Here is a 72,089-nt window from a genome sequence, read left to right as displayed (position 1 = left end):
ATAATCTTAAGCTTGCCTTTGCAATTTATATGAGGATGCTGGCAAGAGAGAGACAGGGTTTGATAGTAATTTTTATGGTTATGATTAGTCCTAGGCGACCAGAATACTGTTCCGCTATAAGCGTAGTCAAACTGTTATTATTGTAATGAGCGTATTTAAATTTCTTAATGAGTTTAGAGCTTCATATCATGTGTGATTCACCGCTATCGGCTGAGAATATGCAATATCTCTCTTTTCTTTGATTCAAACTCATATAAATAAATGTTGGCCGATTAGCATATTTTAAGTGGGTTTTTGGCATGTAAAAGGTCTGGCAATTCCGTGATTATAGTGAGTATAATCCTTTTAAGTTCTGGTGAAAGCTTCAAAGGGACAGTTTGCACTGTATAAGAAAAGGGAAGTCTACAATTTTATAATTAGTATAATATATATAGCTTATACAAAGAAATATACTCGCACGCAATTTTGTGTTTATTGGTTGCTGCTTAAGTTTGTACTGTACAATCTTAGCATCTATACTTATCTTAGCATTTTCTTGACTGTGTATTGGTTCAGATATAAAATTTGAAAAGAATTTACTGTAATAGTACTTTATAACCTGTATTCTGCTTTCGGGAATCGTTATACTTCACTTACTTGTCTCCCTGTTCATGAACATATAATTCTTTGCAAACCTGTTAATTTATTTATTTATCTATCACTAGTATATTTATAACTTTCTGAGAGCAGGTTATGTTACTCTGTCAGGTTATGTCATTGATCTGTCTAAGAGTTGAGAATTTATATATGATCTTCAGAAAGCTTGCTCTTAACTTATCTGTCTAAGATTTGAAATTTATATATGATTTTCAAAAAGCTTGTAGTTTACTTATCTGTCTAAGATTTGAAATTTATATATGATCTTCAAAAAGCTTGCTGTTTACTTATCTGTCTAAGATTTGAAATTTATGTATGATCTTCAAAAAGTTCTTTCTTTACGAGTCTCGCAATCACGTCGAGACTCTCCCCCGAGCACTTTCTGTCTATCACACATGGATTATCAATACAAGAAGCAGAAAAACCATAACTCATTTCACAATTAAATTCAAAATAATTTAAGTTTATAACATTTTTTAATTAAATGTTAAAAAAAAGGTTATGATTACTTTGATATATTTTTAAACCCTCTAACCTCACCACTATCAGAAATATTTTGTAGATATTCCAGAGAGAGAAGGGACAGAGGGAGGGAGGGAGAGAGAGAAGGAATTGAAGGGGGAGACAGAGGGAGATGGGATAGAAAGGGAGAGAGACGACATGTGAGAGAGAAGGAGAGAGGAGAATGAGAGGGAAGAAAAAGATGTTACTTCTAGATATAAAGTATATAGTTTATTTGAGCCTTTAGCAATCCAAGCCTCAAGTGAAGTGACATGGTTACTACTAGTAATAGTTGTACAAAGACTACATGGACACATCTTAGTGTTCATACACATGTCTAGATGATATAAAAATGGAAATTTAGGTTTATGATTCTAGGTCACCATGCAACTAATGCACACTTGTGTATATGATGATTGGTAAATAATATTTAACTTGGTTATCTTTTTTAATGTGTTTATGTATTTATTGTAAAATTAAAAACTAACATACTTATTATTTATATAAACCAACATAGATTCATCTTTAACTCTGGATCTCTTGAGGTGCAAACATTTTTTAAAGTGCAAAAAGATTTGATCCCTCTTAGCCCTTAGTAGATCCAGAATAATGATGGATATAGTAATCATGTATATGTAAAATTTAGATACTTTTATAAATAATTTTAATTATGCATTAAGAATTAATTAAAAAAATTAATCATTTTGATAGTGTAACTTTTATTTCAACTAATTAAAATTTATAATATATTTTCATTGAATATATATATATATATATATATATATATATATATATATATATATATATATATAGCATAATCATATAAATTAAATAGTTGGTAATCATTTTTAAATATCAATTCATGATAAGATAAAAAATACTTAACTAATAATACATTTCCTAGTATCAAATTTTCAAAAAATCACAAAAATTAACTCTATATATATATATATATATATATATATATATATATATATATATATATATATATATATATATACTAGCTTTTTTCAAGGCATTTTTTTTTATCTTAATTTTAACCAAATTTTGATCGCCCAATTGGTAAAAATTTGAGTGTTCTATGGATTTTTCAAAACACTAAAGCTATTTATACATTCAAAAAAATATTTTAAACAAACATTTTATCATAAAAATTCTCCCACCTTATTTTCACTACTGTTAAAAATATTATATTTTATAAAAATAAATTATTTCTACTCATCTATTAATTCTATAAATAAATTATAATTCCAAAAAAACATTTAATTACGACTCCTCATGGAGTATACCATTCTTGGCTGGAGCTAACCAGCCATATATTGGGTATTTAATGCCCTCAGAGCAGCACGCAACTTAGCTCGATAACACGGGAGCGGGCAAATATTATTTAATGCCGAATTTGTCTGCTCCCGTGTTATCGCGTTAAGGCGTTAAGTCGCGTGCTGCTCTGAGGGCCATAAATACCCAATATACCATTCTTGGCTGGAGCTAACCAGCCATATATTGGGTATTTAATGCCCTCAGAGCAGCACGCAACTTAGCTCGATAACACGGGAGCGGGCAAATATTATTTAATGCCGAATTTGTCCGCTCCCGTGTTATCGCGTTAAGTCGCGTGCTGCTCTGAGGGCCATAAATACCCAATATATGGCTGGTTAGCTCTTTCCTACCATTCTTAATTATGGATCAGGGAGAAACATAAATAGGGAGAAACATAAATAGACGAGAAATATGGAGTAAAATAAACCCTCTCTAGGGATATAAATATATTAGTTTAATGCATTATTATTATATAAATAATAATAATTTAATTTTTAGAATTGATTTTTTTTCATATTATATAAAATTAAATATAAATTACTTTAATTTTTTTATTTTATTATAAAAATAAATATTAAATATAAAAAATTTTGAAAAAAAATAAAAATATTATTTTAATTCTTTTACTTTATTATAAAAATAAATAATAAATATAAAGAAGCATAAGAGATTCTTCTTTAAACAATTTATTTCCCTTTTCTTTGACTCCACCCATAATGAGAGAATATTTTCTTAAAAATAGATCTCCATATACATGGTGATCTCTTGAAAGTGCTTTACAACTATTTTTGGTGTTTATAGGATTCTAGGCAACATTAATGAGGCATTTTTGTGCTTAGATCTCAAGGCACATGTTCTTAAGGCTGAGTATTATATTGTTTTTATGATTTCCCAAACCTCAAATTCTTTCTCCAAAATGAGTGTTAACTCATATATAATTATTAATCACATCTTTCATAATATATTATTAGTAGCATAGCTTTATAATTTAAATGTATGGTAAACTTCTATAGGCATCAAAACAATTATCTTGTAACAACTTTAACACATAAAAAAAAAAGTATTTCATTCCATCCCTATTAACTATGTCATTGGAAAATATCGAGGTCATTAAACAAGTTTATACGAAAGTTAGTACTTAATGATGACATGTCCTTCATATCCGTCATGATATTTCACCTTGGTTAGACCCCCCATTGGCATATTTAATTGTTTAATGCAACATTTTAATGATGGAGTTGTCATTCGAGGGTTGAGCTGACATCTGTTGCTCAGACATTAAATGACTGACTCAACTCATTGAATAATCCCGCCGAACAGTCTGGCGCTTGGTCACTTGGCTGATCTCCCACTGTAGGATCATGGTCTGAGGATCCAATAGTTCTCATGCTCCAGAGTCATTTGTATGTTATTTTTCTGGATTTCTGTTCTGTGCGACTTCCATTTTCTCCTTTGCAAAACCTTGGAGTTCTGCTCTACAACTTGCCTAAGGGTTTGAAGAGAAATCATGGTGTCGATTTGATCTCCTCATCCGACGGGGTCTGACAATGTGCATGTAACGTTTTCAAGAGTTCCTTCCAGTAATTTCCTCCAAACGCTTTCGTTTTTCAGTTTGAAGTGTTCATCCTATTCATCTAGTGCTTTGGCATGCAGGTAGCTCCATTGTCCATTGTTTTTGTTAAACACACATGGGGAGCGAGAGAAATATGAAAGATAAAACATGTAGTACAATTTTTATTGACAAATGATATACATTTATAGTACACTATTGTGACCGTTGGGTTTTCACATCCCAAGGTCTCTTGGACTACTTAGTCTATTCAGCTTCCACACTAACCCATTTAGGATTAGGTGTCCAACATTCCCCCCCTTAATCTGAAGGGTTATGTATGAGTCCAACAAGAGAGCTGTAATACAAAATGTGCAAAAAATGCATGGCAGCACCAGGCTGAATGTGCTCTATGAAATGTTGGTATAAAGGGCAGTGGTTTAAGGATGACCACCAACACTGAACGCTTAGTGCAGTTCCCGGAACTCTTCCAAAACTGGCAAGAAGCTGAAGTCTTCTACTAGAGGAAGTGATCCTATTGTTTTAAAGAGGGAAACCTTCAACCATGAAAGGGAGGTCTCATCCCGTATAAAAGGGAGAACTTCAACTTGAAAAGGGAAGTCTTAGCCTGTGATGGTTTAAGGATGACCAACAACTCTGGAATGATTAATGCAATTCCTGGAACTCTTCCAAAACTGGAAAGAAGCTGGAGTCTTCTGCTAGAGGAAGTGTTCTCAATTTTGTTCCTGGAATTCTTCCAAAACTGGCAAGAAGCTGAAGTCTTCTGCTAGAGGAAGTGTCCCAGATTGCCAACTGAAGGCATGTTCATGGGCATCTTTGTCTCTGGCTACAACTCTGAAACTGGTGTGGCAGGTTGTGGCTCAGGCTCGCTTGATGTGACTTTGAAGCTTGTAGATGACCATCATTTCCCCCCCTGTCAGATACAAGGTGAGATGATGGAGAAAACTCAACTGCAAGATTGTTCAATACTCTAGAACAAGTTCTGACATGTGTTTGGAATATCTTCTTGGCTGTTGATGCCCATTGCCAAGAACGGATCCATCCAAGATGAATCTTTGTTCTTGCAGGACGTTTGTTTCTGAAGCATCTGTGTGAAGAATGGCTAGTTTTATGACAGTGCTTACATGGATGAAGATCAAAACAATGATCTTTCAAATGGCCAACTCAGTCACAGTGTTGGCATTTCACAATGTGTTGTTTTTTGTTGTTGGTTTTGTTGCTGTGGAAGAGGGGTAGAATCTGGAACAGTTGGAGGTGAACTGTCATGAATAAATCCAACACTCTGAAACTGAATGGGCTTGGAGTAGTCTGGAATATGAAAGGACAAGTCCTTGTCATATCCAAGACCAGTTCTATATTTGTTGTGGACAAGCTATTCCCAAGGTCTGATGATGGTCTTGGGAAGTGCAGACTGAGTTTCTGCATCTGCATGTACAATTGCTGCTTTATTTGAATGAACGGTAACATTATTGACTTGCTGCTGATGGGTTGCTGTCTCAATGTTCTGAACAGAAACATGTCAAGAATGATGATTCCTCTGTTTTAATTCTTCTTGTTGTAGCTGAGATTCAAGCTGCAAAAAATCAATCTTTTCCTATGCGTTTTGTAGACATGCTTGAATTTCTGAGAGAGATCCTATGCTGATTTGTAATGTGTCATCAACAGTAGATTGTATAAGAGTTTTCATGAACTCTAATACTTCACTGATTTTGGCCATTTTTCTTCAATGTCAGATTTACACCTTAAAAACTGATCACAATTATTACTTAATGCAGAAAAGTAATATCCACTCACAGTACACAACAATATCTTGTATAAATGTGCAGCAAATGAATCAGGGAATCAATGCATATATATGTAGACAGAAACTATAATGGATTTTAAATACAATGCCACAATTGGGGCAGCAACAACTGCAAACTTGCTTGGATCCTTCAATTACTCCTTCACTTTCAAATAAGCATCAACAACAAGTTCCTAGAATCCAGGTTCTTTAAAACGGACTAGTAACATGCATCTCAGCTTTTAAATCAAAAACCTCAATAGCTAGCAATTTCACAACTGTACCATTTGCATGCGGAAGCTTATCTTTCATGTGGTTCAAAATCATTCACCATTGGTTTCATACTTTCATTAAAAGCCATCATATATGGAATTATCTCAATTCCAATATCTACTCATTAGCAGGAAAATTCATAACTTCTTAAACCCAATGACTCAAATCATTCAAATGCTCATTAACCCAATAAACATCATTCATATATGACCAAAATTCAATGAAACAATGTGCCCATGTTTTAATATTCAATTTAACATTATTTTAATCAATGAAAGGCTTGGACTTGTCCTTACTCAATGCGCCCTTGATCTTTTAGCAGTGGTACAAATAATCCCCAATGAATCTCAGCCTCCTAAAATGATGAAGAATTCGGTCTTCCAGACATCTGGAACTCCTACATAATATATGCCCTTAGATGTAAATAAAGAAATGCTTTCGGCCTGCAGGAATGAATGGCTCTTGCCCTATCAAGAATGAATGGTTCTCGACCTATCAAGATCTGCTGTCAAATAATATACCTGAGCCCCTGAATCATAGAGATAAATTTGGTACTGAGAATGAGCAATAAACTCAGTCTCGTTGAGTCCTCCTGAAGTTACCCTCTCGTTGATACTTTTTTTTTTTTTCTATTCAATGTGACAATTAATCCAGCGAGCACGGCTTCAACGTGCAGGGGTTTTCCAAAACAACGGTTTCAATTTTTTTTTTGCAGCAGCTTCTTGTTTGACTGGCGGCTTTAAACAAAACGATTTCCTTCTTTTTTTTTCCAGCGGCAGGCAGCTAGACCCTTTCACTTCAGGGTTCTCTGCAGCGGCAGCAGTCAAGACCATCAACGCATTTTCATTCTGACTGACAGCTTAATTTTGACTTCATGCATAAAACGACTGTGTCTTTTCTCATAACGAGCGGATCCTTCATAGCAACTTGGCGGCTGTTGTTTTCTCAACGTCGCCCTTCAACAATCCGTAACCTTGTAACCTGCAATCACGCATAGCGCATTTTCATTCCGGCTTTGTTCAAATGACTGTTGCGTCCTTCAATGTACAACGATTTCCTTTCTTACTGCAACAACCAAATTGAGCGATGAAACACCCAAAGAGCTCAACTTCCATGGAAACCGGGAGCCTGAGCCAAGGACTCGAACCGTCAGCTTCCAGGAAAACGTGCGCTTTTCAATCTAGTTACTTTTCAAATCAAGTGGGTACGTCCCAGAACAGCAAGCGGAGCACTGCTAGTTTCTCCCTCATTAGTTACGGTAATGCGGTAAATGAAAGAGTCGAGACAAAAACAGCAAAACCGGAAGGAAAAGAGAGAGATCTTGGAGCTGTCAAGGGTGCAGGAGAAGACCAGACAATGGACGAGAACATCCATCAAAGGTTGGATACTCTGATTGATACAAAAACAAGGAAATTGGTCTCCAAAAGGGCTGAACTTGTAGTGCAAGTGTTAAACCGATGCGGTGCCGCTGGGAACCCAACTTTCAGATTCTTTATATGGGCTGGTAAGAAGCAGTAAAGACATACGGCCCTCAATGGGGAAATACGATGCACAGAAAGGAGATATATGCGACTCACTGGGAAAAATGCGATGCCAACATCACCATAGATATATGCAATTGGAACAGCAGAAATATGTCATTGTAACCAGAGAGACACATCAGTATAATCGCAGAGATATACATGGAATAAACCACTGGCCGCTGTATAGATCAGAGTCAACCACCATCTCGATTACTCACTTCCCATGATGCGAATGGTCTGTACATTTCAATCACCTTATCAGCTCTTTTCTTTTTCTTACAAGCATAAAAAACCTATTCCTACAATCCCAAGAGTCAATACAGCTATTGTGATTGTTATGCTGGCGATGGTAACCCTGCTCAGACCCGATTTTGGATTCTGTGGAGCATAGGGCCTGAATACGTGAGGAGCCTGATAGACAAGATTACTGAGGTTGGAAATCGTATTCACAATCTGTGAGGTGAGACCTGAAAATAGATGGACCAAAGCTACAGTAGGAAGAAGATTGCAAGGCGATGGAGAAACAAAATCGCAGGCCTTTCAAAAACAATTTTAACGCACAACGCTCAGACAGGACATGTGGAGCAGGCTAGCGGCGTTTAGGCTACGTGGAGCAGGCCAGCCTTCAGAAATAAAATGCATATGACAGATAGGGCCAGCGAATAAAAATGACAGACAGGACAGCACTAAAATTACCATGAAATGCTTATGGACAGAGAGCGCAGGTAAAAAATATGGTAGACAGACATGTCAGAACAGCTTGGACAACGCTGGTAGTGTTAGGCAGAGGAAATTTTCATCGTTCAAGTGAATATGGTAGAAAAGGGTCAGAGATGTCAGTCAGCAGCGGATTTCAGGCAGAAAATTCTCAAGAGGTAGCGCATGCAGTGTCAGGAGCAGCTAAAATTTAGCTGAAGAAATATTCATGAAGTTTATGGCAGAAATAAATTGCACAAAAAGGCCATAAAACAAATGGATCAAATTAATTATGCAGGGCAGGAATACGCCTGCTCTGATACCATGTTAAACACACATGGGGAGCGAGAGAAATATGAAAGATAAAACATGCAGTACAATTTTTATTGACAAATGATATACATTTATAGTACACTGTTGTGACCGTTGGGTTTCACATCCCAAGGTCTCTTGGACTACTTAGTCTGTTCAGCTTCCACACTAACCCATTTAGGATTAGGTGTCCAATAGTTTTGCACACCCCAGAAAGGATGAGACAGGGAAATATGTGCTTTCATGGAGGTAAGATCCTATTCAAGCTACATAATGGTTTTTCAAATTGTTCTGAATATAAAGAGCCACTAATGACTGTAACAGGCCTTCCAGGTGTTCATTTCTTCTTATTACCTGGAGTTCCTCCTACACAGGTAACGACGAAACCCTTTAAAATTTTAACTTATATCAGTTGTTTATTCTTATTTTCCTACAAGATTTAACCCCGACGTTCATGTAATCACAGGTAAGGTCTCATCAACATTTGGAGGGTCCTCCTTACACTGGTTACTTTCTTCTGGTTACAGGTAGGTTTTATCACCCAGCCTTCTGGTGAATTTATGGGTAATAAGTGCCTCCAAGCTTCAACTAGCTGTGAAAGCATTCCGCCTTGTTGTGTTTAATGTTAGTTTCTCTTATTTATAAGTAAACCCCATATCGAGGCTCGTCCATCGTTAAATTCATAGTTATAATGAAAGGAAATGTATGAGGGTTTGTATTGTTGTTTGGATAGTCCAAGATGGGACAACTCTATGAACTGGTTTGACTCCGACTATAAGGGTTTAAACCCGGTTTTGATATTTTCCATTCAAATTTCAAGTTATAATTCAAGAACATTCCATACACGAATTTTATTACTTTGTTTGGTCAGTTCCAACACTATTCTAGTCATTATGAGTAACAAAATTCACATCTTGAATGATTTGGAAATTAGACATGAGCGTGGGCGGTTGGCTCTTGGTTTTTCCTACAGAAATCGACTGAGAGACACAAAGAACCCTCGCTATTCAGTTAATGTTTTTCTAAAGTTAAAGATAAGTCTAGTTTGATTTGGTTGTGCAATGGTTTTTGATAACTATCCCATGATGAAAATATCATCTTTCGTCTGCATCTGACAGTTAGCATTTTTGATATTGCATCTATAGAAAGATTTATAATTGCAGAATGAATGCCTTTTGGTTTAATCTCTGTATGCTCTATGTATTAATAAAGCATCTCATGGTTTGATTAAAAGTAGTATTCGATCTAAAAGCCCGAGATTGTTTTTTCTATTACCTTCTCTAATTCGTTGATATAACGTTATCCCGAAATGGTTGGGTTCTTTTCTTAGAATAGTTTAAAGCTACGGATATTATTTCATTATGATTCATCAATTTAAATAAAGTGACAGAATATAACTAGCAACATAATATGACATAATATATTTAGCAATATACCACGACAGAATATATATCTAGTAATCAATCTACTATTAGCTATCCATTATTGAATTATAATAACCCATTTTAGTTAATGATTACTAAGCACAACATGTATTACTTATCTGTTTCTAATTTGTTTATAATTGTGTAAGTAGTTCCCTTTCTTGGAAGGTCTCTTCGCCCAGCCATGGATCTGGCGATTATGTCCAGATTCCCCCTCTGAGCTCTTCCTACTCCTGAGAGTCGATAAGTCTGTTGTGGTCCGGTATCTTGGGCATCAGGACTACGGTCCATCCTCAAGTATCATACCATTTCGACTGTAATTCATAGTTTTCCCATTGGTTACTTTTGTCTATCTCAAGGAGAATATGGGAAACATAATTCCTGATTCTTTTTCCAACCCCCTTAGGGTTCTCCCTCCTTTTATTTTTGAGGGAACAGATGAGCATTTGTTTGTAATTGTCTTAGGAGTTCTTAACTGTTTCTTTCAGTTCTTTTACAAACTGTTTAAATTCTTAATTAATAAGTAACAAGATATCTTCTAGCTTCTCAGGCTCAGTTCTTTAACAGTCTATGTTAAACAAAGTAAAATATTGAAGTAATAAGTAAAACTTAGTAACAAAGTAAATGTTCATGTTGGATAGGGTGTTACAGCTTCCCCCCTTGTGAGGAACACCATCCCTGGTGTTTTTTTTAAGAAAATAGTGTCGGGTAAGCTTCTAGCATAGTTTCCTCTTCTTCCCAGGTAGCCTCTTCCGGGCCAAAGTGCTTCCACTGCACTTTAACCATGGTGATGGCTTGTTTCAGCAAGATGGTTTCTCTCCGATCTAGAATACGAAGAGGCTCTGTCAGAAACTCTCCCTCTGGTTCGACCTGCACAAATTACAATTTGCTGTCAAGATTTTCGAAACAACAATTCATATGTTACCTATTCTATTCCTTTATTACTTGTATATTTTTCTAGTTAATTATATGTTGAGGATTGTACACATATTTTTTTAACAAGGAGATATGGAAAACACTGTGGACCCAGATATGGCCTAGGAGTGCTAGCTTTTATGCTACTGGTCCAATCCATTCCAAGATTTGAAATGGTCCACAGTACCGGGCTACTAACTTAGCACAACCTTTCCACTGTAAGGTACTTTTCCGGGGTTTGACTTCTAGGTATACATGATCCCCCAACTAATATTCCTTATGTGATATTTTCTTATATGCATAAAACTTTTGCCTATCCTGGGAAACTTTTAAATTTGGATGTATCCTCCATTTCAGCTAACATATTAGGACCCAATGTTAATTTGTGAACAAGGCTATTCCAATCTGTGGGTACCATGCACTTTCTCCCATACAATACTTCAAAAGGGTTCATGCCCAGTGATTGGTGATATCCATTATTGTAGGCGAACTCTACCAGGTGGAGGTAGTCCTCCCATTTATGCGGTTGTTGCATCACAAACATCCTCAACATGTCCTCTAGAATTTGATTCACTTTCTCTGTTTGGCCATCCATCTGTGGATGGTAAGCGATACTAAGTTGAATCTCAATATCTAACCCAGAGAAGAGGGTTTTCCAAAATGTGGATGTAAATTTTGCATCTCTATCAAAAACTTACTACCCTAGATATTCTGTGCAACCGAAAGATTTCCCTCATAAATATGTCTGTGATTTCCACAGTTTTGTAGGTGGATTTTACGGATATTAAATGAGAAGTTTTTCTTAGCTTGTCCACCACCACCATAATTGAGTCATGCTACTTCTTAGTGCGAGGTAAACCAGTGATGAAATCTAGAGTGATCACCTCCCATTTCCACTCAGGAATAGGTAATGTTTGCATTAGACCAGCGGGATGCTAATGTTCTGCCTTCACCGGTTGGCACTCCAAACATTTGGATAGGTAATCAGCAACATCCTTCCTTAAACCAGGCCAGAAATAACTTTTTCTGATGGAAGAAAACAATTTTTGGTATCCTGGGTGAGCAACGTAAGGCTTCCTATGAAACTCATCCAATAACAATTGTTTGACATAATTCTGATTAGGAACATATATTCTATTTTAGAATGTTAAAATTTTGTCCGGATTTATACCGTAATCAGATTGTTCCCCCTTCCTGAGCATCCAATGCTTGCTACCAAATGAAGGCATGTTCTGGGCCTTTGAGAGATGCTTCCCTGATGATGTAAGGAAGGTTAGATCGTACTTGACTAAATTGTACTTCATAGATACAATGTAATTTCCTACTTAATGCGTCGGCCACTCGAGTTTCCTTCCCCTTAAGGTGCTTCATTTCAAAGTCGAATTCACTCAAGAACACGGTCCATCTAGCCTGCCGAGCATTTAAACTAGATTGGTTAAAGAAGTTTGTAAGGCTTCTATGATCAGTTAATAATAGAAATTTCTTTCCTAGTAGGTAGTGTTGCCACATTTTGAGAGCATGTACCACCACTGTCAACTCGAGATCATATGCAGAGTATCATTGTTCATACTCTTTCAATTTGCATGATTCATAGGCTATAACTTTCCCTTCCTGTGTTAATACCCCGCCGACACCCTCCTTACTTGCATCTGTGCAAACCACAAAATATTTTTCTGGATCTGCTACTTTTAGCATAGGTGCAGTAGTAAGCAACTTTTTTAACTGCTCAAAACTTTGCTGACATTCAGCTGTCCATCGGAAGGTACGCCCCTTTTTTACAATGAGGTCATAGGAAAAGCTATTTTCGAAAAACCTTTAATGAATCGACGGTAGTAGCCGGCTAAGCCCAAAAAGGATCTAATATCAACAACATTCTTTGGGGTTGTCCATTCCATAATGGTTTTAATCTTTTTTGGATCCACTGTTATTCCCTCTGCTGATATAACATGACCCAGATACTGTATTTGACTTTTGAAAAAATCACACTTGCTATACTTAGCATATAGCTAATTATCTCGTAGAATTTGCAATACTATTCTCAAGTGCTTTTCGTGCTCCTCCTGATTCTTAGAATAAATTAGTATGTCATTAATAAAAATCAATACAAACTTATCTAAAAATGGCTGAAAAATATTGTGCATCAGACTCATAAAAGTGGTTGGAGCATTTGTAAGGCAAAAAGGAAATACCACAAACTCGTAATGGTTGTAGCGAGTTTGAAATGCAGTTTTTCAAATATCTTCATCCTTTATTCTTATCTGGTGGTAGTCAAACCTTAGGTCAATTTTTTAAGAACACACTAGCTCCCTGCACTTAATCAAATAAATCATCAATACGTGGTAAAGGGTATTTGTTTTTTATAGTCAGTGTATTTAGCTGACGACAATCAATGCATATTCTCAAGGTTCCGTCCTTATTTCGCAAAAATAGCATGGAGCCTCCCCAAGGGGATACACTGGGATGAATGTACCCTTTATCTAGAAGTTCCTGAAGCTGCATTTTGAGTTCTGTGAGCTCAGGGATGCTCATGTGGTAAGGAGCTCTTGAAACAGGCGCTACTCTAGGTATCAATTTAATTGTGAAATCAATATCACGCTTAGGTGGCAATCCAAGAATGGATTCAGGAAATACATCAATGAAGTCCTGAATCATAGGAATATTTTCCAAAGAAGTCATTTTACTCTTAGAATTGATGTATCCTACTTGGACATCATAAATTTGACAACCCTTCCTAATACATCTTCTCATCTGGTTGGCAGTAATAGGACATAACTTAATATTTTTCTTGATTCCTTGTATTTCCTTTCTCTGTACTAACTCTATGAGATAACTTAGAAATTTCTTCTTACAATTGAATATGGACCAATGCCCTTCCAACTAGTCCATCCCTATTATTACATCATATGATCCTAAAGGAAGTACAATAAGATTGACATGGATTGATTGTCCTAAAACTGTTATAGGACAGTGTTCTGTTTTCACAGATACCCTTCTTTCTGTCCCTGTGGCTAGTTGAACTAACCAATTCTTCTTAAACTTACTGCATTGCAGCTGACATTTCTCTACCACTTTATGACTAATATAGCTTAGGATAGCACCTGGATCAAACAAAACAGAAACATGTTGATCAATAATCGTACCTTCACACTCGATCATGGTGGGTTGGTATTCTACTTGATGATCATCTAAAGCAGCATTAACTCTGGCCATAGTCCTTGCTACATCTCTAGCTATGGAGGCTTCTTGCATATTTGAAAGCTATTCTATTCTAGCCCCATCTGGGCAATTTTTGTAGTAATTGGATTTTCCACAACCCCAGTATTGCAGAGGTTGTTTTGGCTGCTGGTCATTAGCAGGTTTACTAACTCCCTCTGACCGTTTATTCTCGGTGTACCCTTTGACTAGTTCCTTGGAAATTTACTGAAAGTTCTTTGCTGTATAATCCTTCCATTAGTGATCTTTGTCTATCTACTTGGGGGTAAATTTCTCTCTCTCTTGCGTATTACTCCTTTGGACCCGTCATTGTTCTGTTCCATTTGTTGATAACAGATGCGGGCTTTTCGCACCGCATCATCCATTGTTCTAGGATAATCAAATTATATCTTTTCCTTCATAAACTTTGGTAAACTGCTAGTAAATCGTTGAATCTTGGCCTTTCCTTCCCGCATATATGGGACATATCATAGCAGGGAGGTAAATTGTTTCACATATTCATCCATGGTGAAGGTTCCCAACCTTAAATCATGGAACTCCTTTGCTTTTTCATCATAGTAACTTTTAGTTAAAGATTTGTCCTTGGAATGCTTCTTAAATTCTTGCCACATAACTTGTTCTTCATCAATTTTTCTCACAGTCTTGATTTCTTCCCACCAGAGGGCGGCCTTACCCCTTAGTTGATAAACTGTCAGTTGTGCCTTAAGTTTATCAATATAGTCATAAATCTGAAAGTACTTTCTCATGTCAATTAGCCATGCTTCAACTGCTTCTTTAGATTCTCCTTCAAAGAGTGATGATTTTATATTTTTGAACTCACCTTGTACTTCCACCTTCTGCCTTTTTGTCTTTCTTTGGTCAGAAACATTATCCAAACGTCCCTCTTCATCTTCCTCGTGTCCTTCTGCTGACTCTACATTATCTTCACCATGATGGGTCATTAGGGTTTTCTCCCTATCCTTAGCACTAGGGTCTAGTCCCCGTTGATTCTGTCAGTTAGATAGACTCTTAAGGATTCTTTCTTCTTCCTGCCTCATTCATTCGTTATCCGTTCTTAGGTTTGTCATATCTGCACGTAAATGTTGAACTGTTTCAGGCAGGGCAGTGTTGGCTTGACAAGATTCTTCTCCCAGTTGTATCCATATGTTCGGGTTGGCCTCTACATAATTTTCCTTTGGTTGGTTCAATAGTCTGGGACTCCTCTGCATTTTTGCTCTTTGGGTGTTGACCTCTATCTCTATGTTCACATTCACACATACTCAGTTGTTTATTACACACACACACACATATATATATTAAGATTTATTTCTTTATAGATATCTATATCTATCTATCCTATAAGTCTCAATGTGCAAACCTAGGCTCTGATACCATTTGTAACAACTTTAACCCAAACACACAGACACACACATATATATTTCATTCCACCCCTATTAACTATGTCATTAGCAAATATCTAGGTCATTAAAACAAGTTTATACGAAAGTTAGGACTTAATGATGACCCATCCTTCATATCTGATATTAGATTTCACCTTGGTTAGACCCATCGTTGGCATATTTCATCATTTAATGCAGCATTTTAATTATGGACGTGTGGTTCGAGGGTTGATTTGACACCTGTCGCTCGAACATTAATGACTAACTCATCTCATTGAATAATCCCGGCATAACAGTTTGGCGCTTGGTCACTTGGCTGATCTCGCACTGCAGGATCATGGTCTGAGGATCTAACGGTTCTCATGCTCCAGAGTAATTCGTATGTTATTTTTCTGGTTTTCCGCTATGTGCGACTTCCATTTTCTCCTTTGAAAAACCTTAGGGTTCAACTCTGCAAATTGATTAAGGGTTTGAAGAGAAATCATGGTGTCAGCTTGATCTTCTTGTTCGACGGGGTCTGACAATGTCCAGGTAACGTTTTCAAGAGTTCCTTCTAGTAATTTCCTTTAGATGCTTTGGTTTTTTAGTTTGAAGAATTCGTCCTGTTCATCTGATGCTTTGACATGCAGGTAGTTCCATTGTCCATTGTTTTGCACACCCGAGGAATGATGAGATAGGAAAATCTGCACTTTCATGGAGGTAAGATCCTATGCAAGCTACAAAAATGGTTTTTTGAATTTTTCTTACTATAAAGAGCCACTAACGAATGTATTAGGCCTTCCAGGTGTTCTTTGATTCTTATCGCCCAGAGTTCCTCCTATGTAGGTAATGATAAAATTCTGGAACATTTTAACTTATATCAGTCGTTTATTCTTATTTCCCTATAATATTTAACCTCGACGTTCATGTAATCGCAAGTAAGGTCTCGATAATGCATAACCCAGGGATTTAAGAGTTTGGAGGGTCCTCCTGACGCTAGTTACTATCTTCTGGTTACAGGTTGGTTTTATCACCCAGCCTTCTGGTGAATTTATGGCTAATAAGTGCCTCCAAGATTCAGCTAGCTGTGAAAGTGTTTCACCTTGTTGTGTTTAATGTTAGTTTCTCTGATTTATAAGTAAACCCCATATCGTGGCTCGACCATCGTTAAATTCATAGTTATAATGAAAAGAACTAATGAGGGTTTGTATTGTTCTTTAAATAGTCCGAGATGGGATGGCTTTATGAACTGGTTTGACTCCGACTATAAGGGTTTAAAACCGGTTTTGATATTTTCCATTCAAATTTCAGGTTATAATTCAAGAACATTCCATACACGAATTTTATTACTTTGTTTGGTCAGTTCCAACACTATTCTAGTCCTTATGAGTAACAGTGTTCATAGCTTGAATGATTTGGAAATTAGATAGGAGCATGGGCGGTTGGCTCTTGGTTTTTCCTATGGAAATCGACTGAGAGCCACAAAGAACCCTCGCGATTCAGTTATTTTTTTTGTACATTTAAAGATAAGACTCGTTTTATCTGGTTGTGCAATGGTTTGTGATAACTATCCCATGATGAAAATATCATCTTTCATTTGCGTCTGACATTTAAAATTTTTGATATTGCATCTATAGAAAGGTTTATAATTGCAGAATGAATGCATTTCGGTTTAATCTATGTATTCTCTATGTATCAGGAAATCATCTCATGGTTTCATTAAATGTAGTATTCGCTCTAAAAGCCCGAGATTGTTCATCTATTAACTTCTCTAATTCGTTGATATAATGTTATCCCGAAATGGTTGGGTTATTTTCTTAGAACAGTTTAAAGCTACCAGTATTATTTCATTATGATTCATCAATTTAAATAAAGTGACAGAATATATTTAGCAATATACCAAGATAGAATATATATCTAGTAATAAGTTTGCTATTAGCTATCCATTATTGAATAATAATAACCCATTTTAGTTAACGATTACTAAGCATATCTTGTATTACTTATCTGTTTGTGCTTTGTTTATAACTATGTAAGTAGTTCCCTTTCTTGGAAGGTCTCTCCACCCAGCCACGGATCCGACGATTACATCCAGATTCCCCCTCCGAGCTCTTCCTACTCCTGATAGTCAATAAGTCTGTCGCAATTCGGTATCTTGGGCATCACGACTGTGGTCCAGCCTCAAGTCTCATACCATTTCAATTGTAATTCACAGTTTTCCCACTGGTTACTTTTGTCCAGCTCAAGGAAAATCTAGGCAGCATAATTCTTGATTCTTTTTCCAACCCCCTCACTGTTCTCCCTCCTTTTCTTTTTGAGGGAACATATGATCAACTGTTTGTAACTCTCTCTGGAGTTATTAACTATTTCTTTCAGTTCTTTGACAAACTGTTTAAATTCTTAATTAATAAGTAACAAAATATGTTCTGGCTTCTCAGCCTCATTTCTTTAGCCGTCTATGTTAAATAAAGTAAAATATTGAAGTAATAAGTAAAACTTTGTAACAAAGTAAATGTTCATGCAACATAGGGTGTTACATATCTCATGATAAGTTTTACATTGCCAGGATAAAGAAAATCATAAAAATTAACTAAATTATAACTTTATTATTATTATTATTATTTAAAAAATGAATATGTGGGTTAAACACATATACATTCCAAAAGATATATGTCAAGGCTCTTCACCATGGAAATTTATTTCCACTTACCATGGAGATTCTTAACTTGCAAATATGTTTTGCTACAATACCATGACCTGGTATAATGACTTAGTAATACCACATGTCAAAACTACCATAACTCATTCATATAGCATTTTTTTGTTTAATCAATTTATTAAAAAGACAAAAAAAGACATAACTACTTCTGAAACAAATCTCAACATTTAATTTATGATTACCACCATAAATATTTAAAAAAGTTAATTCCCTACCATCTACAATTAAATTAAAATTAAAATCATATTCTAAAATATCCACACCTATCAATATACTTATTATAAAACTATAATTTAATTGAAATTAAATTAAAAAAATATTCAAAACTAATTAGAAAAATTATTTTAAAAAACTAAAAAATATACCATACCAATATTGATTTTTAAGTTGTTTTAATATTTTTCAAAATTGTAAATTAATCCCAAAAATAAAAATAGAAGTACACTCAATTATAAAACTATAATTTAATTAAAACTAAATAAAAAAAATATTCAAAACTATTTAGATAATTTATTTAAAAAAACAAAAAAAATACCGTACATTTTAAGTTGTTTTAATATTTTTTAAAATTGTAAATTAATCTAAAAAAATAAAAATAAAAAGTAAAAGTACACTCAATTATAAAACTATAATTTAATTAAAATTAAATTAAAAAAAAAATATTCTAAACTAAGTAGAAAAATTATTTAATAAACAAAAAAATATACCATACCAATATTGATTTTTAAATTGTTTTAATATTTTTCAAAATTGTAAATTAATCAAAAAAAAATTAAAAAAAATTGAAGTAAAAGCACACTCAACCTTCACTAGTGTGTCAACTTCACTTAAAAAAAAACGTTGTGAGTATATATTTGCATATGCCCCCAATTAATATTGACAATGTACCTAAATACAATTAAAGAAAAGGGTAAATTGTTGAAACTTTTTCGTCTTTAAAAAACTAATCATGAAACGTTTAGAGTTCCCTTTGTCAAGCAAAGACTCGGCACTTCAGAAAACGACGTCGAATGTTTAGATTTTTGCTTTGTAAAGGACAGACTCAGCGCTTATGTGAGGAGCATGGACTGAATAGATAATTTTGATATTTTTGTTTTGGAATGTTGGTTGTGTGGTGGGAAAGATCTGTTGTATTATTTAAAATCTGCTATATTTGACTATATAATACACATGTTTGACTATATAATATGTTTGACATATTTGACTATGTAAAATATATGTTTAAGTACTATAACTGTCTATTTAATTCAATATATAATTTCGATATTTTGTTTAGGAGTGTTGGTTGTGTGGTGGGAATAATCTGTTGTATTATTTAAAATCTGTCATATTTGACTATATAATACACATGTTTGACTATATAATATGTTTGACATATTTGACTATGTAAAATATATGTTTAAATATTGTAACTGTCCATTTAATTCAATATATAATTTCGATATTTTGTCAGGGAGTGTATACACATGTTTGACTATATAATATGTTTGACATATTTGACTATGTAAAATATATGTTTAAATACTGTAACTGTCCATTTAATTCAATATATAATTTCGATATTTTGTCAGGGAGTGTTGGTTGTGTGGTGGGAATGATCTATTGTATTATTTAAAATCTGCTATATTTGACTATATAATACACATGTTTGACTATATAATATGTTTGACATATTTGACTATGTAAAATATATGTTTAAATACTGTAACTACCCATTTAATTCAATATATAATTTTGATATTTTGTCAGGGAGTGTTGGTTGTGTGGTGGGAATGATCTGTTGTATTATTTAAAATCTGCTATATTTGACTATATAATACACATGTTTGACTATATAATATGTTTGACATATTTGACTATGTAAAATATATGTTTAAATACTGTAACTGTCCATTTAATTCAATTTAATTCAATATATAATTTCGATATTTTGTGAGGGAGTGTTGGTTGTGTGGTGGGAATGATCTGTTGTATTATTTAAAATCTGCTATATTTGACTATCTAATACACATGTTTGACTATATAATATGTTTGACATATTTGACTATGTAAAATATATGTTTAAACACTGTAACTGTCCATTTAATTCAATATATAATTTCGATATTTTGTCAGGGAGTGTTGGTTGTGTGGTGGGAATGATCTGTTGTATTATTTAAAATCTGCTATATTTGACTATATAATACACATGTTTGACTATACAATATGTTTGACATATTTGACTATGTAAAATATATGTTTAAATATTGTAACTGTCCATTTAATTCAATATATAATTTCGATATTTTGTCAGGGAGTATTGGTTGTGTGGTGGGAATGATCTGTTGTATTATTTAAAATCTGCTATATTTGACTATCTAATACACATGTTTGACTATATAATATGTTTGATATATTTGACTATGTAAAATATATGTTTAAATACTGTAACTGTCCATTTAATTCAATATATAATTTCGGTATTTTGTCAGGGAGTGTTGGTTGTGTGGTGGGAATGATCTGTTGTATTATTTAAAATCTGCTATATTTGACTATATAATACACATGTTTGACTATATAATATTTTTGACATATTTGACTATGTAAAATATATGTTTAAATACTGTAACTGTCCATTTAATTCAATATATAATTTTGATATTTTGTCAGGGAGTGTTGGTTGTGTGGTGGGAATGATCTGTTGTATTATTTAAAATCTGCTATATTTGACTATATAATACACATGTTTGACTATATAATATGTTTGACATATTTGACTATGTAAAATATATGTTTAAATACTGTAACTGTCCATTTAATTCAATTTAATTCAATATATAATTTCGATATTTTGTCAGGGAGTGTTGGTTGTGTGGTGGGAATGATCTGTTGTATTATTTAAAATCTGCTATATTTGACTATCTAATACACTTTTTTGACTATATAATATGTTTGACATATTTGACTATGTAAAATATATGTTTAAACATTGTAACTGTCCATTTAATTCAATATATAATTTCGATATTTATTTGACTATATAATACACATGTTTGACTATATAATATGTTTGACATATTTGACTATGTAAAATATATGTTTAAATACTGTAACTGTCCATTTAATTCAATATATAATTTCGATATTTTGTCGGGGAGTGTTGGCTGTGTGCCGGGAATGGGAATGATCTGTGGTATTATTTAAAATCTGCTATATTTGACTATATAAGACACATGTTTGACTATATAATATGTTTGACATATTTAACTATGTAAAATATATGTTTAAATACTGTAACTGTCCATTTAATTCAATTGAAACATATGTTTGATTATATAAAATAAAATAATTCTCTACCTTAATTCTTCTTCTTTTTCACGTAGAAAAAGTCGTAATTTATATTTATGTTGAAATAAATTACATTTTGTAGATGCTCAGAGCATATGCAGATAGCTGTCCATGAATAGGACAAGTACACTCATAAAAAATGTAAAATAAAAAAGTTTACAATTACATCAAAGCCTATACTTTTTTGCCCTTCTTCTTCTTCATAATAGCAATTAAATATTATTGGAGTGAACACTAACTCTCATCATAGCAATTAAATATTATTTGACGCAACAATAACCATTCAACTGGGAGGAAAAAAACGTTATTCACGAAAAAACCTTATTAACTGTAGCTGTCCACTTAATTCAATTAAAACAGGTGTTTCATAATAGCAAGTAAATGTTGTTTGACTCAGCAACCACCATTCGACTGGCCAGCGAAAGGTACCTTATTCACGCGAAGGGAACCTTATTCACGCAAAACCAAATTTAGAATTCGACAAGTTCCAGCCATCCATGTGTTTATTTATCCCTAAACTCCTTCAAATACCGCACCCCACTCACGTTTCCACTCATTCTCGCTCTCTCATATTTCATTCATGATGCTCTGGAGCTTCAATTCTCATTAATCATTCTGCTGTTCATACGCAGACTCTCTCTCTTAAAACAATAGGGATTATTCAGATTTTCCGGGCTGTAAGATTATTTCGTACTCACGAATTCCGAAGAATTCGGGCAATATCTTGATATCATATAATCGTTATATACACACGTCCATAGAGATACAGGAAGCAGCGGGAGGAGGAGAAGACAGAGCAGTGGCCACTGCACATCATATCGAAAAATCTCCGGGCACCTCTGAGAACATGACGAGAGACATGCTCACAATCATTACCTTCGACAACCGCCTTTCCGGACCGAGCAATCAAAATCCCGGCAATCCCCAGGGAAAATCGACAGATTTGGAGACCAATTTGGCTTTGGCCGACAAAATAATCTCATCCTGGGACTCCAACTCGTTGAACCCCTCACTGTTCCAGAACAACCCAAAAGAAACCAACAAGTATCTCGATGCTGTGGACGGCCTACGTGGCGTCATGGAAATTTTGAACGCCACTCAAAGCAGATCGGATAAGTTGGTGCATGCGCACCGCCTCATGGAAATGTCGATGGGGCGCCTTGAGAAGGAGTTTCACCGAATTCTGTCGACCAACGTCGAGCCGACCATGGCGTATGAGGACTGCAACTCGAGACAGGGTTCGTCGGACGACGGTTTGATAGACGAAGATGAAAGCAGCAGCAGCAGCAGCCGTCGGAGTTGAAATTCTAACGCCAACGAGATCTGCGAAATCGACTTGATGTCGGTCGAAACTGTGCTGCAACTCCGCAGCATAGCGAAGCTCATGGTTGCCAACGGGTACGGGAGTGAGTGCGTACGAATGTACGGGCTCACTAGAAGGCCTGTAATCGAAGGGTGTCTACACAGAATTGGAGTCGAGCGGCTCAGTACCAGGGATGTGCAGAAGATGCAGTGGGGAATTCTGGACATCAAGATCAGGAAGTGGATACGCGCCGTGAGAATTGCGGTGAGGATTCTGTTCGCCAGCGAGAAACGGCTCTGCCACGAGATATTTGCCGGGTTTAGCGACATCGGCAATTTCTGTTTTTACGGGGTCGTCAAGGGGCCCGCGACGAAGTTTCTAGAGTTTGGTGAATCCGTGGCCATGAGCAAAAGGTCGAGCGAAAGGCTCTTCAGGGTGCTCGACATGTACGAGACTCTGCGGGACCTAAAGCCCCACATCGACACCGTTTTTGACCACGACTCATGTGCCAGCATGCGGACGCAAGCGTCTACGACCCTTGTTCTGCTCGGTAATTCGGCACGGGGGATTTTGAGAGAGTTCGAGAATGCAATCGAGGAAGAGAATTCAAAGAGTCCGGTGCCGGGAGGTACGATTCATCCGCTTACGAGGTATGTTATGAATTATCTGATTTTTCTGTCCGATTACAAGGAGACTCTCACCAACATAACAGCCAATGATCCCACTGATATCTCCAAGGGCCTGCCCAATAGCATCATGGACTTGTTTGGCGAATTGGATGGGCATGGTGATGAACTGGGGAGCCCAGCCTCTGCTCTCTCAGTGAGACTGGGATGGATTATTACGAGTCTGCAATGTAAGTTAGATGCGAAATCTAACCTCTACCAGGATGTTTCCCTGTCATCTCTGTTTCTCACGAACAATCTTCATTACATTGTTAAGAAGGTCAAGGGTTCGAAGCTCATAGCACTGCTTGGTTATGGCTGATCAGTGGGGTGTCACAGCAGTCCTTGGAGAATAGATTCAAGGGTTTCAATTTCGCAATTGAGGAGGTGCTTAGGAAACATTCTGGTTGGATGGTCCCGGATTTGGAGCTTCAGGACGAGCTTAGGATTTCAATTGCAGAGAAGATGATACCGGCTTATCGGTCCTTCTTGGTCAGACTGAGAACGTATTTGACACGAGGGAGCCACTCTAACATGTATATTGACTACACCCCTGAATACCTGGAAACGCATCTCTTGGATCTGTTTCCCAACAATACATCATCCTAAGTTCAGGGAGATCCGAGATAAGTTCAAGGACATCCGACAAGGAAGGGGACTCTTACTGTGGAAAAAAATATCTCAAGTGAAAGATAGCTTGCAATTACAAGTATCACGTTAAGGATTAAGATCCTTCAGCCCCGACTATATGTACCTTTAAGTTTGAACATTCTTTGATGATTGTGACTAATTGTCATGTGAGACTATACATAACGGATCTTCCTAATGTCTATTTTCAGTGAACCTATATTACCAAGGAAACTAAGTACTGGTTCAGCCAACATGTATTTACTCGAATTACTTGTTTCTATGTGTTTTCACTTTCTGGTTTGATTGAAAGTTTTGTTACCTTATTGAAATCCAAATAGTTGAGCTAGAGTTGAGCGAGATTAATGTGTTTAGGATTGTTAGTGTATTTTTGTTAAATTTATTGAGAGCATTTTTACATGTAAAAAAATAAAAATAAAAACAAAAATTAGAAAAATCTTGTTCTCAATACATAAACTCAAGTCTCATTCCAATTCCATATTTTTATGGAAGTAATGAATACATTATTATATAGCCAATATATTTCTAACTGGATTATCAATTATCTGACTAACTTCTGATTTTAATCTACTGCCCCTAATAATTTATTGAATAATAGCTTTGAATACTCACTACATCTATTATTTTGTTGGCCTAATTATGATAACTGATGAACACAAAATATGTTGACGAATTTGTCATCAATTACCTAACATAATTAAGCATTATCCTCAAGAGTCCCCCTTAATGCTTAATGGGGTGATTCCAAGCATATCCCTCATGTATTGAAACTTCTTTGGTGAATATATCTGCACGTTGATCGTTTGTTGTACAAAACTTTATTTCAATTTCTCCTTCTAACATAATGAAGCATTATCCTCAGCAGTCCCCCTTAATGCTTAATGAGGTGATTCCGAGCATATCCCTCATGTATTGAAACTTCTTTGGTGAATATATCTGCACGTTGATCATTTGTTGTACAAAACTTTCTTTCAATTTCTCCTTTTGCCACATAGTCGATTATGAGATTGTAGTTGGTATCAATGTGTATGGTGCGATTATGAAACACAAGATTTTTAGTTATGGCAATGGTAGACAAGTTATCACAGTAAATAGTTTTGCCATGTTTTTGTTCTTGTTTCATATCTAATAAGTCTTTCTTCAGCCAAATTACTTAACATGTTATCATTGTTGCCGCAATATACTTTTCCTATATAGAAAACAATGAAATAGTTGGTTGTTTCTTTGAACACCATGATACTGCACCTGACCCAATGCTAAAGACATAACCTGAAGTGTTATTTCTATCATTAAGAAATCTAGCCCAATCACTATCTCTATAACCAACCAACCCAAAATTATTTGATGAAGTATAGAAAATGCCATAATTGTTTATTCCACAACGATACCTCAAAATTCTTTTTCGTGCTCCTAAATGAATCTCACTTGGACTTTGCATGAATCTGGAAATCAAACCTACTGCATGCATAATATCAGGCCTAGTGGTAGTATGATACAAAATTATTCCTACCAAACTCCTATGGGATCTAGCATCTACCTTTTCAACTCCATCTTATACAGAAAAAATTTCATTTGTATTCATGAGTGTGCTCATGGGTTTATAGTTTCCCATTTTCCATTTGTGAAGAAGATTTGAAACATACTTTTCTTATGAAATAAAAATTATATCATTCATTTACGTCACTTCTATGCCAAGAAAATAATGCAGCGAATCCAAATCAGTGATTTCAAATTCAATCATTATAGCTTGTCTGAACTCTTCCACTAACAAATCACTTGAAGATATGTATATCAAGTCATCTACATATAACAAAACAATTAGTATATCATGACCATTTTACTTTATATATAATGTGCGTTCATTTTCACTCCTTTTAAATTCCTTTTTCAAAAGATAAGTGTCAATTCTACTATACCATGCTCTTAGATATTGTTAAGCCCATAAAGAGACTTTTTTCAGTTTGTAGACTCTGTGTTCATTAGCTGCTTCTTCATATCCTTGGGGCTATTGGACATATACATCTTCTTTCAAATCAACATTTAGAAAAGTTGATTTCACATCAAATTGATATAATAACCATTTATATTGTGTTGTCAATCCCAAAACAATTTTGATTGTATCAAATCTTGCAACAAGAGCATATGTTTCATTGTAGTCAATACCTGGTTGTTGAGCATATCCCTTTTCCACTAACTTTGCTTTGTGCTTTTGTAATGAACCATCAGCTACATACTTTGTTTTATACAACCATTTCACCCCAATAACTTCTTTTTCAGTAGGAGGATCCACAACCTCCCATGTTTCATTCCTTTTAATCGTTCTCATCTCTTCATCCATTTCTTTGCACCAAACTGACTCTTTTACGACATCTTCAAAACATCTTGGTTCTGCTTCAATCTGAGACATCAAAGAAAAATTAGTATACCCATAAATTTCATTTAAGGATTTTGTCTTTCTTGGAGGAGGACTTGGAATTGAAACATGACTTGAAGTTGTAGAAGGTGATGAAGTGGATGTGGCCTATGAAGTATTTTGATTTCTGAATGAATTTGCAAAAGCAAAAAGATTCATCTTCTTGTACAATAATACTGGGAGTTTGTTGTTGCACATTTTGATTCAATTGCCATTCTTCTTTCTCATCAAAGAACACATCACGACTAATCATTAGTTTTTTAGTTTGTGGATTGTACAATATATAACCTTTGGTCTCCTCACAATAGCCAATAAAAATGCATTTCACACTTTTATCATCAAATTTTCTTCTCTTTTCAGTAGGAACATGAGCATAAGAAATGCAACCAAATATTCTTAAATGAGAAACATTGGGTTTTCTTCCACACCATACCTAATAAGGGGTAATATTTTGCACACTTCTTCTTGGGCATATATTAAGAAAAGAAAGAAATGTAGCTACAACTTCAACCCAAAAAATGTTTGAAAGTTTTTAACCTTTTAGCATGCTCCTAGCCATCTCAACAATTGTTTTATTCTTACGTTCAACAATGCCATTCTGCTGGGGAGTATAGCTGGTTGTCAATTTCCTTTGAATGCCATTCATTTTACAATAAGAATCAAACTTATTAAAAGTGACTTCTCCCCCTCTATCGGTGCGTAATAATTTTAGAGAATAACCACTTCTCTTTTCCACAACAACTTTAAATTGTTGAACTATGAAAAATGCATCATATTTTTCCTTAATTAGATATACCCATGTTCTTGTACTAAGATCATCCACAAAAATAATCAAATACTAATTTTTGTTGAGAGACAAAGTTTGCATAGGACGACATATATTTGCATGCACTAGCTCCAATGGTTTACTTTCTCTCCTGATTTCCCTACTAGAAATGAATCTCTATGTTGCTTGCCAAGAATACACACTTCACACACTTTATCAATAGAACTAATAAGGGGTAACCCTTGGCCATTTTCTTGTTATATAGAAATTTCATGCCTTTCATATTCAAATGTCCATACCTCATGTGCCATACCCAGGAACTATCATCATAAGCAACATTTAATGTTGTAGTTGTTTCACAAGGGAGAGTGAAAGCATAAATTCTATTTTGTAGGATATTAGTCTTGGCAATAATTTTACTATGATCATATTTATCATAGGTTATGCATTGTTTGTTCTTAAAATAATTAAATATCGCTTTTCAAGGAGCTTCCCCAAGCTCAACAAATTATGTGCTAGACCAGGAACATATAAAACATCATTAATGTGTTTTAAAATTTACAAGTTTCTTTGAAAAGATGGGTCGAATAGAAGATAATATGTACGCTAGAAGATATCTTAACAAAGCTAATATGTGCTCTGTACTAGAAATTTTTGAGTCAATTTTGTCTAAACATTTATGGGATCTGAAAAAATCAAATGTTTTAAAGATGATAAAAAATGCAGTTTAAATTGCTAAAATGAAAAATCTCATATAGCTAGTAGTTAGACTGCACGTGCATAAAATCCCATGTTTGTAGTTAGACTATTGTTAGACTGCCCTATTAAGAAACAATCTAAATGTTTTCTTGTCCCTTTGGCGAAAGGTATGTAAGATTCCATGTTTCACAGTCCACACTCCAACGAGATAAAAGTTAGAACTTGATTTCTAGTTGTGTGTGTCACCATTTTTTCCTAGCGAATTGGACTTGCCATGTTTCTAAGACGTTTCCATTTCCAAAAGTATTTCGTTAATGTGGTCGGTCGCCATGTGAGGGGAAAAGATTCTATGCACTAGAAACTCGATGTGTAACAGTTTTGGGGGTTGTCCCTTTCCATTCAAAGAGGACTGTATTTTTCAGACCAGTTTTTGAATATTGTAGGGATTTATTTCCATCAGTATGAAACAAAGCATTTTAATTTATAAAAAGAAGATTTTATCACGTCTAAGCTAGGGAGTCACTTTACCTTTCTTATCAGCGGCTTTACAAGCGGCATGGATTTAAAAGGAGAAAAGTTACAAATTAAAATTAATTAGAGTTGAATAAAAGTCACATCAGATTATGAATATTAATAATTTTTTAATAACATAAAGTTGTAAATCAAATTAAAATTAAAATATTAAAAATTGTTATAGGTATACTTATATTTTAGGGTTTGGAGTATGTCTTAAAGTTGTTACTGTTTGGTTAAAAACTTGATTTTATGAGACCAAAGGAATCACGTTAATGGCTTAAGTGACAAAGGCTTCAGACATATGTGAAAGTTTGCCCCCTTACGATCCCTTATCCCAAATGACATGATTTTTCTTGAATAAGGGTGATGAATCGTAGTGTATTAGCGAGTAGTAACCAATAATGATAATAATAACAAATACATTATATAAAAAATGGTGTTAAGAAAATAAAACTTAAAAAAAGGTATAATACACATATGAACTGTATCATATATATCTATAGATATAGATATTATATTATATTAACCAAGCATATTATGTAAAGATTAAAAAAATTGTATAGGTTTAAAAAAATTATGTTTTTTTAATGTTAATCTTTAGTTTTAAGGGTATAATTTTTTGACAAAGCATATTATGTAAGGATTATAAGGTTTTTGGTTTAGATATCAACTTACTTATGTGTACTTTATGGCAATAGTGTATATATAATGGTTATAGTAGTAGTGTACAAATATGACTCATATCTTGTGAGGATTATAAGGTTTTTGGTTTACATATCAACTTACTTATGTCCATTTTATGGTAATAGTGTATATATTATGGTTATACTAGTAGGGTACAAAGCTGATTCATATTTTGTGAGCCTTGAGATGATCATAGTTGATTTTAGTTGTTCAAAATAAATTGTTATTTCTTTTTTTTAAGTAAATGTGTATATCGAAATTAAAATGTTATTTTAAATTTTAAATAAAAAGATTTCTTTAAATAAATTTATCTAACTCTTTCTTTATTTTTAATTTGACCCAGATAGGATTTCAATATTAAATAATGGTTTTACATAATACTTCATAACAAGACAATTGGCAATTAAATTGTTGTAGTGGAATAATTTGCAAAACAATATTTAGTAATTAATTTCCATATCCAATATCATATATTTTTAATACTAATTTTATAATTTTTTTCTACTTGATAAAATTGTGAAATTGTGAAATCTCATATTTTAACTTCTATTTTTAATATTAATTTTATAATTCTTTTTCACTTGATAAAATTGCGAAATCACACCTTAAAATTGATATAAAAACTTTTAAATAATTAATTATATTTAAAAATATAATTATATTTAATAATAATAATATGTTGTAGAGCTTACAACCACCCTCCTAAATTTTCCCTTAGCTTCGTTTCGGAGCCTCCCTACTAACCATACTTAGCAGCGCACTGTCAAGTACATAGGCTTCAGTTGCGTTTCAGTGGCCTACCAGCCTGTGCATGTCAACTTGTTTGTCTCCCACCCGCAGGTTGTCATTCCGGACTTGGACAATTCTCCGGCTGAGATTCTCCCCCTGAAAATTCCGTAATTCTAGAGGGAAACCAACCTTCCCTCCAGGAATTGCGCAATACTACTGGGCTCCAGAATTGCGCAATCCAGCCAAGCAACCTTCCCTCCAGAAATTGTGTAATCTAGCCCAACAGTGGGCTTCAGCTCAGAAATTACACAATTATGGGAGGTAGTGACTTGCTGGACCTAGAAATTGTGTAATGCCTGAGGGACAACCAGCCTCGCTCAGCCCAGAAATTGCACAAATTTCATCCCCAGGCTCACAGGCTATTGCATGTGCTGTCAGGTTGACCGGTTCCCTCGAGGACTGCGAAATCCTGATTTGCATGCATGGAATTCTTTTCCCAAAAAAGAAAAAGGAAAATCATCCGTAGATTTTAGGGATCTATTTTAGCAGCCATATGTTACATGCAAGGACCGTTTTAAAAACCTCTCACCAAGTGTTTCTTTTTCCTAGATTTGTGGCATGCACGTCATAACCTCGATCTTATAAAAAATAATTTGCCGGACGATGCAGAGCTCATTCCTCACATCGCTCTTGCAGCTCTAACATCCAACATTGCATCTAGGAGCCTTCGGCATATTCAATTCAGTTCTTTCAAGGTAAATCTATTTTTCATGACTTGTGTTGCGTTTCTATCACTTTTTGTATTTCAGCTTGTGTGAGTGTTGTCTGCTTGGTTTCAATGAATGCTTGCTCTTGTTTTGATGTATGTTAGTTTGTAGAAGCACTAATTCAATTTTCCTTTGCATCTCACTCTTGTTGCATACATGACACTGTTTCTGCACTGATGATTGTCGTTGCGGCGACTCGCTTCACACACATGCTTGCTTACCCATTTTCTGAATCTTGCACTCACTGTTTGCATGCATGATCATTCACTCTTTCTTACACTCAGTCTCACCATGCATTCAAACCTTCTCATTTTTTCAATCATCCGTTGGCGGGCTTGGGCTGCCTTGGCCCGGACCTTGCCTTGCCCAACCAGCAATGCGCATCCCTGAGAAAGAAGGCTCTGCCTTCCTCCCAGAAAATGTGCAAAACTGGCCATCATTGGACCCCAGGCTCGCTCTGCACAATTCTGGGAGACAGTGCCCAGCTGGCCCCAAAAACCACTCAATGCAGTTTTTTGGGTTTGCATACCCTTGCTAACTCAAAATTGCGCATTGCACAGTTTCAGTCCTTAGTAATCTAGGCTAGACTATGAATTATGTAGTTCCAGCACTTAGTCAGCTTGTTAACAGCCCAGACTGTGCCTTGTGCACAACCAGCGGTCAGTGTCCCAGCCTCGCAGTGAAAATTGTGCAAACTTCACAGACAGTCACACATGTAAACTACATGTCAATCCTCTATTTTGTTTTGGTTTTCATCTGATAGATTTCTTCCCATGAGTGTTTCTATGTCTTAGAGTATCAAAGGTGTTCGTCTGCCTCTCAGTAGTACATGCACATGGCTTCCCAGGGAGCAGAGACAAAGGACACCATTGAGAGTGCAACTCGACATGGAGTTGAGCGAGTGTCTATGAGATTGCTGTTGATTTGGGGTAGCATCAGTTGTGCTATAGCCATTAGAATTAGTGGAGAGGCTAAAGCACATGACATATCCAAGACCCAGAAAACATTTGGGTAGATTCTACCTATTTTAGGAGATATTAAAATAATTAATATTTTTAATGGAGTTCCTAAGTCTAAACTTAGGAAAAATAAAATATTAATGGGTATTTAATATAAAATTGGGTTAGAGGGTTCTAAATGACATGGATCAATCCAAACCTAATCGTAGCCGTTGATTAGAGATGCAATCTCGGCCGTTGAAGCACCAACATGAAAAGCATAAGAGGAGGCCTGAGGTTTAGTTGGATAACACACCAAAGTGATCAGTCATTTGATTTTCTATAGCAGGGATTGCTAAGAAAGTCTAATCAGTGATTAGTTTGTAGTAAGGGACAGTGAGTACACGATAGAGAGGCAGAGATAGTGCCAAGAGACCAGCGCAGAAGTAGAGAGAGGCAGTCACTAAGCTAGAGGGAGCCACACAGAGCTAGAAGGGATTGCGCAGAGGCCAGAAGGGCCTGCGTCATCCACGCAGAGGGCAGCAGGATTGACGCAGAGGGCTGTAGAGGCTTTGCCATGCCTCAGAGGGTTCACGCGGAGGGTTCTGGGCTAACATTGAGGCTAGGTAGGCTGATGCGGAGCTTCAGAGGTTGCTGGAGAGGGTTTCATGGGGTAGATTTTCGGAATATCTGCTTCCGAATAGAGAGCTATTACTGCCAAATTATTTTCTCTGTCGGGTGAGCCGGTTTGGCACCCAATTGTACTCAAGGATAAATTGCATAATAAAATAACCCTCAGAGTTGCTGCACCAATTTTCCCAATGTGCGTTTTTCTGGGGACGAGTTGTCCAAAAATAATGATGTCACTTGTGTGTTTTCTATTTCTTTCAATTGTTGATCTGTAGATGGTTGAGACTATATTGTGTTTATTTCGATATGTTTAAATAAAATGTTCTTAATTAACAAGTAGGAAAAATAAACCAGATAATACAGATAAAATTTCTAATGGGTAATACTTAGAAATTTCGACATGGTATCAGAGGGTGGATGAAAATCACATGAGAGATGAAGGCATCGGTTGAAGCAGAGCATTTGCAGCGGAAACAACTATCTCGAGTGACTGAATTTGTTCCTAAGAGAAAGCGATAGAGAAGGGTTGAAGTAGAGGTGCTGTGTCATCAGTTCGGGTAAGAGAGAGGTTAGTGCAGAGGCTGAGGAGGGCAGAAAAACGCTCATTAAGAGCCACATAGAGACCAGGAGGGTTTGACGCAGTTGGCATGGGGAGAATTTCAGCCAGTGTCGGGATTGTGCATTTTTCTTTGAATAGTCCGAGATGGGACGACTCTATGAACTGGTTTGAATTCGACTATATGGGTTTAAACCCAATTTTGATATTTTCCATTCTAACTTAAAGTTATAATTCAAGAACATTCCATACACGAAATTTTTTACTTTGTTTGGTCAGTTCTAGCACTATTCTATTCATTATGAGTAATAGTGTTCACAGCTTGAATGATTTGGAAATTAGATAGCAGCATGGGTGGTTGGCTCTCAGTTTTTCCTATGGAAATCGACTGAGAACCACAAAGAACCCTCGCAATTTAGTTAATGTTTTTGTACAGTTAAAGATAAGTGTGGTTTGATCTGGTTGTGCAATGGTTTGTGATAACTGTCCCATGATGAAAATACCGCCTTTTGTTTGCGTCTGACATTTAACATTTTTTTATGTTGCATCTATAGAAAGGTTTATAATTGTAGAATGAATGCCTTTCGGTTTAATCTTTGTATGCTCTATGTATCAGGAAAGCATCTCATGGTTTGATTAAATGTAGTATTCACTCTAAAAGCTCGATATTGTTCATCTATTAACTTCTCTAATTCGCTAATATAATGTTATCCTGAAATGGTTGGGTTATTTTCTTAGAACAGTTTGGGTTATTTTCTTAGAACAGTTTAAGGCTACCAATATTATTTGACTATGATTCATCAATTTAAATAAAGTGACAGAATATAACCCATCAACATAATATTACAGAATATATTTAGCAATATACCAAGAAAAAAAAATATCTAGTAATAAGTCTGCTATTAGTTATCCATTATTGAATAATAATAACTCATTTTAGTTAGTGATTACTAAGCACATCTTGTATTACTTATTTGTTTCTACTTTGTTTATAACTCCGTAAGGTTACGTCCAGATTCCCCCTCTAAGCTCTTCATGTTCCTCACAGTCAATAAGTCTGTTGGGGTCCAGTATCTTGGGCATCAAGACTGCGGTCTAGCCTCAAGTCTCATACCATTTGGGGTCCACTATCTTCTATTGGGGTCCAGTATCTTGGGCATCAGGATTGTGGTCCGGCCTCAAGTCTCATACCATTTGGGGTCCAGTATCTTGGGCATCAGGACTGCGGTCCAGCCTCAAGTCTCATACCATTTGGGGTCCAGTATCATGGGCATCAGGACTGTGGTCCAGCCTCAAGTCTCATACCATTTCGACTGTAACTCACAGTTTTCCCACTGGTTACTTTTGTCCAACTCAAGGAAAATCTGGGCAACATAATTCCTGATTCTTTTTCCAACCCCCTTAGGGTTCTCCCTCCTTTTATTTTTGAAGGAACATATGAGCAACTGTTTGTAACTGCCTTAGGAGTTATTAACTGTTTCTTTCATTCTTTGGCAAACTGTTTAAATTCTTAATTAATAAGTAACAAGATATGTTCTAGCTTCTTAGACTCAGTTCTTTAACAGAATATGTTAAACAAAGTAAAAGATTGAAGTACCAAGTAAAACTTGGTAACAAAGTAAATGTTCGTGCAACATAGGGTGTTACATATCTCATGATAAATTTTACATTGCCAAGATTAAGAAAATCATAAAAACCTTATCATTTTTTCAGTCATCCGTTGACGGGCTTGGGCTGCCTTGGCCCAGACCTTGCCTTGCCCAACCAGAAATGCGCATCCCTAAGAAAGAAGGCTCTGCCTTCCTCCCAGAAAATGTGCAAAACTGGCCATCACTGGACCCCAGGCTTGTTCTGCACAATTCTGGGAGACAGTGCCCAGCTGGCCCCAAAAACCACACAATGCGGTTTGCTAGGTTTGCATACCCTTCCTAACTCAAAACTCCGCATTGCACAGTTTCAGTCCTTAGTAAGCTAGGCTGGACTATGAATTATGCAGTTCTGGTAGTTAGTCAGCCTCCTAACAGCCTAGACTGTGCCTTGCGCACAACCAGCAATCAGTCTCCTAGCCTCCCAGTGAAAATTGCGCAAACTTCACAGACGGTCACACATGTACGCTGCATGTCAGTCCTCTATTTTGTTTTGGTTTTCATCTGATAGATTTCTTCCCATGAGTTTTTCTATGTCTTAGAGTATCACAGGTGTTCGTCTGCCTCTCAGTAGTACATGTACATCGCTTCCCAGGGAGCAGAGTCAAAGGATACCATTGAGAGCGCAACTCGAGATGGAGGTGAGCGAGTGTCTATGAGATTTCTGTTAATTTTGGGTAGCATCATATGTGCTATAGCCATTAGAATTGGTGGAGAGGGTAAAGCACATGACATCTCCAAGACCCAGAAAAATTTTGGGCAGATTCTGCCTAGTTTAGGAGATATTAAAATAATTAATATTTTTAATGGAGTTACTAAGTCTAAACTTAGGAAAAATAAAATATTAATGGGTATTTAATATAAAACTGGGTTAGAGGGTTCTAAATGACATGGATCAATCCAAATCTAATCTTATCCGTTGATTAGAGATGCAATCTCAGCCGTTGAAGGACCAACATGAAAAGTACAAGAGGAGGCCTGAGGTTTAGTTGGAGAGCACACCAAAGTGATCAGTCATCTGATTTTCTATAGCGGGAATTGCTAAGAAAGTCTAATCAGTGATCAGTTTGTAGCGAGGGGTAGTGAGTACTCGACAGAGAGGCGGAGATAGTGCCGAGAGACTAGCGCAGAAGTAGAGAGAGGCAGTCACTGAGCTAGAGGGAGCCGCACAGAGATAGAAGGGATTGCGCAGAGGCCAGAAGGGCCTGCGTCATCCAAGCAGAGGGCAGCAGGATTGACACAGAGGGCTGTAGAGGCTTTTCCAAGCCTCAAAGGGTTGACGCAGAGGGTTCTGGGCTAACGTTGAGGCTAGGCAGGCTGACGCTGAGCTTCATAGGTTGCTGGAGAGGGTTTCGTGGGGTAGATTTTCAGAATATCTACTTCCGAATAGAGAGGTATTACTGCCAAATTATTTTCTCTGTCGGGTGAGCCGGTTTGGCACTCAGTTGTACTCAAGGATAAACTGCATAATAAAATAACCCTGAGAGTTGCTGCACCAATTTTCCCAATGTGGGTTTTCTTGGGACGAGTTGTCCAAAAATAACGATGTCACTTGTGTGTTTTCTATTTCTTTCAGTTGTTGATCTGTAGATGGTTAAGACTATATTGTGTTTATTTCGATATGTTTAAATAACATGTTCTTAATTAACAATTAGGAAAAATAAACCAGATAATACAGATAAAATTTCTAATGGGTAATACTTAGAAATTTCGACATGGTATCAGAGGGTGGATGAAAATCACATGAGAGATAAGGCATCGGTTGAAGCAGAGCATTTTCAGCAGAAACAGCTACCTCGAGTGACTAAATTTGTTCCTAACAGAAAGCGACAGAGAAGGGTTGACGTAGAGGTGCTATGTCATCAGTTCGGGTAAGAGAGAGGTTAGAGCAGAGGCTGAGGAGGGCAGAAAAAGTCTCATGAAGAGCCACACAGAGACCAGGAGGGTTGACGCAGTTGGCATGGGGAGAATTTCAGCCAGTGTCGGGATTGTGCATTTTTCTTTGAATAGTCTGAGATGGGACGACTCTATGAACTGGTTTGACTCCGACTATATGGGTTTAAACCCGATTTTGATATTTTCCATTCTAACTTAAAGTTATAATTCAAGAACATTCCATACACGAAATTTTTTACTTTGTTTGGTCAGTTCTAGCACTATTCTATTCATTATGAGTAACAGTGTTCACAGCTTGAATGATTTGGAAATTAGATTGGAGCATGGGTGGTTGGCTCTCGGTTTTTCCTATGGGAATCGACTGAGAACCACAAAGAACCCTCGCGATTTAGTTAATGTTTTTGTACAGTTAAAGATAGGTCTGGTTTGATCTGGTTGTGCAATGGTTTGTGATAACTGTCCCATGATGAAAATACCATCTTTCGTTTGCGTCTGACATTTAACATTTTTTTATGTTTCATCTATAGAAAGGTTTATAATTTTAGAATGAATGCCTTTCGATTTAATATTTGTATGCTCTATGTATCAGGAAAGCATCTCATGGTTTGATTAAATGTAGTATTCGCTCTAAAAGCCCGGTATTGTTCATCTATTAACTTCTCTAATTCGCTAATATAATGTTATCCCGAAATGGTTGGGTTATATTCTTAGAACAATTTAAAGCTACCAGTATTATTTGATTATGATTCATCAATTTAAATAAAGTGACAAAATATAACCATCAACATAATATTAGAGAATATATTTAGCAATATACCAAGACAAAAAATATATCTAGTAATAAGTCTGCTATTAGTTATCCATTATTGAATAATAATAACTCATTTTAGTTAGTGATTACTAAGCACATCTTGTATTACTTATTTGTTTCTACTTTGTTTATAACTTTGTAAGATTACGTCTAGATTCCCTCCTATTCCAGTATATTGGGCATCAGGACTGCGGTCCAGCCTCAAGTTTCATACCATTTCGACTGTAACTCACAGTTTTCCCACTGGTTACTTTTGTCCAACTCAAGGAAAATATGGGAAACATAATTCCTGATTCTTTTTCCAACCCCCTTAGGGTTCTCCCTCCTTTTATTTTTGAGGGAACATATGAGCAACTGTTTGTAACTGTCTTAGGAGTTATTAACTGTTTCTTTCATTCTTTGACAAACTGTCTAAATTCTTAATTGATAAGTAACAAGATATGTTCTAGCTTCTTAGCCTCAGTTCTTTAGGAGAATATGTTAAACAAAGTAAAAGATTGAAGTAACAAGTAAAACTTGGTAACTTACATAAGATTAAGAAAATCATAAAAATTGACTAAATTATAACTTTATTATTATTATTATTATTATTATTATTATTTAAAAAATGAATATGTGAGTTAAACATATATACATTTCAAAAGATATATGGCAACGCTCTTAACCATGGAAATTTATTTCCACTTACTATGGAGATTCTTAACTTGCAAATATGTTTTGCTACAATACTATGACCTAGTATAATGACTTAGTAATACCACATGTCAAAACTACCATAACTCATCACATGACATTTTTTTCTTTAATCAATTTATTAAAAAGACAAAAAAGACATAGCTACTTTTGAAACAAATCTCAACATTTAATTTATGATAACTGGCATAAATATTTTGAAATGTTTTTAAAAAGTTAATTCCCTACATCTACAATTAAATTAAAATTAAAATCATATTCTAAAATAACCACACCTATCAATATACTTATTATAAAACTATAATTTAATTAAAACTAATTTAAAAAAAAATATTCAAAACTAATTAGAAAAATTATTTTAAAAAACTAGAAAATATACCATACCAATATTGATTTTTAAGTTGTTTTAATATTTTTCAAAATTATAAATTAATCCCAAAAATAAAAATAAAAGTACACTCAATTATAAAACTATAATTTAATTAAAACTAAATTAAAAAATATATATATTCAAAACTAATTAGAAAAATTATTTTAAAAAACAAAAAAATATACCGTATCAATATTGATTTTTAAATTGTTTTAATATTTTTCAAAATTATAAATTAATCCCAAAAAATAAAAATAAAAAGTAAAACTATAATTTAATTAAAATTAAATTAAAAAAAATTCGAAACTAATTAGAAAAATTATTTAATAAACAAAAATATACCATACCAATATTGATTTTTAAATTGTTTTAATATTTTTCAAAATTGTAAATTAATCCCAAAAAAATAAAGTAAAAGTACACTCAACCATCACTAGTGTGTCACGTTGTAAGTATATATTTGCATATGCCCCCAAACAAATAATAATGACAATGTGAATACAATTAAAAAAAAGGGTAAATTGTTGAAACTTTTTCATCTTTAAAACACTAATCATGAAACGTTTAGAGTTCCCTTTGTCCAGCAAAGACTCGCACTTCAGAAAATGACGTGGAATGTTTAGATTTTTGCTTTGTAAAGGATAGGCTCAGCGCTTAGCGCTTACGTGAGCAGCATGGACTGTTAGTAAATCATAAACTTAAACAGCGATTCTGCATGCGGAAAGAACTGAAAAGAATCGTTGAAACTTAATGCCCAGGGATACGAATTACCTCCAGCCATTGGTGATGTTTTGATGCAGGCCACAGTCCACTTGCTTCTTCTTCAGCACTCCAGCTTCAATCCAAGCAAAAGAAAAACATACAAAATTCTGAAGGCACTTCCAAACTCTACTATCTCAGCTAGATGGTGTAAAACTGAAGGGGATTAAGATATGAGCTTGGGGACCAAACATATGAACATATAGCTAAGCTTCCATCAAGCTTCTAATAGCTATGTGTTAGATGTCCCACAAATCAAGGCAGAGAACTCGAATCAAAGTGATGGACCACTTTAGTAGCTCCCAATTATAAATTTAGTAATTGCAGTTGATTTTCTTAACTTAAGGAAACTACTGCAGTTGGTTTCCATAAGTCAAGGAAAGACTGCAATTTAAATTCCATAATTGTAGGTAGCAATTGTGAAAAAAATCAATGGAGCTTAACATTCTCCCACTTGGTCCATACTTCCAAACTTAATGTCTCAACTTAAAAACCATTGATAATCTGTATTAAGTAATAGATACATGAATCATGGCGATAAGTCCTCTAATGACGAGTATTATCTTCCATGTATTACTATGCATTTATTCTTATTATAATTTATGTGGCAACAATATCTTAATGAATAAACCTTATGTTTATTCTTGGTCATTCTTAAATGAATTTTCTCAAATCAACTTAAAGTGCACATAAATATGAGAAAAAACATCACAATAATTAAGAATTTCATTAAAATAACATTGTCCATACAATGAAAAACTACATAATGGAACCAAGTCCCATATTCAATACATGATCCTTGAATTTAAACGTGGCATGCCCTTAGTCAAAGGATCAGCGATCATCAACTCAGTGCTAACGTGCTCAATGACCACTTTCTTTTCTTTAACACGTTCCCTTATAGCTAAATACTTAATGTCGATGTGTTTATTTCGACTCCCACTTTTATTGTTTTTAGCCATAAAAACAGCAGCTGAATTATCACAATATATTCTCAATGGCTTAGATATAGAATCCATAATTCTTAGCCAAGAAATGAAATTCCTAAGCCATACACCATGTAAAGTAGCCTCAAAACAGGAGACGAACTCGGCTTCCATAGTGGAAGTGGCAATCAAGGTCTGCTTGGCACTCCTCCACGATACAGCTCCACCGGCCATCATAAAAATGTATCCTGATGTTGATTTGCTTGAATCAACACATCCAGCAAAGTCAGAATCTGAGTAGCCAATTACTTCCAAGTTGTCCGTCCGTCTATACACAAGCATGTAGTCTTTGGTTCCTTGAAGGTACCTCATTACTTTCTTTGCAGCTCTCCAGTGGTCTAAACCTGGATCACTCTTATATCGTCTCAACATTCCCACAACAAATGCAATGTCAGGTCTTGTGCAGACTTGAGCATACATTAGGCTTCCGACAGCAGAAGCATATGGAATGTTCTTCATTTGTTCCCTTTCAAGGTCGTTTTTCGGGCATTGGTTCAAATTGAACCTATCACCCTTCACAATGGGAGCTACACTTGGTGAACAATCCTTCATCCGAAATCTCTCTAAAATTTTATTAATATAGGTTTTCTGTGACAGACCCAAGATGCCTCGAAATCTGTCTCTATGGATCTTAATGCCAATGACATAAGATGCCTCACCCATATCCTTCATATCAAAATTTTTAGAGAGGAATTGTTTCACCTCATGTAGCAAACCCTTATCATTGGTTGCTAGCAAAAGGTCATCCACATATAAAACAAGAAAACAAATTTTACTCCCACTAACTTTCAGGTATATACATTGATCCATAATGTTTTCTACAAAACCAAAAGAAGAAATTACATTATGGAATTTCAAATACCATTGGTGGGATGCTTGTTTTAAACCATATAATGACTTTTTGAGCTTGCAAACCAATTGCTCACCATCACTAGAGGGGAATCCTTCAGGTTGTTTCATGTAAACCTCCTCCTCTAGATCTCCATTAAGAAAAGCTGTTTTCACATCCATTTGATGCAACTCCAAGTCAAAATGGGCTACTAATGCCATAATAACGCGCAAGGAATCTTTCTTAGATACAGGAGAAAAAGTCTCCGTGTAGTCGATTCCTTCTTTCTGAGTGAATCCCTTAGCAACAAGTCTTGCCTTGTATCTCTCAATGTTGCCCAATGAGTCTTTCTTTGTCTTAAAGACCCATTTACATCCAATGGCTTTTGCACCATTAGGAAACTCAACAAGATCCCAGACTTCGTTACTCTTTATGGAATTCATCTCTTCCTTCATGGCATTGTACCATAGTTCTGATTCTTTGCAACTCATGGCTTGTGAAAATGACTCAGGATCATATTCGGCTCCAATGTTGTAGTCAGATTCTTGTAGATACACAACATAATCATTAGGAATTGCTGATCTCTTAGGTCTAGTAGATCTTCTTAATGTTGTACCATCATCTTCCTGAGAAGTATGTGGTTCAACTTGTTGTTCAAAAGTTCTTGGAAACTCTTGAACTCCTTGATCTACTGGAATATCGTCAGCAGCTTGTGGAACTTCAACAATTGGTTGTTCAACACCAGTTTGTACTTGGGGGGTGCTATGAACAATAACCAATCTATCACTTGAAGTGGAAGGTTGAGATTCTGAATGATCCTTCTCAGAAACTATGTTTCTGGTTGGATCGCTCCCATTGATCAAGTCATTTTCAAGAAACTTTACATTTCTTGATTCCACAATCCTAGTGCTATGAGATGGAAAATAAAATCTGTAACCTTTAGACCTTTCAGCATATCCAATGAAATACCCACTAATGGTCCTTGGGTCCAGCTTCTTCTCTTGTGGATTATAAATTCTCACTTCAGACGGGCATCCCCAAACGCGCATATGTCGCAAACTCGGTTTCCAACCTTTCAGTAATTAAAATGGCGTTTTAGAAACCGCCTTGGTTGGAACTCGGTTTAATATATACACTGCCGTCTTAAGTGCTTCAGTCCACAAGGATTTAGGAAGATTTGAGCTGCTAAGCATACTCCGCACCATGTCCAATAATGTTCGATTTCTTCTTTCTGCTACACCATTCTGGTCGGGTGAACCAGGCATGGTGTATTGGGCAACAATCCCATGCTCTTGAAGAAACTTAGCAAATGGCCCAGGTGCTTGTCCATCTTCTGTGTATCTACCATAATATTCTCCACCTCTATCTGATCTCACGATCTTAATTTGCTTGCCGCATTGTTTCTCTACTTCAGCCTTAAAGATCTTAAAGGCATCTAATGCTTCGCTCTTCTTATGAAGCATGTAGAGATACATATATCGTGAGTAATCATCTATAAAGGAGATGAAGTATCTCTGACCATGTGAGTCCATGTCTGGACTACATATATCAGTATGTATGATCTCTAATATGTCCGAACTCCTTTTGGCACCTTTCTTTGACTTGTTGGTCTGCTTTCCCTTTATGCAGTCCACACAAGTCTCAAAATCAGTAAAATCTAGAGTATTAAGTATTCCTTCATTTACCAATCTCTTAATTCTATATATGGAGATATGACCTAGTCTCCGGTGCCATAATTTAGAGGAATCTTCATTAATAACACATCTTTTAGTGCCAGTGTGAACATGCATTGAATCATAAGTGACATTGTTTTGTAAATTAATGCAGTAAAGACCATTCGACAAAATACCATTCCCAACATAAACAGATTTATAGAATAGACTTAAAGATTTTTCTGAAAAGTTTAAGGAATATCCAAAAGGTACAAGCCTTGAAACTGAAATCAAGTTTCTAGAAAAACTTGGAACATAAAAGGTATTTTCTAATTCCAAAACAAAACAACTACTTAAAGTTAAATAACATGTTCCTATAGCTTCCACATGCGAGCCCATCTTGTTTCCTGATAAGGTGCTTTGCTCACTTCCCACTGGCTTCCTTAGGTTTTGCAAACCTTGCAAGGAATTCGAAATGTGAATTGTTGATCTAGAATCAATCCACCATGTGTTTATATTAACGTTAACCATATTAGATTCATAACAAACAAACGAGATTACTTCCTTAAGTTCGGGAATGTCACAATGAATTTCAGAGAAATTTGCAGGTTGTACTACTGCATTAAAAAATCACATGCTTATGTTAAAATTGAGGCTTAATAAATTTTCATGTTTTACCAATGTAAATCATGCTAAAAAGAATTGAATCAAATGACATAAAAATTGCCTGTGGGCTAAATTTTCAATTCAAACAGATTCAATAAAACTTTATGATAAAACTTATTAATTCATAACTCCTGTGTGTAGGTTATGAAATTTTATCCTAATTAATTAGATAAATATAATAAAGATTCCTGTGGGATAAAATTTATTATATTCGGTCTAATTAATTACAATTTAATGTCTAAATAATCTTTATGTGATCTAACCAATCAAAATATATAATTTTATTTAATTAAAGATGTTGTGGCTATTCTCTAATTAATTAAAATTATATGGATCACTACACATTATTTTTGTTGCATAAACAAAACTTAACCAGAGAGAAAAATAATGTTTACTGAAAGGAGTAAGTCAAAATGACATTTTAATAAACTCCATATAACTGTAATAATTCTCCAGCAAAATAAAAAATTAAGCTTAAAGCAGTCAACATTACCGAAAATGACTACTTTGATTGTTTAATTAAATTTAAATTAAATTTCAACAACGCTAATCTGAACTTCATGCAAAATAAACATAGAATCAAAAAACTAAATGCCCAAATGAGAAATAAACCATTTCTCATTTCTTCTTTGATTACAAATGTTCATTATTATAAATGTAAGTTCAGCGTAAATTTTACAATAAATATGTAATCAATTATAAAATTTACAGAGTGCCATTATTCGCTAAATCAGGAGACACAGCTAACAAATTCAAGAACCATCATATAAACATATATTGAATAGCATGGCACACGCTACCACACAAATTGTGCAAGTCTTTAAGGCTGCTAACTGCACCACTAGATGTGTCAGCCAGAAGCCTTGCTACATAAAGACATCCATTTGAAAATATGGGCCAAGCTTACTCTTCCATAAAAATAATTATCAAATAATAAAAATGCTCTGATGATTTTTCTGAGAAGTTAGATTTCCAATTTTCCAATATTTAACCAATATCCCCTCGACAAAATTCCCAACATAAAAATGGAACTCTAAATCGGTGCTCTTATCTGCTAGTAAAACCGTAATCACTCATAAAAGGCACTTATTGATATCGGTTAACATAAGAGTTTTGAGTTCCGACTGCAAACCCAAAGAATGCGAAAAACAGCTTGGGAATAAGCTAGGTCAGAATTTAATTCAAAGTTTCCGAATCTTACTCCAAATTTTACCTTTGATGGACTTTCAACGTTCATAATATTGGGGTACTTAACGGCATTGGAACTATGAATTACATTAATAGAATATTAAAAATATTAAGCTTCTACTAAAAGCGTACTCTCAAAAAATCACCTTATGAAATACGCTTATAATTTTTCAAACGTACAAGTTTTAATTACATTTTATTGTTTTGTAAAGTGCAGATTCATATCACAATCAAAACAAGTAGAGATCCCTTACACGAAAGCTTATACATAGGTTTTAGCTGTCGGTTTATCAGGGAATTGAGAAGCGTTTATTTTATATTGCATTTATATATGCGAAATATACACAATGCAGTATTTTTACCAACAATGAAGATCATATTTCCTTTATTTAAAATCTGTCATTACCATATGCCCATTAACATAGCCATATGATAGTTATCCATTATGTTATCAAATTTCATATAAAATTCGGTTTTTCTAATTTCTGAATTTCGAAACACGCCTTATGGGATATCAACAATAAGTTGTTGCGTTTACCTCTGTCACACCTACCAATGTCGTTGGAAAGGTTAAGTCAATCCATGAGATATCTGAACAATTTACTCCCCAAAAATAGATTAGAATTAAATGCTATGTTGCTCTATTTTATTATTAAAACCAGAAACGCAACTAACCAGTAACAAGACACCGTCTAATACGCCTAACTGAACGTTTCTAACGCAGGTCTGGTTTGGCCACCGGCACCGATTTTGTGGATCGCAATTGCTTTCATATACTGATATGAAGAAAGCTCCAGACCTCGGCTAGTGTTATTCAAAAGCAAAAACTCAAAAATAAAACACAAAGACAGGCATTGAAACAGTACAGATACGGCGTCACAATCGGCATTTACTTTTGAACCTGTAACTTTTAGATGTTGGAAAATTGTTTTGACGCAAATTTCATTTGCCGATTGGTAAAATCTCTTTACGCATTGGCCAAACACGCATATGCACATAATACACAATGCAGTATTATTACAGTAAGCTTTATTTTCCTTGAGTGATCAAATGCATGCATATAAACACAATCAAATGCGTATGTCAGAACTAAGGTGCTATGGCCAACTACACACAGGTCATGTATTCGACCCACGGTTTGCGCAAAAAGAAATAAATTATGGAACGAAACGGTGGATCGAAATTCGTTTCTTGGCCAACACACAGCAAGGCAGAGGTAAAAGGGCTCTGATACCAAATTTTAGTAAATCATAAACTAAAACAGCGATTCTGCATGCGGAAAGAACTGAAAAGAATCGTTGAAACTTAATGCCCAGGGATACAAATTACCTCCAGCCATTGGTGATGTTTTGATGCAGGCCACAGTCCACTTGCTTCTTCTTCAGCACTCCAGCTTCAATCCAAGCAAAAGAAAAACATACAAAATTTTGAAGGCACTTCCAAGCTCTGCTATCTCAGCTAGATGGTGTAAAACTGAAGGGGATTAAGATATGAGCTTGGGGACCAAACAGATGAACATATAGCTAAGCTTCCATCAAGCTTCTAATAGCTATGTGTTAGATGTCCCACAAATCAAGGCAGAGAACTCGAATCAAAGTGATGGACCACTTTAGTAGCTCCCAATTATAAATTTAGTAATTGCAGTTGATTTTCTTAACTTAAGGAAATTACTGCAGTTGGTTTCCATAAGTTAAGGAAAGACTGCAATTTAAATTCCATAATTGTAGGCAGCAATTGTGAAAAAAATCAATGGAGCTTAACATGGACTGCATAGATAATTTCGATATTTTGTCCGGGAGTGTTGGTTGTGTGGTGGGAATGATTTGTTGTATTATTTAAATTAACATGGACTGCATGGATCTGTTTCACAACAATACATCATCCTAAGTTCAAGGAGATCCGAGATAAGTTCTAGGACATCCGACAAGGAAGGGGACTCTTACTGTGGAAAAAAATATCTCAAGTGAAAGATAGCTTGCAATTACAAGCATCACATTAAGGATTAAGATCCTTCAGCCCCGACTATATGTAAATTTAAGTTTGAACATTCTTTGATGATTGTGACTAATTGTCATGTGAGACTATGCATAACGGATCTTCCTAATGTCTATTTTCGGTGAACCTATATTACCAAGGAAACTAAGTACTAGTTCAGCCAGCATGTATTTACTCGAATTACTTGTTTCTATGTGTTTTCACTTTCTGGTTTGATTGAAAGTTTTGTTACCATATTGAAATCCAAATAGTTGAGCTAGAGTTGAGCGAGATTAATGTGTTTAGGATTGTTAGTGTATTTTTGTTAAATTTATTGAGAGCATTTTAACATGTAAAAAAATAAAAATAAAAACAAAAACTAGAAAAATCTTGTTCTCAATACATAAATTCAAGTCTCATTCCAATTCCATATTTTCATGGAAGTAATGAATACATTATTATATAGCCAATATATTTCTAATTGGATTATCAATTACGTGACTAACTTCTGATTTTAATCTACTGCCCCTAATAATTTATTGAATAATGGCTTTGAATACTCACTACATCTATTATTTTGTTGCCCTAATTATGATAACTCACAAACACAAAATATGTTGACGAATTTGTCATCAATTACCTAACATAATTAAGCATTATCCTCAAGAGTCCCCCTTAATGATTAATGAGGTGATTCGGAGCATATCTCTCATGTATTGAAACTTCTTTGGTGAATATATCTGCACGTTGATCATTTGTTGTACAAAACTTTATTTCAATTTCTCCTTCTAACATAATGAAGCATTACCCTCAACAGTCCCCCTTAATGCTTAATGAGGTGATTTCGAGCATATCCCTCATGTATTGAAACTTCTTTGGTGAATATATTTGCTCGTTGATCATTTGTTGTAAAAAGCTTTATTTCAATTTCTCCTTTTTCCACATAGTCGCTTATGAAATGGTAGTTGGTATCAATGTGTTTGGTGTGATTATGAAACACGAGATTTTTAGTTATGGCAATGGTAGACAAGTTATCACAGTAAATAGTTTTGCCATGTTTCTGTTCTTGTTTCATATCTAATAAGCCAAATTACTTAACATGTTATCATTGTTGCCGCAATATACTTTTCCTATGTAGAAGACAATGAAATAGTTGGTTGCTTCTTTGAACACCATGATACTGCACTTGACCCAATGCTAAAGACATAACCTGAAGTGTTATTTCTATCATTAAGAGATCTAGCCCAATCATTATCTCTATAACCAACCAACCCAAAATTATTTGATGAAGTATAGAAAATGCCATCATTGTTTGTTCCACAAAGATACCTCAAAATTCTTTTTCCTGCTCCTAAATGAATCTCACTTGGACTTTGCATGAATCTGGAAATAAAACCTACTGCATGCATAATATCAGGCCTAGTGGTAGTATGATACAAAATTATTCCTACCAAACTCCTATCGGATATAGCATCTACCTTTTCAACTCCATCTTATACAGAAAAAAATTCATTTGTATTCATGAGTGTGCTCATGGGTTTATAGTTTCCCATTTTCCATTTGTGAAGAAGATTTGAAACATACTTTTCTTATGAAATAAAAATTATATCATTCATTTATGTCACTTCTATGCCAAGAAAATAATGCAGTGAATCCAAATCAATGATTTCAAATTCAATCGTTATAGCTTGTCTGAACTCTTCCACTAACAAATCACTTGAAGATATGTATATCAAGTCATCTATATATAAAAAAACAATTAGTATATCATGACCATTTTACTTTATATATAATGTGGGTTCATTTTCACTCCTTTCAAATCCCTTTTTCAAAAGATAAGTGTCAATTCTACTATACCATGCTCTTAGATATTGTTAAGCCCATAAAGAGATTTTTTCAGTTTGTAGACACTGTGTTCATTAACTGCTTCTTCATATCCTTGGGGTTGTTGGACATATACATCTTCTTTCAAATCAACATTTAGAAAGGTTGATTTCACATCAAATTGATAAAATAACCATTTATATTGTGTTGTCAATTCCAAAACAATTTTGATTATATCAAATACTGCAACAAGAGCATATGTTTCATTGTAGTCAATACCTGGTTGTTGAGCATATCCCTTTTCCACTAACTTTTCTTTGTGCTTTTGTACTGATCCATCAACTACATGCTTTGTTTTATACAACCATTTCACCCAAAATAACTTCTTTTTCAGTAGGAGGATCCACAACCTCCCATGTTTCATTCCTTTTAATCATTCTCATCTCTTCATCCATTTCTTTGCACCAAACTGACTCTTTTACGAAATCTTCAAAACATCTTGGCTCTGTTTCAATCTGAGACATCAAAGAAAAATTAGTATACCCATAAATTTCATTTAAGGATTTTGTCTTTCTTGGAGGAGGACTTGGAATTGAAACATGACTTGAAGTTGTAGAAGATGATGATGTGGATCTGGCCTATGAAGTATTTTGATTGCTGAATGAATTTGTAAAAACAAAAAGGTTCATCTTCTTGTACAATAATACTAGGAGTTTGTTGTTGCACATTTTGATTCCACTGCCATTCTTCTTTCTCATCAAAGAACACATCATGACTAATCATTAGTTTTTCGGTTTGTGGATTGTACAATATATAACCTTTGGTCTCCTCACAATAGCCAATAAAAATGCATTTCACACTTTTATCATCAAATTTTCTTCTCTTTTCAGTAGGAACATGAGCATAAGCAATGCAACCAAATATTCTTAAATGAGAAACATTGGGTTTTCTTCCACACCATACCTAATAAGGGGTAATATTTTGCACACTTCTTCTTGGGCATATATTAAGAAAAGAAAGAGATGTAGCTACAACTTCAACCCAAAAAATGTTTGGAGGGTTTTAACCTTTTAGCATGCTCCTAGCCATCTCAACAATTGTTTTATTCTTACGTTCATCAATGCCATTCTGCTGGGGAGTATAACTGGTTGTCAATTTCCTTTGAATTCCATTCATTTTAAAATAAGAATCAAACTTATTAAAAGTGAATTCTCCCCCTCTATCGGTGCGTAATAATTTTAGAGAATAACCACTTCTCTTTTCCACAACAACTTTAAATTGTTGAACTATGACAAATGCATCATATTTTTCCTTAATGAGATATACCCATGTTCTTCTACTAAGATCATCCACCAAAATAATCCAATACTAATTTTTGTTAAGAGACAAAGTTTGCATAGGACCACATATATTCGCATGCACTAGCTCCAATGGTTTACTTTCTCTCCATGATTTTCCTACTAGAAATGAATCTCTATGTTGCTTACCAAGAGTACACACTTCAAACACTTTATCAATAGAACTAATAAGGGGTAACCCTTTGGCCATTTTCTTGTTATATAACTATTTCGTGCCTTTCATATTCAAATGTCCATACCTTATGTGCCATAGCTAGGAACTATCATCATAAGCAACATTTAATGTTGTAGTTGTTTCACAAGGGAGATTGAAAGCATAAATTCTATTTTGCAGCATATTAGTCTTGGTAATAATTTTACTATGATCATATTTATCATAGGTTATGCATTGTTTGTTCTTAAAAATAATTAAATATCCATTTTCAAGGAGCTTCCCCACGGTCAACAAATTATGTGCTAGACCAGGAACATATAAAACATCATTAATGTGCTTTAAAATTTACAAGTTTCTTTGAAAAAATGGGTCGAATAGAAGATAATATGCACACTAGAAGATATCTTAACAAAGCTAATATGTGCTCTATACAAGAAATTTTTGAGTCAATTTTGTCCAAACATTTATGGGATCTGAAAAAATCAAATGTTTTAAAAATGATTAAAATTACAGTTTAAATTGCTAAAATGAAAAATCTCATATAGCTAGTAGTTAGACTGCACGTGCATAAAATCCCATGTTTGTAGTTAGACTACTGTTAGACTTCCCTATTAAGAAACAATCTAAATGTTTTTTTGTCCCTTTCGCGAAAGTTATGTAAGATTCCATGTTTCACAGTCCACAATCCAACGAGATAAAAGTTCGAACTTGATTTCTAGTTTTGTGTGTCACCATTTATTCCTAGCGAATGGGACTTGCCATGTTTCTGAGACGTTGCCATTTCCAAAAGGATTTCGTTAATGGGTGGAAAAATACACTCAGGAACATGTGGTCGGTCTCCATGTGAGGGGCAAATATTCTATGCACTAGAAACTCGATGTGTAACAGTTTTGGGGGTTGTCCCTTTCCATTCAAAGAGGACTGTATTTTTCAGACCAGTTTTTGAATATTGTAGGGATTTATTTCCATCAAAATGAAACAAAGCATTTTAATTTATAAAAAAAGATTTTATCACGTCTAAGCTAGGGAGTCACTTTACCTTTCTTATCAGCAACTTTACAAGTGGCATGGATTTAAAAGGAGAAAAATAACAAATTAAAATTAATTAGAGTTGAATTAAAGTCACATAAGATTATGAATATTAATAATTTTTTTATAACATAAAGCTGTAAATCAAACCAAAATTAAAATATTAAAAATTGTTATAAGTATATTTATATTTTAGGGTTTGGAGTATGTCTTAAAATTGTTGTTGTTTGGTTAAAAACTTGTTTTTATGAGACCAAAAGAATGACGCTAATGGCTTAAGTGACAAAGGCATCATACATGTGTGAAAGTTTGCCCGCTTACGATCCCTTATCCCAAATGGCATGATTTTCCTTGAATAAGGGTGATGAATCATAGTGTATTAGCCAATAGTAACCAATAATGATAATAATAATAAATACATTATCTAAAAAATGGTGTTAAAAAAATAAAACTTAAAAAACTATATAATATATGAAAAATTTATATATATATTTTTGACCAAGCATATTATGTAAAGATTGTAAGAAAATGTATAGGTTTAAAAAAATTATATTTTTTTAATGCTAATCTTTAGTTTTCAGAGTATAATTTTTTGACAAAGCATATTATGTAAGGATTATAAGGTTTTTGGTTTAGATATCAACTTACTTGTCTACTTTATGACAATAGTGTCTATATAATGGTTATATTAGTAGGGTACAAATATGGCTAAAAAAATATATATTTTTTTAATGCTAATATTTAGTTTTCAGAGTATAATTTTTTGACAAAGCATATTATGTAAGGATTATAAGGTTTTTGGTTTACATATCAACTTACTTATGTCCATTTTTTGGCAATAATGTATATATAATGGTTATAATAGTAGGGTACCAATCTGATTCATATTTTGTGAGCCTTGAGATCATCATAGTTGATTTTAGTTGTTCAAAATAAATTGTTATTTCTTTTTTTAAATATAATGTGTATATGGAAATTAAAATGTTATTTAAAATTTTAAATAAAAATATTTCTTTCAATAAATTTATCTAACTTTTTCTTTTTTTGTAGTGGAATAATTCGCAAAACTAATTTAGTAATTAATTTCCATATCCAATATTTTATATTTTTAATATTAATTTTATAATTCTTTTTCACTTGATAAAATTGTGAAATCACACCTTAAAATTGATATAAAAACTTTTAAATAATTAATTATATTTAATAATAATAATAATATGTTGTAGCGCCTACAATCACCCTCCAAAATTTTTCCTTAGCTTCGTTTTGGAGCCTCCCTACCAACCATCCTTAGCAGCATGTCTTGCACTATCAAGTACATAGGCTTCAGCTGAGTTTTAGTGGCCTTCCAGCCTGTGCATGTCAACTTGTTTGTCTCCCACCCGCAGGCTGTCATTCTAGACATAGACAATTTTCTGGCTGAGATGCTCCCCCTAAAAATTCCACAATTCTGGAGGGGAACCAACCTTCCCTCCAAAAATTGCACAATCCTGTTGGGCTTGAGAATTGTGCAATCCAGCTAGGCAACCTTCCCTCCATAAATTGCACAATCCAGCCCGACACTGGGCTTCAGCTCAGAAATTACACAATTTTGGGAGGCAGTGACTTGCTAGCCCTAGGAATTACGCAATGCTTGAGGGACAACCAGCCTTTCTCAACCCCGAAACTACGCAAATTTCATCCCCAAGCTCGCAGGCTGTTGCATGTGCTGTCAGGTTGACCGGTTCTCTCCAAGACTGAGTAATCGTGATTTGCATGCATGGGCTACTTTTCTCGAAAAAAGAAAAAGCAAAATCATCCCTAGATTTTAGGGATCTATTTTTAGCAGCCGGAGGTTACATGCAAGGATCATTTAAGAAACCTCCCGCCAAGTGTTTCTTTTTCCTAGATTTGTGGCATGCACGTCATAACCTCGATCTTATCAAATCTCATTTGTCAAATGTTGCAGGGCTCATTCCTCACATCGATCTTGTAGCTCTGACATCCCACATCGCATCTAGGAGCCTTCGGCACATTCAACTCAATTTCTTCAAGGTAAGTCTGTTTTTCATGACTTGTGTTGCGTTTCTGTTGCTTTTTGTATTTTGGCTTGTGTGAGTGTTGTCTACTTGGTTTCAATGAACGCTTTCTATCATTTTGATGTATATTAGCTTGTAGAAGCATTGTTTCAGTTTTCCTTTGCATCTCACTGTTGTTGCATGCATGACATTGTTTCTGCACTAACGATCGTCGTTGCGGCGACTCGCATCACACACATGCTCGCTTACCCATTTTCTGAATCTTGCACTCACTGTTTGCATGCATGATCATTCACTCTTGCTTACACTCATTCTTGCCATGCATTCAGACTTTCTCATGTTTTCAGTCGTCCGTCAGCGGGCTTGGGTTGCCTTGCCCCGGACCTTGTCTTACCCAGCCAACAATGCGCATCCCAGAGAATGAAGACTCTACCTTCCTCCCAGAAAATGTGCAAAACTAGCCATCACTGATCCCCATGCTTGTTCTGTGAAATTCTGGGAGACAGTGCCCAGTTGGCTCCAGAAACTACGCAATGTAGTTTGCTGGGTTTGCATGCCCTTACTCACTGAAACTGCAAATTGCACAGTTTCAGTCCTTAGTAAGCCAGGATGGATTATGCATTGTGCAGTTCTAGCAGTTAGTCAGCCTCCTAACGGCCCGGACTGTGCCTTCCACACTACCAGCAGTCAGTCTCCCAGGCTCCTGGTGAAAATTGTGAAACTTCACAGACACTCACACAAGTACGTTACATGTCAGTCCTCTATTTTATTTTGGTTTTCATCCGACAGATTTCTTCCCATGAGTGTTTCTATGTCTCCGGGTATCATAGGTGTTCGTCTTCCTCTCAGCAGTGCATGCACATGGCTTCCCAGGGAGCAGAGTCAAAGGACAACGTTGAGAGAGCAACTAGAGATGTAGTTGAGCTAGTGTCTATGAGCTTGTTGTTGATTTAGGGTAGCATCGGATGTGCTCTAGCCATGAAAATTGGTGGAGAGGCTAAAGCACATGAGATCTCCAAGACCCATAAATAGTTTGGGCAGATTCTACCCTGTTTAGGAGATATTAAAATAATTAATATTTTTAATGAAGTTCGTAAGTCTAAACTTAGGAAAAATAAAATATTAATGGATATTTAATATAAAACTAGGTTAGAAGGTTCTAAATGACATGGATCAATCCAAATCTAATATTAGCCATTGATTAGAGATGTAATCTCGGCCATTGAAGGACCAACAGGAAAAGTATAAGAGGAGGCTCGAGGGTCAGTTGGAGAACACACCAGAGTGATCAGTCATTCGATTTTCTATAGCGGGGTTTGCTAAGAAAAGTCGAATCAGTGATCAGTTTGCAGCAAGGGGCAGTGAGTATTGGACAGAGAGGTAGAGATAGTTCTGATAGACCAGCGCAGAAATTGAGAGAGGCAGACGCTAAGCCAGAGGGAGGCACACAGAGCTATAAGGGATTGCGCAGAGGCCAGAAGGGCCTGCTTCATCCACGCGGAGGGTAGTAGGAGCGACGTAGAGGGCTGTAGAGGCTTCACAGTCCCTTAGAGGGCTGATGCAGAGGGTTCTAGGTTGACGCTGAGCTCCAGAGGTTGCTCTAGAGGGTTTCGTGGGGTAGATTTTCTGAATATCTATTCCGAATACAGAGGTATTATTTCCAGATTATTTTCTCTATCAGGTGAACCAGTTTGACACCCAATTGTACTCAAGGATAAACTGCATAATAAAATAACCCTCAGAATTGATGCACCGAGTTTCCCAAGTTGGGTTTTTCCGGGGATGAGTTGTCCAAAAATAACGATGTCACTTGTGTTTTTGATATTTCTATCAGTGGTTGATCTGTAGATGGTTGAGACTGTATTGTGTTTATTTCGATATGTTTAAATAACATGTTTGTAATTAACAAGTAGGAGAAATAAACCAGATAATACAAATAAAATTTCTAATGGGTAATACTTAGAAATTTCAACATGGTATCAAAGGGTGGATGAAAATCACATGAGAGATGAAGGCATCAAATGAAGCAGAACATTTGCAATAGAAACGGTTGTCCCGAGTGACAAAATTTGTTCCTAGCAGAAAGCGGCAGAGAAGGGTTGACGTAGAGGGGATGTATCATCAGTTCGGGATAGAGAGACGTCAACATAGAGGCTGAGGAGGGCAGGAAAAGGCTCACAAACAACCACGAAGACACCAAGAGGGTTGACGTAGTTGGAAGGGGGAGCATTTCAGCCAGTGCGAGGATTGTGTAGAGCCTAGAGGTTCAATCATTCAGTTGCTGGGGCTTAGGAAGCTGTGGGCAGTTTGCGAGGAGTGGAGCTGGTGGGGTGTTTTTGATGTCGAGACAGAACAATAGCTAACAGGGAAAAACCAAGGTAGAGGGAGTCGCTACCGAGGAGGATTTCTAGCCAAGGAATCTCGATTAGTGTTGCAGGTGCATAGGAGATCGGAGAGGTGTGACTCGACGGTTGGAAGGTGGATTTCCAGGAGGGAAATCGAGACTCAGAGGGAGTCTAGCAGAGAACTTCCAGACGGGAAGTAGTGACTCAAAGGGAGTCGAAGAGATAACTTCCAGAGGGAATTAGACACTCAGAGGAGTCGAAAGGAAGAGTAGAGAGATGGCCATGAATGGAATGAGGGATCAATACAAGCTGGACGAGGCGTCCAACTTTGTGGTCTGGAAGGCCAAGATCCTGTCCATTCTAGATAGACATCACATCAAGGCCTTCACCTTGATAACAATGGTTATCCCAATTGACCTTGGTGAGAATGAAAAGTACGAGGAGGCAATGGTCAAGGTGAAATGCATCATCCTTGATGGGGTCAAGGATCATGTGGTCCAACATATTGCCGAGAAGGAGACGGAAAAGGAAATGTGGGAATCCTTGAAGACGTTGTACCAACATACTTCCGTGTAGAGGAAGATGTTACGTGAGAATCAACTACGGTCATACGAGATGCAGAAGGGAGAGTAGATAGATCACTTCCTCGGTAGATTGAAGGAGATCCGGGACCAACTGACTTCCATAGGGGCCACGCCAGATCAGGAGTTGATGGTAAGGACCACCCTAAATGCAGTCTTCGAGGAGTTGGAGACATTTTTCCATAACATTCTGGGCAGGGTGAATCTTCCAGATTGGGTAGAATTGTGGGCATCTCTTCGCCAATAAGAGATTAGGAAGATATCCAAGACGGGAAGTAGCAACCAAGGAGTTTGAATCAAGAAGGAAGAGGAAGAGGATGCAGATTTGGCATCTCCGGGGAAGCAGGGGAAGAGGAAGAAAAAGGACCTCTCCAAGATTAAGTGCTTCAACTGTAGGGAACTAGGGCATTATAGGAACCAGTGTCCGAGAAAGAAGACTAAGGGAGAGGCTTCTGACTCCAAGGTAGCGCCAGTGAAGGCAGAAAAGCAGGTAGAGGAGGATGAAGATTGTGCCATGAGTGCTCATGTACCTCTAGAGAAGAGGTGGGGAGATATCGAGTTGTAGTCAGGAGGACTATAGGCAATGAGGAGCAGGATCCTTGAGGTACCCAAACTCTTGGATCAAATCCTTACTACGGGAGCCCCAAAGAGAGGGTATAAGGACTAGCAGATGTCAGTGGAAAAGGATGAGGATGATGCGACAGAGAGTGCTATAGTGCAGTAGTCCTAGGCAACACAGAACTAGTAGGCAGCATCAGTGTGAGTGGCATGGAGGAGGTTGCAATAGTGCAGGGTGACACAGAGAGGTTTGCAGCAGTGCGAGAGGCAGGGAGTTCTTGCAGTAGCGCAGAGGCAGTAGAGGGAGCACTTGATAGCAACAGAGAGAGCTTCACTATCGGGAGTGTTTCTAGCCAAACATGGATGTCAGTATTTGGGTGGATCAGTTATGTACTTCTTAGTAACTAAGTTGCAGTGCAGTAGCAGTAAGCAGTAGCACGATGCAACATGATGAGAGGGGGTTGTAGTGCATATGCAGTGTTGGGAGAAAGGACCAGTAGCAGCACGGATGCAGAGGAAGCTGCCATACGGATGCAACAGTGGTAGTGGCAGGGTCATGGGCAGCAGTACAGGATGTAGCAATGCAGAGGATGTTGGGCTGGGAGGCCTAGCATCAACACAGGTACCGGTGCCGTATAATCAGAGTGATGCTCAATGTAGAGTATTACTAGAGCACAGTCTTCGCTAAGAGGGAGTGTTGATTTGGGGTAGCATCAAATGTTCTCTAGCCATGAAAATTGGTGGACAAGATAAAGCACATGAGATCTCCAAGACTGAGAAATGGTTTGGGGAGATTCTACCTAGTTTAGGAGATATTAAAATAATTAATATTTTTAATAGAGTTCCTAAGTCTAAACTTAGGAAAAAAAATTACTAATTTGTATTAATATAAAACTGGCTTAGAAGGTTCTAAATGACATGGATCAAGCCAAATATAATCTTAGTCGTTGATTAGAGATGTAATATCGGCCGTTGAAGGACCAACAGGAAAATTATAAGAGGAGGCTTGAGGGTTAGTTGGAGAAGACACTAGAGTGATCAGTCATTTGATTTTCTAGAGTGGGGTTTGCTAAGAAAAGTCAAATTAGTGATTAGTTTATAGCGAGGGGAAGTGAGTACTGGATAGAGAGGCAGAGATAGTGTCGAGAGACTAGAGCAGAAGAAAGAGAGGCAGACGCTGAGCTAAAGGGAGCCACGCATATCTAGAAGGGACTGTGCAGAGGCCAGAAGGTCCTGCATCATCCATGTAGAGGGCAGCAGGAGTGACGCAGAGGGCCATAGAGGTTGTGCAAGGCCTCGGAGTGTTGATGCAGAGGGTTCTGGGCTAACACTGTGGCGAGGTAGGCTGACGCTAAGCTTCAAAGGTTGTTGGAGGGGGTTTCATGGGGAAAATTTTTTGAATATCTGCTTCCAAATAGAGAGGTATTACTGTCAGATTATTTTCTCTGTCGGGTGAGCCAGTTTGGCACCTAGTTTTACTCAAGGATAGATTGCATAATAGAATAACCCTCAGAATTATTGCACCGGTTTTCCCAAGTTGGGCTTTTCTGGGGACAAGTTGTCTAAAAATAACATTTTCACTTGTGTGTTTTTTATTTCTTTGAGCTGTCGATCTGTAGATGGTTGAGACTGCATTATTTTTATTTCGATATTTATGTGTAAATAACTTGTTCGTAATTAACAAGTAGGAGAAATAAACCAAAGAATACAGATAAAATTTCTAATGGGTAATACTTAGAAATTTCAACACTTGCCTATCCATGAAAACACCAAGTTGTTCATGGACAAGGATGTCAAGATGAAATGGTCACGACATCCTAGAGAGCAGCACCATCATCAAGAACATAGTATAGCAGACTCGCGCACGACCAAGGAAAGAGGAAGGTTTTTGACAACACAGAGGCGGAGCAAAGTTGCAAGCTCAAAGCAGATCCACTTGTGATGAAAGGAGCTTTGGAGATTGAGGCCAAGAGGTGACAGTGCGTCAAGAGGATTGTGCAAAGAGAATGGAAGAAATAGAGAAGGGGTTGAAGGAGTTGAAGAGGCAACTCTAGGTAGAACAGGTGTTGTGCAATGTAGAGAAGGAAGCGCAGCAGCAAGAACATGTACAACAGGAGGCACAACATTCACAAATGGATGAAACTTCGCCTATAAAGGTTATGGACCCATGCCTGTAGCTGGCACAGAGTAGATAGGGTGAGAATTTTTTTTGATCGCATTCACAGGTGTTCAGGAGCATGGATGTCAATGTGCATGCACATGCAATCCCATCCATTAGCACACTCGCCGAGGCAAAGACAAAGAACCAAGTCTGACTGGAGCTGGACATGTACTTCGACGAGTTGATGCACATAGCCACCAGCACAGACTTGGAGATCAGGACAGACACTCTGCATCAGTATTTTGCTGGTCATGCTACACTCAAGACTATGATGTGCATGTTATCAGACGAGTTGGATAGAGGAGCCAAATCAGTGTACCCAGATGTAACAGAGGCAAGAGTTCGCTTCCAGAAGGATGTCAACATAGAGTACATAGACACCATAATGACTACCCAGCTTGGCATTGGTTCGCCATCATCGATCCTCACGGGGATGTCGAAGAGTTGGTCTTCCCACAACTATCCGAGTCTTAGTGATGTCTTGCATGGATTACTCAAGCCTATTTTTTCTCACATGAGTACATGTGCAGATTTTAATGTAACATCTTGTAAAAGTGAAAGAACAAGTGTCGATAGTAGAATATAATAGTCATGTAGTAGTTGAAGAGTCATGAGGGTAGGTGAAGAGTCACAAAGGGGAATGTCAAGGGTCACTCCACCCTTTTCTATTTATAGAACCTCAAGAATCATTGTAGAGGCTTTTGGGAGCCAAGCTTCATATAGGTGTATCTTAGAGAAAGCTTGGAGTGCATTGTAACGAGGCTTGGCTTCTCCACAGTGCAAAGCAAGTATATCTCTTTGGAGGAGCCGGCAGTAGTGATTGTAATGTTCCGCTGTCGAAAGTAGTGGTTGGTCATCGTTGCATTGTATGATTGGATATTTCACTCTTAATATAACAAAGCCATCAAGTTTCATGCATATGTTGTTATTGTATTTTAGCTATCTTGGTTACTCTAATAATATATGTAGTTGATTTCTTATGCATGTATGTATGGAATCTTTCTATATATGTATGTATGAATCCTACTGAGATGTGTTGTTGGTTTAACCATCACTTTGGATCTTTGCTCATGTGTTCCGTTTCAAATTGCGTGTTTCCACAGGTTTCTAAGGGGCGCACTCATTCCCCTTTCCATGTGTTAGAACCCTTCATGCACCTTCCTTGGTTTGCTGCGCTGGTCAAACCCTTACTACCAACAAGGACATCCCGCTTGCCTCTGCGTGCAACCGCGGTCAAGGCGATACTGTACGACCCACTGCTGGGACTCCTACACCAAATGGTCTGAGGTCTAGTTGGGACTTCTTACCGGGGAGATCCTCGGACATGTTGGCGGGTCCAGCACCGTCAACATAATAATAAATAAAAAAAATTTGTATATTTATATTTATGTATATAAAATTACCGACTTAATCACTCTCAAGTTAAATGTGAATTAGTTAACTCATTCTACCATATAAGGAAATATAGGAAAGCACCTCATCTTTTAATTTTTTGATTTTGTTAAAATAAACCTATTCAAAATTATTTTTGCAAAAATCCCAATAGGTTTAACTCAACGTTGCCTCTCTTGATTTTCAAATAACTTTTTTTTTTCAAATAACTTCTTTACACGATATTAATGGTGAGTAAATTTTTTTTTTCTTCCAAAAACAACTAAAATTTAATTATTCAATTTCAATTGGTTGAACATACACAAAATAATAAAGTAAGATAAATCATATATAAATACAATTTGTGTGATCATTCATTTTTATTTTTTAATAGGTTTTATGGACTTCTCATAACTGTTAGCCAATAACTCCAAAATAAAATAATTCTTATTGTAAAGATTGTACTAGATCAAAAGATTCTACTTATGAAGGTTGTCTCTGTAAGTCTGAAACATGAGATTCTTCAACAAGTACTTGGGCTTGAGAAACTAAGTTTAACATTATTTGAATGGAATAAATATTAAAGATTGTACTAGAGCAAAAGATTCGACTTGTGAAGGTTGCCTATGCAAGTTTGAAACATGATATTCTTTAGCAACTACCTGGGATTGAGTAGACTAAGAAGCTTCATTTGAATATGGTTCTAGAGTTTGTAAGCTAATATTTGTGTGAATTTTTTCCTACAATTCATTTAATGGGGTTTTCTTTCTAGCATCAAATTGTTGATAGACAAGAGTATTCCTCATTAACTAAGGGAGAAGTACTAGATGGCACCTTTCGATTAATATCTAGATCGATCAACAATTGAAAAAAGAAGATGTAAGTACAAATTCTCTAAGGAGGAAAAACTCTAAGCTAATATTATACGTAAAATACTTTTAAAATTAACTAAATGTAATCTATACTAAATACTTATCCAAGCCAATAGCATAAAACTATTTCAAAAATAGATGCAAGACAGAATATGAGTTATTAAGACTGCAAAAACAATTCGGAAACTCAATAACATTTTAAACAGAAATTGTTAACCAATAAGAAATTATAAATTATTGGGATAGAATGAAATGAGCTCTTATATCCCACTCATAAAAACTAATGAATATTATCATATTGTGGAAATGAATTGCTGATAAAAATAAATAAATGAAAAATCATACATTTGATACAGATGTTGTCAAACAATATTTAATAATAAAGAACTAGTTTCTGTTAAAAAATGTAGCAAGAAAGGCTCAATTTGACTTTAGCCTTAATCAAATTGGGTAAATCAAATTTCCACATCATTGGGACAAGTTGGAGGCAGTTAACTAGTGTGACATGGCTCTTGTCACTTCGTTAGCTCAGTAAATTCAAATTAGAGGGCTTGGAGTTCAGTTATGCATGGGTGATTGCTAAATTTTAGCAATCTAGTTCAATTATTTTCAATTGTATTCAGTTAATTGACCTCTAATTATTGATAGAGATAGTTGAAGGTCAATTATGCAATGGGACAATAGTCTAAATCAAAGATTTGTCATTTAACTAATCAATCGACCCAAAATAGCTAATAACACATATTTTATTAAATTTGGAATTAAATAGTGGATATAGAATTTCAAAATAACCAAAAAACTAAATTCTAGTGATTTCTGTGTAATCATTTTTTTTCAAATCTTAATGAAATATGTGTTTATTGCATGCAAGAAATTCAAATTCGTCATCTGTAGTGAGATGACAAGGCTGTGTAACATCAGTTGTGGACTAGTTTTGAGTGTACATGTGTTGCATGGGTCAGGAGATCAATCCTTTGGAATTGCACAAGGAAATAGGAGGAAATTCCTATATTTTATGGGCTAATTTCCTCAGAAAAAACACAAGGAAATAGGAGGCTAAAGGATAAAATAATTGGCTATGTGTTGGCCAAATTTTCCCATTCAACAAAGAGAATAATTATTCTTTTTCAGGTTGTGCTGAAAGCTGGAGCAAGAAATTGTAATAGTTTCTCTATTCAACTGATTAATGAAAAGAGACTTGAGGGGTTTTCATAGTTGGGTTCCCCTAGAAATTATTGTTTACTTGTGGTTTGTATTATTGCATGTCTATGCATGTTGTTCTAAATTGTTATTTCTATTCTGCAGATTAGTAGGGTAGAATTGTCTCTCTTGTTTTTCAGTTTGAAATCTTGAGTAGTTGCAATTTATATCAAATTTATACATGGTATAAGAACCCTGAAATCACATTAGAACAAGTATTCTAAACTTATCTCTCAGGAATTTCAAATTTGTAGCTTTAGTACAACATTTTTTCTTCAGGATCAGGAGAATGTCTTTCAACGGACTGAGATTGGAGTATGCCCTGGAGAGCAGCTCAAATTTCATAGCCTGAAAGGATCGAATGAAAGCAGTGCTTGATGATAATGGTGTGTTAGAATATGCTAAAACTGACATTGCAAAACCCCAACAATCTAATGCACAAGAATTAGCCCAGTGGAATAAGGATGATGTAAAGGCTAGGAGAATTCTTCTAGAAGGTGTGAGAGACCATGGGGTCTCAAATATCCATGGAAAAGAGACACCATTTTCTATGTGGAAGACATTGACTGAGCTATTCGAAACTAGCAGTGACCATAGAAAATTGGCCCTGAAAGATAAACTTCGAAACACTAGAATGTAGAAGAATGACATTATTCCACAATATCTCTACAAGTTTACACAAGTTCGAGATGAGCTTGGAGGGGTTGGGGTGAATGTTGCAGAGGATGACCTGGTGAGCCTAGCTCTTCTAGGCCTTCCAAAATCCTGGCATAGTTATTAGGACTTTGTGAATGGAAGGGGAAAATTACCAAATTGGGAAAGGTTGTGGTCTGATTTGGTTCAAGAGGAGTTCTAGATAAATAAAATGGATGGAGCATCATCCAAAGCCGAGGATGAAGAGAATTTTTCATTAGTTGGAAAGGGGAAGAAGGGAAAATGAAAGAAGACCCAAATAAAACCTGAATGTAGCTAAAATAATGGCAAGAAGAAAGACTTGAGCAAGATAAAATGATTCCACTACCACGAATATGGGTAACATGCAACAAAATGTCTGCACAGAAAGTATACTAAGAAGCCTTCAGTCACACTAATTCCACTAATGACACTTGGAATTTCACTTACAACATATTTACAAATAATATTACATTTTCCACATGTACCCATGTGAGAGAAAATAGGTTAGAGACAACCTAACAAGACAAAACAATATAACTCCGAAGTTTGGTGAAAGACCAACTCACCAACCTCCACTTGGTGTTTCTCTATTACGTACTCATGCCAAGCTTGGTACTATGAGATAATGTCCCCAAACTTCTTGATGGTGTATTTTTGATAGCAGACTCTTGCCTCCATAGCATCTGGGTATATGGTCTTGGAACTTGTATCCAACTTGTCCTGAAGCATGTGAGTCATGTTGTTTATGATGATGGGACCACTGATGTACTTTTTCATGTTATGTGCATTCAGAGCCAAGTCTTCCCTGGTGGCCTCTCATCTTAGCTGCTCCATGTACTCATTGATCTCAAGTTGGACGTGGTTCTTGGGTTTAGTCTCATTGAGGGAACCAATTGATGGGATCCGATGCTTTCTCACCATGACATCCAAACTGTTGTACAACCACACATATGTGGCTTGTATGCTACTGACGAATGGGGAAAGTTGTTCATAGTTCTGGATCAAAATCCGAACCTTTTCTTTCTCTAGCTCTTCCTGTGGCTTCATTTTCTTAACTCAGTCAAGTGCAGCCCTGTTGTACCGTATTCCCTACTCTTGTACATGGGTGATGGCAACATGTATGTTCTTGAGAGTTTGAACAAACTCTTTTCTCTGATGTTGTAGGCCATGTACATGGAAAATTGATTTATGCACGATGACAAATCCATTATAGATCTTCTACATGGTATCCTCAAATCTTGATACTTCAGCGAGTAATTATTTCCTCATCTCCTCCATTGCAAAAATTGCATTATGCAATGATGCTCGAAGTTGCTCTTCCTCTTGCTTGACAACCTACAAATGATTTTCCAATTGTTCATTCTCGACCATCAGTTGCTTAACATTTGATCTTGTTGCTCCTGCATAGGCCAATCTGTCTTCGGCAAGGACATATGGATGCATTCTAGTGTCTGACATTATCACCCTTTCCTTAATGAATTTGTTCACTCTCCTCCTCTGTTTCTAGTTGTTGCAACTCTTCGACCTATATGGGTGTTGTTTCCTCTATCATCACGCCTTTCTTTTGTTAGTCTTCCTGTTTCTACTTCTATACCTTTTATTTCCTCCTCAGCTACCGTTCTTCCCTCAGTTCTTGTTATTCTTGCTATGATCTCAGTTCTGCTACCTACAAGCCCTGCTTTTCTCTCTTCCTCCTCTCTAATGTCTGTATCTTCTGCTTCCTTTTGCTTCTGATGCCAAATATTCCTACATGAATATCAAATCTGCTTTCAATATGCAGCTTTCTTCTCCCTATATTATGTTAGAAACTTCCTCCTTCCCTGATCTTGTACTGGATTTCTACCTTCTGCTATTGATGTTGGACTTGCAACCATGTTAGTGTTGACTCCTTTTCTATGAACAGTTGAGTTTCTACATATAATGGAAATTTAACTAGCGCTTTCTCAACTGCTTCCCCGGTATTGCTTTCAGTGGTCTCTCTTGAAGCATCTCTCTTTGGTGCCATGGTACAATGATTACTGGGGAGAAGTGTTTCATGAGTGCGATACTTGTGGGACAAAAAGGACCCTAATGGCAAGCAAACATTAGCTCTTGCAAATCTAACTTCACAACATGATCATGCAAAAATCAAGGCATCTAATGAGAGGGATTGTGTAATTGTGACTAATAGGGGTAACCTAATGACTGTGGGAACTGTGCATTGCACAGTACCAACAGTCAGTGTGGAAGCTTGAAGATTGGAACTATGCAATGCACAGCTCGGTTTGGGCCAGGGCGTGGGAGAGACTGTGCATTACGTAGTCTTAGTGGCCAACCTGTGATACTGGCTCCTGGACCTGCACAATGTGTAGTTGGAGCCAGGCTAGGATAGTCTCTGCACAATTCTAGAAGCCAATATAGAGGCCTTGAGTTCCCAGATTGTGTAGTGCATGCTGTGAAGTTTGAGATCTAGGCAAGGGGAGCCCAGATCCGCCCATGGGGAGTGTGAAAAACAAGAATATCTGAAGGATTGTGTGATTTTGAGTGTAGATTTGACTAAGTGTTGATGCATGCATGTGAAACAAGTGCTAAAATTGATTCGACTGAAGGAAAATGAAGCATGTGAAGAGAGTCACCATAACAGTGACTGTTGGTGACAAATGTGAAAAATCATGCAACACTTGGAAAAGGCAACCTATAACTTGAAACAAGACTTCTATAAGCTAAAACAAGTCAAAATGCTAGTAGTTGGTCAAAGAAACAAGTGAAATGACACTCTCACAAGTAAACAATGAAAATTGATAGAAAATGCGCCAAAATATGATACAAGAAAATCTCACCCAAAAAAGTGACGACAATGCTCTGAAGGATCCTTGATCTCCTTAAGAATGCTAGAGTTTTATGATCAAATGTACAACTTAGCTCTAGAGGCATACATTACATATAATTGAGCAAATTGGAATTTATGACGCACAAGTCTGAGATCAAGGACAAAAGCGAAACTTAGTGGAAACTTCTAAGGATAGAAATGTACCTCTAAGCATAAGGATGATTCTTTCCCTTTAGTTTCCTTCTTTTCTGGGGGAACCCTGACATGCATTGCCTGGAAAGATTACACAGTTCTAGGAAGGACTCAGCAACTATTTGGCTCATGCACTACATAGTTTCTTAGCATAGTGGGTTCTACGTAATTTCTGGGATGAGTGGCTTAGGGATGCCTCTCATGTTCTGTGCAATTTGTGGGCATAAGGCGTGTTTTCAATCATGACTGCACAATTCCGAAGAGCAAGGCTGGCTGCCCTCAAGGATTGCGTAGTTCTCTAATACAAGCCCAAAAATGCAAGAAGACCAAGTCAAGAGATCAGCTTGTGGGTTGGAAAATGAGCTAAGCAAGAAAACACAAGCCCAAATGAAGAGAATAAATCTTGGTTGGAGCACAAATACCTAGATCAGTGCGAGCTGAGTTGCTATGATTTAGAAGGCAGGCTACAAAATCTAAGCATAGGAAAATTTTTGGAGGGTGGTTGTAGCCGCTATAAGAGATCCTAATATTACGCCATTGAGTATCAAATAGAGGGGAGTTTTATAATAACTTAGTTCTTTGAAATTAGTTGCTACAAAAGGGAAATCACCAAGACCCTTTAAGCTAAATCTTGTCGTTCAAAGAAAAAGTCTTCTTCCAAACCTTAAATAATACCTTTCTACCTTTCAATAATTCCCTAAATGAATTAGTGGCCATCCAATTTCACAAAAACTTTAAAAGTGCTATGAAATATGCAATCCAGTGGTAAAAGGAAATGAGAGAAAGATGATAGATTCCTACTATAATTAGAGAAATCTATAGCCATTAGGCTTTCCTTGAAATGATTTAGTTCCCTAATGGACTCTTAGAAGGTTAGGCTTACTCAACTAGAACATAAGAGAAGAAACTTATTCTTAGAAAAAGAGAAAGAGTGGCAACTCAAGAACAAGGTAATTTGGCCTAAGGGAGGGGAAAATAACACCAAATTCATCTACTACTTTGAAAATAGTACAAATAACATCAATTATGTATAGAAAATAACTAGAGAGGATGGGACCTAAGCAAAAAATTTCCTCAACATTGCAAATGAGGGAATTAGTTATTTCAAACTCTCTTCAAATAAAACAATCATGCCAATATAGATGTCATCTCACATTTGACAAGTTTCTTTCCTAGATTCATGGATCTTGAAGACAACCAAAATCTTATGGAAAATGTGGTAAAATACGAATTATTCAAAATTCTTCAAAGTTTTTAGAAAGGTAATAATCCAGGCCCTGATAGTCTCCCTATTGAATTTTTTTCTTAGCTATTATGTTTTCATTTAAAATGATCTTTAAGGGGTAGTGGAGACCTCAAGGAAATCTAGGAAAGTATTGTCAACTTTAACATTACCTTCATTGCACTCATACCAAGGATAAAAAAACCCAACACACTATGATAGATTTCATCTTGTATACTTCTGTAATATTATTTACAAAATAACTTCCTATAGACAAAAAGAAAATCTCTCAAGATAGGTATCACTCGAGCAATTTGGCTTCCTCGAAGGAAAGAAAATACATGAGGTTATTGGTGTATCGCAAGAAGGTTTATACGTGAAAAAAAAGAAACTAAGACCCATCATTGTTAAAGTGGATATATCCAAGCGTTTGAAAAATTTAGTTGGATCTTTCTCCACCACGTTCTCATTCACATGGACTTCATTTTACATTTTGTAACATGGGTCATGTGATGTATAATATAAGTCTCTTAAATTGTAGTTTTAATTAATGGGGCAAGGTCACCATTCTTCATGCTCAAAAGAGGAATTCGAAAGAGATTCACATTATCTCCACTCCTCTTTTTCCCTAAAGCAGTCAGGGCAACCTCGGGAAATGGTTCCTTCAAAGATATATTAATTGGCAATTCATATTTTCTTTCACATTTTCCATTTGAAAATAATATTCTTACTATTTCTAAATTGATGGTTGATTGTACTAAATGTATCTAAGATCATTTTTGTCACTTTTTTGGACCCTCCAAAATTTGTATATTCTTTATATATTATCTATCATTTGTAAAAAATGGTTGCATGAGAACTAAACATTTCCTTGATCTTCTTAAAGATAAACAATTTATTTTACTTTTTTTTACTTTATAAACAATCATAGAATATTTTCCTAAAAACAAACCCCATAATTAGTTTATATAATAACCTTGAAATACCTTATAATATTCTACTCTTGTAATTTTTCTACCTCTAATCAAATTAATGAACATTTTTATACCACTAATCAAATTAATGAGCTCTTTTAATTAGAAAAAAGTAAAAATGTCTTGAGTCTCTCCTTGTCTTACACTTTCAATGTGTTTTCAACCAATGGGACTTCTTTGTTCATGGCTCTTTCAAAATTGTTTAGTCAATTGATCTGAAAATGGGGCTCTTAGGCTTCTTGTCTAGCTTTCAAGAACCTCTCCCACTTCCAAATCTTGAATATTCCCAAGTCTTTAATGATTAACCAATGCAGAATTGAGAAATGCTTAAAAGTATAGGTATATACTTGTATTTATTGTTGGTTGTTTATGTGCTTAAAAATATGCTATGTATGCTGATATTTAAATGTGCTTGAATGTATACATAAATGCATATAACAGTCAATAAGGCAGCAGTAAAAATACACATAAGACAGCAAATTAATATGGAGTTCACCCTGATATCTTGGGCTATGTCTCCTTGAGCTCTAATCAACTCGATGAGGCTATTTGGGATTATGGCTGAATTCTTTTACAAGTACGTGACTCAACTCCATATGGTTTACAAATGAACCAATGGGTTCAGAATACCATATTACCCCTGGCTGTCCTTTAGCTACAAAATAGATCTAGGCTTCTCTAGACTAATTCTTTCAGTCAGTGCTTTGAGCTCCTTTGAGCTTCTGCCTTCTCTAACTCCCTCAAAATCGTTTTCCTCAACTGTTGAAGCTAACAGCACGATTGAATTCAAACCGGCCCTGACTCTCTGGCTCTCGGGATCTCTGTGGGTCTCTTGGCCTCTTTCGCTCCACCTCTCGCTTCTATGTGGGATTGTGGCTCTCTATCCCTCTTTGGGATTAAGGCTCTTTGGCTCTCAGCTCTTTGTCCCTCGAGTCTTTTTCGCTCAGGCTCTTTGTTCCTCGGGTTCTTTGGAGTCATTATCATTTTTGAGCTTCCCCCTCGCTGGCTCTACAACGATGGGATTTATCCCCCCGAGATGGCTCGAACTCCTCGAGTCCACCAAGAATAATGCTTCCAGCTTTCATGGATGGTTAGCAAAGCCTCTTTGGTTCCCCAAAACACCCTCCTCTGGCCGTGCCTCTGGCTATTCCTCTTTGGCCCTGTGGTTCTCAGGAAATCGGGCTCTCTGTCCCTCTGTCCATCTATTCACCTCCCTGTCTGCGTTTTCATCATTTGCCTAGGTGGGGAACAATAATGTTTGGAATAGAAACAGCTTGGGCAATTGGCACTTTAAATCCATTAAAAGCAGTCGTTCTGTGTTTTACAGAGAGAATGTTGCAATACACGGAAAAAATCCACAAGCACTGTTCTTCCCGGACTTTAAATATTCATAATCACACTTTATTTTCCTATCGGGTCCGCCCGTAGGTCGCTATCGCATGTTGCAAGGCTCTGTCCCTTTGTATTTCGCAATGCATTAAAACATGCGGAAATACATATAAAATGGCATTGGCGAATTTCAAATGTTATCCATTTCCATTTCGGAACCCTTTTGGGTCCGGTTTATATCGCATCGCATATCGCAATGGCCCTTTGGCTTCCCCTTTGGTATTGCCAACGTCGATCCACCGATGTCGGCGATCGCAGTCGGACTATGGCATATATATATATCTATATATATATATATATATATAACATGGCCGCTCCAGGGTGTTCACCGATGGCGATCTGCCGATTTCGGTGATCGCTCCATCGCATCGTCCCAGTCCATCACGCTATGCCTCCGATCAGACCTGTCGATCACTGCCGATGCGATATGTCGATCGGATCTGGACCGTTGATCGGCCGGATCCGACGGCCCCTGTTCACCCATCATTTAAGCCTCCGATAGCTTGATTTTCATGGTTTTCTTCAAGTTTTTAAAGACTGATAGTGTAATACGCCGATACGATATTTCCTCTTTGATCAATCAAACAAGGCCACGTGGACCAATCCTGGCTTGTCACATGTCAACTGTAGATTGGTCCATGAGCCTATACTAAAATCAAAATTTTCAATATAGTTCAAAATTTAATGAAATTACCTCCTTTTCTAAGGACATTGGGCAATTTTCATTTTGTAATAGCTCCTTCATCAGGGGTCTATTTTCGCCCATTCAAGTTGTGTTAGATTCCGAATGAGGAGATCTTTGTAATGAGACTATTTCCAGGAGTAGCCTGTGATTTTCATTTTCCTCTGGTTTACAAAGGATTTGTGCTATTTGGAACCTTTTTCCTCTCGCATGAAGTCTTTTAGTCTTAGAGGTTTATCCAAGATCCATTTTGGGATCACACCTTCCCACTAAAAGAACTTTTGGTCTCCAAAATACTGATATACTGATCTGAACAACAAATGAGAATGACTTGCCCTCTTCTTTCAGCCTCCCTACACTTGCCTTTGCGTAGTGCCTTTGAACCAAAGTTTCTGACCACATCCCTTCTTTGGATGGGCTGGTCTTCCTAAGAAGAAGTATCTTCCTCCTTACCTTCCTGCAGAACTTCTACTGAAATGGTCATAGAAGGTAGTTTGAGCTTCTTTGCCTTGATCATTGATCCAAGGTGGCTCAACAAATGTGAAGTATATCTAGTCCACAAAAACTTTCATTTGTACCTGTTTGACAAGCTGCCAACAACCACTATTAACAACAATGGGCATGCAGACAACAACTGGATGGACTAAACTCCTGCTTCAACAAAAGAAACAAATTTCACATCTTGTGAACACCTCCATGTCTTACATTTGCATAAAAATGACAGACTAGATAACAAGCCCACAAAACATGCCTTTAAAGCAAAAGACCCTTCAAGTCAAGCATGTAGAAAAAGACCATTAAGATTCTTTTCAAAGGATGAAACAATTTCATCACTATCTGCACCAAACCAACTTTACATGCATGTTTACAACAAAGCAATCGACCCTTCAAGTCAATCACACACATGTTCTGAAAACAAGGAAAACATCAACATCCTTGTGTTCATGTATCTCATGCTCATGCATGCATTTCATCCTTCAACTTTCGCTTAAGTACACTGTAATTTCGAAGCTGAAATGAACATAATGTTGCAACAAAAAATTGAGCCTCCTACTTGACTTTTTCCATTCACCATTTTGGTATAAACCTGCAACTTGCATCCCATCAACAAAGAAATGCAAACAAATGCATCAATAGACATGCAATCTTTAATTGGATAAGAACTCTAACCATTTCTTACCAATCCATTTCAAAGGTCCTTCCTTTGTTTACACATCAGCATCAATATCTGAATCATTCTGAGACACATCAGTCATGGAATCTTCCTTTCCATTTATGCCATCTTCTCTTTTCACCTTCTCCCTCTGCTTTAGTGGAAGAGTTGATGGATTCAGAGTCCAACACCTTTCAGCAAGATGCCCTTGCTGATGGCAGTAAGTGCAACACATATGCATCCTCTTGATAGCATGATTTGCCTTGTCCAATGGACCTTTGGTTGCTTGCTTCTTTTCCTTCAAAATTTTCTTGTACGTGGCCATTCTCTTCCAACATCTGCCTCTTTCACCTTTATTGCCTTCATGAGGAGGTGAAGCAAATGAAGAAGTGGCTTCCTTTGGAATTCCATCAATCTCTTCAAGGCTGTCAGAGTTTCCACAACTCTCTGGTTCAAGGGTGTGCTCCTGAAAACCTACACCCTACAAATGATGTTTCAATCCATTGCATTCCTCCTGAGCACAATCTTCACACTCTTGAGATAGAGGACTTGCAATGAAACTCCTTCTTGGAATGGTTTCAATGGCCTTAATGGCAGCTTTGGAACTTTCTCCATAAGACTGTCCATAGCCAAGACCCAAATACTTAGGTCTTTCCTCAACCATTATTGGTTCAATAATACCTTGTGCATGCTTTCCCAAGCCCTTTCCTTCATAGGCCATCTTGGACATTAGTTTGGAACCTATGCCTTTCGTATGTTTTTCAAAAGAACCAATATAAGCATTCTCAAAAGAATTTGAAGAAAAATTGGAATGGCTTACCTCTTCTTCAAGCTGGTACTTGACTAAGGCTTCTTGGGCAATAAAGAGCTGTGACTCCAACTCATGCATCCTTTTCAGGTTCATATTTGCAATATGAAGTTGCCTCTCCATTTCCTGTAATTTGTCAGCAAGCAACTGCTTCTATTCCTTCATGGAATCCAGCTACTTTCTAAGCATGTTACTCTTCCTTCCATCCTCATACGTTTCTCTCACCATATCCATCATGGTGGACAATTCTTGCTTCATGTCTCAATCAAAGAGTCTTGTGATGGAGAAGGAATTTGAGGATACACTTGTAGAAGTTGTCATTCTGCCAATGACTAAAAAAAGAACTTCAACAAAATAAAT

At 36.1% G+C, this 72,089-nt stretch overlaps 1 protein-coding gene across 1 annotated transcript; it reads left to right on the top strand.

Moving 5' to 3' along the window:
* Nucleotides 1-22,909: 22,909 nt before the first annotated feature.
* LOC149189407 (exocyst complex component EXO70B1-like) lies at nt 22,910-68,938 on the top strand. The gene is made up of 4 exons (XM_089410219.1): nt 22,910-23,849; nt 23,895-23,902; nt 23,974-24,044; nt 68,353-68,938. Exons 1-4 carry the CDS (start codon nt 22,910-22,912, stop codon nt 68,936-68,938), a joined length of 1,605 nt encoding a protein of 534 aa, XP_089266345.1.
* Nucleotides 68,939-72,089: the final 3,151 nt, after the last annotated feature.

This window comes from Pinus tabuliformis, chromosome 3_1 (genome assembly GCF_031772625.1).
Source record: "Pinus tabuliformis cultivar Carrire ecotype Pingquan chromosome 3_1, CPIR1, whole genome shotgun sequence".
In the NCBI taxonomy this organism is placed as follows: domain Eukaryota; kingdom Viridiplantae; phylum Streptophyta; class Pinopsida; order Pinales; family Pinaceae; genus Pinus; species Pinus tabuliformis.
Note: the sequence above shows the minus strand (reverse complement) of the source record. Positions and strands in the feature narration are given on the sequence as shown.

Bases quoted from the DNA above. Each gene is read 5' to 3' on its own strand.
- LOC149189407 (XM_089410219.1), top strand. From the start codon at position 22,910: ATGTCGGTCGAAACTGTGCTGCAACTCCGCAGCATAGCGAAGCTCATG. The intron at 24,045-68,352 runs GTATTTGACACG...GCTGTCCTTTAG, and splicing joins TTCTTGGTCAGACTGAGAAC to CTACAAAATAGATCTAGGCT.